Source organism: Thalassophryne amazonica, chromosome 1 (assembly GCF_902500255.1).
Source record: "Thalassophryne amazonica chromosome 1, fThaAma1.1, whole genome shotgun sequence".
NCBI lineage: Eukaryota > Metazoa > Chordata > Actinopteri > Batrachoidiformes > Batrachoididae > Thalassophryne > Thalassophryne amazonica.
Window position 1 is genome coordinate 137,025,266 of NC_047103.1, and position 72,089 is coordinate 137,097,354.

At 42.0% G+C, this 72,089-nt stretch overlaps 1 long non-coding RNA gene across 1 annotated transcript; it reads left to right on the plus strand.

The window, feature by feature from the left end:
- Nucleotides 1-16,418: 16,418 nt before the first annotated feature.
- LOC117520461 lies at nucleotides 16,419-31,152 on the plus strand. The gene is made up of 3 exons (XR_004563657.1): nucleotides 16,419-16,432; nucleotides 17,317-17,322; nucleotides 30,885-31,152. It is a non-coding gene; the product is annotated as an uncharacterized LOC117520461 (long non-coding RNA).
- Nucleotides 31,153-72,089: the final 40,937 nt, after the last annotated feature.

The following is a 72,089-nucleotide window of genomic DNA, read 5'->3' on the forward strand; positions in this document are numbered from 1 at the left end:
GTAAGGTTTCTGTGTACCTTTTTGTGTTCTCATTAAATAAATCAAAGGAAAAAAGCAAATTTCTAATGTTGAATCTTGATTCTAGATCTAGATGAGATCTTGTGGGATCTCACAGGAATTTAGTGGTAAGTTGAGACTGAAACAGAAAGTGCAAAATTTTTAGTCCACAGTGAAACAGGAAATGTCAAATTTCGAACGTCGTCACATGGGCAGAGCTAGAGGGGAGGACAGGGTGGCACCAGACTCCCCTGAAATCTGATTGGACACACCAGGTGCCACCCCAGATGACTGACATGTCTGGTTGTAAAGAGCCATTATGAAATGACATGTATTGACTGCTAGGTCCCTCCTGCCCAGTACTTGGCACTGGCATCTGCATTGCGGTCATAAAATAAGCCCCTTTTGGCATCACTATTCACACCAGCACCACAGCCTCTGGAGCAATTGCTGGACTCGGACAAGTTGATTGGTATTGTAATGATCATAGAGTTGATGTTCTTGTTTTCATTCAAGGGTTAGCTGTTCATGAGTTTGGGGAGTGGGAGGCGGGGAGCCGCTCGGGGTTGTGAGATGTGTTTTTTTTTTTGTTGTTTTTTTTTCAAAGAGAGAGAATTCAGCGTGAGTTGCGGCTGTAACAGAAACTCTTCCTTTTGTTGGTGTTAAATAAAAGTCCTCAAAGAGAACCGAGGTCCACGGCTGACTTCTCTGCAGCTGGGGATTTACAGTATGTTGTTGGACAGCAGCAACTATTATGTCTTTGGGGATCCGTAACTACATCTGCATATCTCCACAGCTGGACTGGCATGGACTGGCAGGTATGTCGATTTCTGCTACATATAGTACTTTGGGTTTACATGATGTGTTTGTTATGCATTCGCAAATTGTCCACAAATCAGATGCAAATCAGACATAATAGAAACGCTTTATCCGTGGCCAATCTATATGCATTTGCTACAACTTATTTTAGTTTGTGATGTGGATGTGATAGGCACACAATATATCCGTTTTACACACTGTCCCAGTCCACTGCCAAGCCGCAAATCCTCGTCAGTTGCAGGTATCAGCGGATAACGGCAGATATACAGTGCATAGATTATGTATTGAGTATGTAAGGCGGATGTCATCCATAAACACAATTTTGTGCAGCTCAAAAATCCTGGCAACGGAAAAACGTGCCTCTGCGGATAATTGCGGACGTGTGCAGATGTCGGCCGACTCATACAAGCATGTTATCACGGATATTGCGGATGTTTAGCGAATATGAGCCAATTTTGTGCACAATCCATATGTAAATCTTCCAAAACGCCAGTGGGACTGGGCCTTTAGTCCTATGTTGCACTTGTCCCATATTAAGTCCCAAAATTAAGAGGTTATTTAAAATAAAATCCTTCTAGTCCTGATTGGACTGATTAAATTAAAGATATTCTTTGAGATTGTGCTTCTTCAAATAACCAAACTTACTCTCTTTACTTATCAATAAAATACTCAACTTCTAGATGTCTTGTACTGTTGAATGTAGCCAGACACAGCTTGGATCTGTGTCAAACCCCCACCATATTCAGGATTTAAAACTCCCCAGAGTGCATTCCTCACGGAGCTGTGAATTCTCTTATAAGTACCCCAAACCAGATGTATCAGCTCCCCTCTTACCATAAAGAACCCTCCACAGGAAAACATACTTTCCTCACCAAAAGTCCTAAAAAGAGGTCTTTCACACTAGACTCAAAATTATAATCACATTTTAAAAAGGAAATTTCATTGTATTGTTGTAACAAAAGAACAAAAAAGAGAAAAGGAAACATGTCACTCTTTTTCTATTTATGCATGAAAGTATTATATTTGATGTGTTATACTCTGTTCATTGGGGAACATTTACTTAGTGTGTTCTTTTTATATATATGTGTGTGTGGTATATAATTCCAGGTAAACCAGTTACAAGATTTATTCTACAGGACTTGTTCGGGTTTTGAAGTGGGAATTTTGGAGCCACGCTGATTTATATATATGAAACTAGATGTTGGAAACTCCAGAAACTATATTACCCAGAATTCTTGGGGGTGGAGCTTGTTAAAACTTTAAAAGAGCTCACGCCCGGGAATTCAGTCTCTCTTTTCTCTTTTGCTCTCGGTCTTTTCCTCTCTTCACTTTTATGCATCTTGCTGTGCACTTCTTGAGTCTAAAGACGCACCTGGCCATCAACAAAATTTATGACTCTTTGTTAAAAGTCACATGCTACTTAAACTCCTTTTTGTTTTGCACAATTACTTGTTTAACAGACTTTTGCAACTTTTGTCAAGTTAAATGCGCCGGTGCATTTAACTTCCTTGTTCCGAATTTTCAAATTAAAACCTTTTTCTTCTTCAAACTCCAAATTCCTTTCAAGAACATTTCTCTTCCCACCCGGAAGCGAACATTTGCAAACATCAAACAAATGTTCATAGAATGTTTGTTTACTGTTCAGCAAGTTTGTGAACGTTCATGTAATGTTTGTGATGTTTGTCTAATGTTTGCATGGAGGTGAAAATTTGCAAACATGAACTGAACGTTCATAGAATGTTCATTTACTGTTCAGCAAGTTTGCGAACGTTCATATAATGTTTGTGATGTTTGTCTGATGTTTCCATGTTTGCATGGAAGCAAACATTAGACAAACATGTAAGGAAACATTTGCAAAAATCAATCAAATGTTCATAGAATGTATGCTTAATGTTCAACATTCACATAATGTGCATGTTGTATGTGTAAAGCTTGCCTCTAAATAAGTGTGTATATATATATATATATATATATATATATATATATATATATATATATATATATATATATATATATATGTGTGTGTGTGTGTGTGTGTGTGTTTGTGTGTGTGTGTGTAAAATTTCACATTATAGGAAAACATTAAATATAATTTACGGCATACAGAAAGTTAATGTTGGACTCTATTTAAATTATGTGTGCAAACATAGGTAGAATGAACAATAGGAAATAATTTAAGCACTCTACCATAACCAAGAATTTGTTGATTTATGATTTATTCAGGCCTACTGAATATACTGTATAATTTCAAGATTACTGTAATAAACTGACAGAGCTAGTTAATTGGAATATTAATTTTTGCAAAATAATTTACATCACTACAGACTGTGATTGTCAGCTACCAAAACATGTTTTTTATGGAAACAAATTGCAATGGCGTATTATCCAGACGTCCCACAGACCTGAGTTACATACATTTTGCCAAAATAAAAAAAAAGCCTATCTTTAGCATTTTTGAAAATAAGGAAAAATACATTAAAGTTATTAAAAACTGATTTACAAAATAATGTTTTCAACATGCATGAGCAGGAAGCATTGACATTTAAATAAAACAGCTCACAGACAAATAATATTTTTTACTGGTCACTTCACAACTTGCAGTTCAAACATGTTTTTAATAGGGGTGGGCAAACATAAAAAAAAATCTTAATCGCATTAACTCAATGACTTTCTGTGATTAATCATGATTAATCGCATGGTATATGTGAAACCCAAAAATGAATTCAAAAGCCGCTTAAAAGCACAGTTTTATTTGAAAATGCAAATGAACATTGCATAAATTTGAAAATGTAAATTTCAACTGAAACACACTAATGAAATCAAATATAAAACCACTGGCAGGTCATTTGTTATCCTGTTTCATATCAAATTAACAATATTCATGTCCATGACTAAATGTACTAAAACAAATACGTCACAATTGTACACATACCACAATTTGATATGTGTACAATTGTGATGTATTTGTTTTAGTATATTTAGATTTTGTTGTGATTTGGCACTTTATAAGCCGATTAAATTGAATTGAAATTGAACATTTTATTGAGTCTTAAAGTAAATAAATATGAATTTGGTCACTGGATCCTTAAACTTTGTACATAATGAACTCTACATGGTGAATCCTTGATCTCTGGACATAAATAGGAATAAACAAAATCTGTAGTTTTTGTCAAAAGCATTTCCTTTCAGACATTATTGGCATGAATGTGTTTCCATATATCTGAGCTGAGCTTACAGCTGCTGTGCTTCACTTCAGGATGTAATTTGAAAAGAAAATACAGCCCGTTTCATTTTGGGAGGAAAAAAAAACATTTTAGTCGATTGTAGTTTCTTGTCTGTATTACATTTGGAAAGAGGTGTCATTTTATTTAAAGCGACGATTCATTTTGAAGTTATTAATTCCGACCGGACTCTGTCTCAGCCGCGCAGCGTTTCGAGCTGTGTGAACGGAACGAAGGACGATTCTCGTTTCTTGACAGCAACAAGACAAGAGTCCCAGTTAGTGACATTAATCCACACAAAAGTGACTGACGATATTTTAATGGCTTTGCGAGGGGTTAAGAAGCGGCTTGCCATTTCTGAAGAGCAGTGAATCAAAGAACCAACGCTACTGGAAGCATTGCTTCAATGGTTCATGGTTTCAAAGTGGAGCCGCGCTGCAGAAATAGTTTATTACAGACCAAACCCTGAATATCTGAAAATACTTTATTTGTACGTCCGTATGACTCTGAAACTCGGAAAAATCCGTATAATTTACAGACTATAGGTTGGCATGAAAACCACCGAAAAGCTGTGTTCACCGCGGGGACACGTTCGGCTATTCGATGCAGCTGCATCGGTCCAAACCGGTCTGGATCCGGGCCTGATCCTGTAGAACTTTGTACCGAAAATGTCCATTCAAAAGTTCGGCGTCTTTCTGCATTTTGTTTTGTTGTGCATTGCATAGCCTGTACTTTTCTCGATCCTCGTGTTGTTTTCTGTGTGAACTCAGCTATCAGCAGGAAGCAGCAGCATAAGCTTGCTGACTGACGCTTTCAAAATAAAAGGCAATGAGCAACAGTCATAAAAGGCTAAAAAAAAAAAAAACAAAAAAAAAACGCAGCGTTAAGGGGAGGAACAAAATTGTTGGCGATAATGACCTCAATAATTAACGCAACGTTAGCGCGTTAACGTTGCCCAGCCCTAGTTTTTAAACAAACATGCTGAACTTGAGATGAATATAGCAGTCACACACGTTACAGTGGCAGAAATCAACTCAATTTCACATTTCCAGAATGAACATTTGTCCAGGGTTTAGTGTTTCACTCAGGCCTCATTTGAGGATGACTTCATGTCACAGTAGAACAGTGTTTGGTGGGAATTGTTACCACATAATTGTTACAACATATTTCTTGCTTTCTGATTCCTTTAATATCAGCTGCTTAATTCATGTTTGCAGTGAGGCATGATATTATAATTATCCAGGGTAAAACATGTACATTGTACACAATATATTTGTAAGACCTGGATACAATCATTTCTGTATGTAAAATGCAACATACTCATTCTGGTAAAAATAAATAAATAAATAAATAAGCATCAGTGATCATTGTGTATAATTTCCTCTAATCACATTATACATTCAAGTATTGCCAATTAAGTTAACAAATTTCTAGCATAAGTGGTTCCTTCGTGATTAAAGGTAAAGCCAGAGCAGGTTTATCAGCTCAGAGAAATGCTGTCTCACAAAACTACTGTAATAATTGGGTCAGAACATCTGAAACACTATAGTGCTTTATTTTAAAACATGTTTGACCAACATTATCAGAGGATACAATTATAATTAATTAATTTTATTTCAAGTAGTTTTTGTACATAGATCTATTTACTATTAAATTATTTTGTTAACAATATGCTTGCTGCTTCACAGTTGCTTGCAGTGCTGCTCACGCACCAGTTGGTGGCAGTAGTGCACCGAGTTGGGTTAAAACCCATTGTTTAACAGAGCAGAAGAAGAGAATGGCAGGGAAGAAGAAGACGACCTCGTAGGGAGCTTGGGGTCGTGGAGGCATTCTTTGGTGAACCTTTGGCAATCGTCGTTAAATTTTTGTTAAACACTACAATTATTTATTTCCCCCTTTTGTGCACTGTGGACTCTTATTTCCCTGGGTTGGGTGCTTGATTGTATGGGGAAGGGGGGGGGAGTTCTCAGGGTGGGGGGAAAAGAGGGCGTCCTAGATCTATAAGTAGTGAAGGAGGAAGGGACCAAGGTCACTTAAAGATGGCTAAGGGAGGGGAAGAGGGGTTTAAAGTAATTCTGAAGTTTGGGGAGAGTTCAGATAAACCCCTGAACTCTCTTAAACTTTCCACAGCCATTAGAGAAACAGTTGGGGATATTCTCCATGCAAAAGTGCTTTCTAATGGGAATGTATTGATTTTCTGTAAATCTGAGGGTCAGAGAAATAAGGCGCTGGCCTTGCAGCATTTGGGAGATAGAGCAGTGGAGGGGTTTATCCCGGGGTCCAGCCAGTATCAAGGGGTGCAAGGTGTGATCTATGGGGTGGACACGGACATATCTGAGGAGGAGATACTTGAAAATCTAAAGGGAGCAGAAGTTTCTGGGGTGAGGAGGTTTAAAACAATGCGTGGTGGAGAAAGAAGGGAAAGTACAGCTGTGCTTCTGTTCTTTAAGGATGAGGTTTTGCCTGAAAGGGTCAGCTTAGGGTTTGTGGCTTACCCGGTCAAACCATATGAGCGCCCCCCGCTGCGTTGCTTTAAGTGCCAGCATTTTGGGCATGTAGCGGCAGTTTGTAGAGGTGCCAGAAGGTGCGGGCAGTGTGGAGGGGAGCACAATCGTTCTAAATGCACAACTACTGAAGTGAAATGTTGTAACTGTGGTGGCAGTCATATGGCTGCTTTTCGTGGATGTGACCATGCTATGAGAGCGCAGCAGATAGAAGCAGTAAAAGCCAAAGACAATGCTACCTATGCAGAAGCTGTTAAAAAAGTGAATGAGGCTAGAGAGCCGGAGCGGGTGCGCCCCCAAGAGGTCAATTTTCCCGCTCATGGAGTAAAGATTTCAGTAAATTCTTTTATTGTGGATAAAACTGCATTTTTGGCCTTTCTAGTTGAAGTTTTGTGGGCTGCTCGCCAGGTAAATACGCCCTCGGCTATTAAAGCAATGATAGCTAAAGAAGCTGGCAGGTTTTTGGGTTTGTCAGTCTCCCCAGAGCTCCTGAACTTACCTTGTGCTCGTAGTGTGCAAAATGTCCCTGTGATAACAAATGGAGATTCAGGTTCGCTCGACCTCACTTAAATGTTCCACATATTACAATGGAATGCCAGAAGCCTTATCGCTAATGGCCAAGAGTTAAAAAGATTTATAGAGTATTTTAAAGAAAATCATAAGCCAGAGCTCATATGCATTCAAGAGACTTGGCTGAAACCTTGTCTAGATTTTGTTATTTCTGGGTATGAGTCTGTGAGGAAAGATCATAAAGACCGGTCAGGAGGGGGTTGTGCAATATTTGTTAGGGCCGGTGTGCAGTATGAGAGTGTGTGTTTTAATACCCAATTAGAATGTGTAGCGGTAAATGTTTGGGGAAGTTTGGGGGGAATGACTGTTGTAAATTTTTATAATCCATGTTTGAATTTATGTATTGATGACTTTGAGGCTATTTTGGAGGTTGTTGGTTGCAATGTAGTTTGGGTGGGGGATTTTAATGCACATAATCCACTGTGGGGCAGCAGGGACAGAGACAGTAATGGAGAAATAGTAGAAGATTTTATGGATCGGCATGGGTTGGTCTGCCTAAATGATACCAGACCTACTAGGTTTGATATTAGGACAGGAAGCCTGTCATGCATACTTCAGCTCCTTTGGCAAGGAAGGCAATATGGGATACTTTGGAGGGGTATACTATAGGAAGTGACCATTTTCCTATCCTGATGAGGTTTGGTCAGTCTCTGCTGGTGGAAGAGGTCACATACCCGAAGCGTTTGGACCTTAGTAGGGCAAGGTGGGGAGAGTTTGCAGAGGCCTGTAGTACAGATTTGGATGAGATAAATGAGGATTCGATTGATGAGTGGAATGATAGTTTGTGTGGAATGATTGCCCATAATGTTAATCTGTTTATACCAGAAAAGATAGGTCCTAAAAACAAGGTTGGTGTACCATGGTGGAATAAAGCATGCAGTGTAGCAGTTAGAAATAGGAATAAAGCGTATAAAAAATTACGGAGACATCCGTTGGAGCAAAATGCAATAGAGTATAAAAGACTTAGGGCTGTTGATAGAAGGATTATTAAGAATGCTAGGAGAGAGGTTTGTAGTCTGATGGGCACAGACACCTCTATTAATGAAATATGGTCTGCAGTGAGACGCATGTCTGGGGTTAAATGTGTACGTTCTATTCCAGTGTTGGAAAGGAATGGAGTTGTGGCAGTGAATGACAATCAGAAGGCTGACGTGTTAGTCAGGGTTTTTCAGCTAATTCACAGTGGATCAAATTTGGGGGAGGATGGAATCTGTAGAAGGGATATGATGCTGGGGGGTCAGTACCATAAACTGGAAACCAATTTAGATAATTTGGACTCTGTCAATTTATTCTTCACTATGAAGGAGCTATTGAAAGCAATTAGTAGGGGGGGTTCTACAGCACCAGGGAAGGATGGGTTAATCTACAGTTTTTTCAAAAATCTTAACAATGATGTTTTGGAGGAAGTCCTGGCTCTGATTAATAATGTGTGGGCAGAAGGACAGGTTCCAGGGGCATGGAAGCAGGCTGTAGTTATACCAATTTTGAAACCAGGGAAGGAAGGGAAGAACCCGGGTTCTTACAGGCCTATTGCACTTACCTCAGTTTTATGTAAAATTATGGAAAGAATGGTGACTGACCGGCTGGTTTATAAGCTTGAAAAAAATGAATGGTTTGTTCCCTACCAGAATGGTTTTAGAATAGGGAGGAGCACCATGGAGTCAGTGTTGACCTTGGATTCTGATATAAAGAAAGCTAGTGCGAGTAAAGAAGTTCTTGTTGCTGTGTTCCTCGATATTGAAAAGGCCTATGATATGTTGTGGAAGGAGGGGCTATTAGTTAAGCTCTATGATGCAGGTATTCGTGGTCGCATGCTAAATTGGATTAGGGCATTTTTACAGGATCGGAGAATTCAGGTTAGGGTTGGTAGAACTTTTTCTGAAGTACTGGATATTGATAATGGAACTCCTCAGGGAAGTGTAGTTAGTCCAGTACTGTTTAATGTAATGATAAATGATATTTTTAGCAATATGGATCCAGGTTATGGGTTGTCACTTTTTGCTGATGATGGGGTTGTGTGGAAGAGGGGGAGAAATGTGGGTTTTGTATTTGCAAAGTTACAAAATGCCTTGAATAATGTTGTGGAGTGGGCAAGTAGGTGAGGTTTTAAAATATCTGTGGAAAAGTCAAAGTTTGTAGTGTTTGGGAGGAAGAGAAATTTGAGCAATGCAAGTTTGCAATTATATGGTTTAAATTTGGAAAGGGTTAAATCTTTTAAGTATTTAGGGGTCCATTTTGATGAGAGGGGGACTTTCAAAACTCACATTGAGAAGGTGGTAGATAAATGCAGTAGAGTAATAAATGTATTGCAGTGCCTTTCTGGCAGAGACTGGGGAGCTGATAAAGCTACACTACTGATGATTTATAGAGCTACGATTTGCTCATTTTTGGATTATGGTTGTCTTGTGTATGGAAATGCAGCTAAAACAACGTTGGCAAAATTAGATGTGATGCGAGCAAAAGCACTTCGAGTGTGCTGTGGTGCATTCAGAACAACCTCAGCCCTCCTAGTTGAAGTGGGAGAGATGCCCCTTCAAAAGAGACGGCTTAAGCTAGCACTCCAGTTTGTAGGCAAAGCCCTGGGTCAGAGGGGTGACCACCCTGGGAGGAGACTCCTTCAGGACTCATGGGAGTCAGGAAGAGGGAGGGGAAAAAACGTTTATCTTAGAAATGAAGGGTGAGTTGCCAGAGCTCAGTCAGAGGGATACAGCTCCAGTAGTTGTCTGGCCAGCGGTTCCTACTTGGCTACTCCCTCAAGTGGAAGTGGACTGGACTGTGAAAGATCGCCTTAAAGGGGAGGGGGGAATATGTCCTGTAACTGTGGTGAGGGAGGCTATGCAGAACAATTGGGTGGGTATCTGCAATTGTTTACTGATGGGTCCGTTGACCCCACTAGCTGGAGAGGAGGATTTGGGATTTTTATTCCTGCTCTGTCTCTAGGTCTTGGCAGACGACTTCCTGATGGAGTAGGAGTATTTACAGCTGAAATTTTGGCTATGGTGTGGGCTCTTGAATGGGTGGAAGAAGTGAGACCGGAGAGGGTTGTCATCTGCTCTGACTCAGCTGCTGTGTTGCAGTCCTTGGAGTCGGCCTCTTCCCAGTGTAGGCCTGATCTGGTGGTTGAGGTGCTGACTGCTTTGCTCAGAGTGGAGAAGGGAGGGTCAGCTGTGTGCTTCATGTGGGTCCCGGCACATGTGGGGGTTAGGGGTAATGAAATTGTGGATCAGGTTGCAAAGAATGCTTTAAGACGTGACACTGTAGATCTTGAGGTGGCTCATAGCAGCTCTGAACATAAAGCCATGATTAAAAAAGTAGTGTGGGCTCAATGGCAGAAGGATTGGGACAATGGAAATAAGGGTAGACATTTTGCGCTGACTGGCGCGCAGCCTGCTGGAAATCTATAAGAAGAAGAAGAAGAAGAAGAAGAAGAAGAAAACTTAGCTGAGTTGCCGCACTTAACTTTGTTCTGTTTTAGCAAATAGAAGTTTGTGTTCCACAAGTTAATTTGCTTGTTCAGTCTCTATACTGTGATTAAGAGACCACTGAGAGCAGAAGAGGAGACAAATGCTGGACACTCGTCGACTGGGATTTCTCACAAAGAACCACCACATAGCTACAGTGAGGTAGCAGCTAGCTTCAAATGGGTGGGCTTTTGTGCCGTGATATCGACGCTGTGACTATCAAAAGAAGGTAACAGAACCTGATGTGAGCATAAATTCGTTTTAGCCAGAAATAACAAAACTTGCTTGAAGCTTGATTATGCCAGCCATGGATTAATGGGAACCAAACCAACACATTTTTGACTAGCACAGAGCTAATGTTAGCCACAGAGAGGCACAGGCCTAATTAATATTTTGACTAAAACATGACTAAAATATATACTCTTTTATTAGGTGTTGATGCATTTGAAATTTAAGTAATGTTAGTGCCCAGAAAGAGACTTTATGAAGATAAGCTTGTGATAATATTTTTGGATTATTGCTTGTTCTTCCCCCCAACAGCAACCACGCCAGCTGCCATAAGAGTTGTTGAATCAGTGAATCCTCCATCTGATCAGTGGGTTGAGTGTGTGCCTGCAGTTGATTCACATCAGCCCGATTGTCCCGAGGTTTGTACTATAATGGTTGAATAAGATTGTATAGTGTCTTGCGCCAGTAGATTCTAAAATTCATGTTCAGCAAGCAAAATATTCAAACATTTCTGGCAAGAAATACTCTGTTCTATTTGGGATATAATTTGAAAATAGAGTAAAATCTGTCAGTAATGAAGTTGTATATGCTAACTTTCCTTCCTTAAAGAAATAATTTACAGGCCCTGCTACTCAGTAAACATTTATTTATTGCTGATATAAAGTTTCAGAATTTCTTTTATAAAAAATTCTGTGTCCCTTGCATAATGTTTCATTTTCATAGTGTGTGCATACTGTCTATGGTACCATACACTTGAAACATAAGGACTTCTATGCTGTACTACTGAGGTTTACCACTTTATCTGGGGTGGAAAAACTGACCTGTGCCAACAAAAAAATTAATTTTTGGAGATTCTTTTGGAATAGACCTGAGTAAGCACCAGAATGCATTTAAGATTTCACATTTGTTCTGGGGGACAACCACCAAACCCCACCAGGGCCTTGTCAAGATCTTTCAAGTTTTTTTTTCCCCCCACCATAGCTCACTTTCATCACTCGGTTCATTCACAGATTTGTCCATGCTCATGATGAAAGGTCAACAGCATTGGCTTAATCATTTGTGAAGCATAGGATTTAATAAAAAAGTGGGAACTTCTGTATTAAGGTTGTAACATGTGGATCTATTGTATATACATTTTGTGTTCCAGGAGAAGCAGAATGACATCATTCACAGTATAGAACAGCTGAATGACAAAGTTGATGCACTACATCCTTGGACCATCCCTGAAAGTGTCAGTTCCCAGACAGACCAGGAGAGAGAACAATGTGGACGCTGCTGACGCGATTATCCAAAGGTTGGCCAGCTAAACCAGAAGTGTGGGCTTGAACCAATTACAAGCAGTGCCTGGAAGTAATGGGGCTTCCAGTAAAGTCACTCAAAGAAGTGAGTTAATGTGTTTTCTGTTTGTTAGGTCCTCTTCACTTCAATAAAGTTTTGCCTTTTTTTTTTTTTTTTTTACACAGTGTATTATAAACATGCTGTATTTATGGAAACTAGTAACTAAAGGGCCTTTCACATTGCTTGCTTTATACGCGTCAGGCAACAACTCCCAATGTGTCGTCAGTCACGTTGTGTCAACGCCTCCCTACACTCTGATGCGACGCATGCAGCAGGGGGTGGAGATTTTCACTCTGATTTTTTTTCCAGAGGAAAGCTGAATGATCGCCATGTTGTATATGTGTCGATGAACCAAGAAAAAGCTTTAATATAGCAATTTGATTTCACAGTCAAATTAATTTTTGGGTTAAAAAACATTTGCAAGGATTTTTCTTCAGAAAACTGCTCTGTATAAATGAGCAGTCCTGTGACACGTTTCTGTTTTGTAGAGCTCAGTGGTTTCTGCCACGAGTCTTCCATGTTTGAACCTGACACATTTCTATTGGGCAGTGCAAAGGTTTGTTACAGTTCAGAGCGCCGAAAGTTGGATTGGGTTGAACTTTGAACGTCATTCTGTTGACAAGCAGGAATGCGCACACTCCTGGTAGAAGAATCTGTTTAGCTCAGCTTTTGACGTGACACTTCTAACGCCTGTAAAAAGCTACATGTTTCATTGAAAATAATGCTTTTTAGACCGATTTGTGATGCTTCTGACACTTCCAAAGCATGCGGTGTGAAAGGCCCTTTACACAAATAGCGGTGGGTGGGTACAGAGGATTGATCATTTTTGTCTGATCTGCTTTTACCTGTGTGGTATACCTCACTGATAACTAACCTGAGAAAAATTCTGCAAGCAAATAAACAGCTTGTTAAAAATATAGGGCCTGTCCAATAAGGAGTTGAATTGACTACCAGTTATGACCATGCCGCTCAAATTATACAGTATCTGAACAGGAAAGTATATATAATTGCTTATGACTAACAATGGAAATGTTCAACTTGCAGCTCAAGAGTGCTAATGACAGACTTGATGGCGAGGACAAGGGAACCAGGCACCAGAGGAATGCCCTAATCAATGCCTTGACTGCATACACCCGTGGAATGGAACAAGGGAAGAATACGGTAACAAGCATTGTCAGGGGCTGCTTGTACACTACGGCTCCTGTTTATCTTTGGCAGTGCTTCAGCAGTCAGAGCAAGTCAGGAACCATCAAAGGCAGCCTTGCCAGATACGTGCCACAAATTTACAGAGTTGTTATGGAGGCTGCAATAAATATCACATCAATCATCATTTCTACAATTGTGCCATAATCCGAAGATGTCCTATCCAAGCAGAAGAAGTAGACGGGACCATCCTGAACTTCTTCCTGACCCAGATTACAGGTTTGAGAAACTAACAAGCTTGCAAATCTGTCTTTTGGGGGGGGTGGGGGTGACACCCAGTCACAGTAGAGAGGCACCGTGACGTCTGGTCTCTCTCTGGCTGCTAATGCAACATGGCAGAATCTGCTACAAAACAGATTAATTTCCGTGTAAATCTAACATGTCTATCATATTATGTAAAGCTACTGAAAAACGCTGTTTTCACAACCTGATAACACAAGACATCTCACAGACATCAGTGTGCACACACATCCTGCAGTCGATGGTAACTTCCACATTTTTCAGAAGCTCATACATGTGCACACGCATGATCTCCTTTGGATGCCATTAAAATGTCAGTTTATCCTACAACACCAATATAAACATACAGAGGCGAATATATTAGAGATACACAGATAACACAATAAAGGGCATATATATATATATATATATATATGTACACTTTGCACTGGGATACCAATTAATTATTAAGAAGACAATCCTCATACGGAAAACTAGAAGGGTGGAATATCAAAGCTTATGAGCAGATTAGCAGCAGCATTTAATTTGCCTTGTACATGGAATATTTTTGATAAAATTTAATTTTACTTCCGGAGAAACGTTTTCTCTGGTGATCAAACATTAATTTAAATTAATTTTTTATTATTTTTGTATATTTTTATCATAAATTTCCTCAGGAAATTTTATTGTAATGTTTGTGTTAAAACTGTTCAATTTTGCTTTAAAAATTGTGTTAAATTATATTGTCGTATCTGACTGTCATACTTCTATGTGATAAAAACTTTTTGTCATGTGAATTTCCTCAGGAAATGTATTGATTGTAATGTGTTTGTGTTAAACTGTTCAGTTTCGCTCTTAAAAATGTGTGTTCAGCAAGTTGCATTGTCGTATCTGACTGTCATACTGAGTCTTCAAATCTGTGATTAAAAACTCTATATTAATATTTTTTCATAGGAATTTTCTCAGGGAATTTATTGAGAGTAATGTTTGTTTTAAAACTGTCCACAGTTTTGCTCTTAAATATCATAAAGTATTATTAACTGTATGTAGATGTAAGCTGAATTTATTTTTGCTCCTAGAATGTGTAGTTGGTTGTAGATCAATAGATGAATTTTTTTGTTTCATTATTATTTCTCAAAGATTATTGTTTATTTGTGTGCTTTATTTTTGAGCATCATCAAATCTGTAAGTGATTTCAAAAGTTTCTGCATTATTGATTTTATATGTGAATTCCATAAATACACTGCAAGTTACTATTTGAATAAAACCTGCTGAATTTTAAAACATTTATAAAGTTTGTTTTACGTCATTTTTAGTTCTCAATAGGAAAAAGCACAAAACAATTGTAGATATATTGAGCAGGAACATTGCACGAACATCATATGAACAAAGAATGAGGACAGGTAATGTTAGCATTCGAACATTCTACAAATGTTCATTTAATGTTCTGGTTCAACTGTTCATATGTTTGTATAATGTTCATTGAATGTTTGCATGCAAACATTACCTGTCCTCATTCTTTGTTCATATGATGATCAGCCAATGTTCATGCCATGTTTGCAAACGTTCAATGAACATTCAAAGAATGTTCAGTTTCTGGGTGGGTTCTAAAGTCAGCTATTTTTACATTGAGCTTTGATTTGACAAAGCTTCCAAAAAGACGACGACGAAAGATGAATTTTTGATAGAGAATAAAGATGCTTAAACCTTTATTCTGACGAGCCAGACTCCAGAGCGCTGCAGAGAAAAACATCCAGGTCAGCTGAGACGTTCAACAGCGACTTGAAGTGCCACCGCGAAATCACAGCACAACAACAGAAATCATCCCCGCCACTGACAAAACCAAGCGGGTCGGACCGGCAGAGCCTCTTTCTCAAGGTCCCTGACGAAGCTGTGTGGCAGACGGAGCGTCGACTGAACCAGACGGCGTCCAGCATCGGACCTCACGGAGACCCGCTTCACTGCGCAAAGTAAGACCGGGCTATGTTGTCAGATAAACAGAGTGGTTTTATTTAACTCTATTCAAAATCATTAATCTTCTCTCAATAAATACCAAAGTAAATTACCTGTTAAATTAAGACATTTTTAACTCCTAAAACTCCCGCTACGAAACCAAATTTTCTGAACATCATATAATCATTGCTCATTGAATGTCATCATTAAATTGCTCACTGTGATACTTCCTGTTATTTAACTCCTGCCAGAGTTAAATAAGTATGTTAAATGTGTGAAGTTGTCTGTGATTTTTGTATGGTTTTACAGAGGGTGTCAGATTTGACCTGCGGAGCTTATCCTTTAGAAACTGAGACTGAGTAATTAAATTGAGACTAATCAATTAATGAATGTTTAAACTAAAAGTACCTATACTTAGAACTAGGTGGTGCCCTTTTCAAGGTAAAATTATCCACAAGTGATAATTTTCAGTATTCCAAACACATTATTATATTCATCCTGTGGTCCTCCTTTCCTAGATAACTTTGGTGTCAATAGGAGTTTGTGGTTTGGGTGACATGTTCAGGTTCAAATCTGGGTTTGTCATTGACAAAGGTTTGTAATTATCCCAAATTCAAGCTATTTGAAAAACTGCAGAAGGTGTGAATTTTTTTTTCTGTCGGAAAAGTGTACTGTCTCAGTTTGTGATTGAGGCTGTTGTGTGTCATATGGGTGTGTTTATGTGTTATTGTGTGGGTTGGTACTTTACTGTCTCTTCCCCTGTCTGTCAGTCAGCTGTTTGGATGGTCCCCTGCTGTGTGTGTGAGCTGTCATCCCCCTGCCTTGCTCATTTAGTTGTGTGCATCTCTTCCTGTGTGATGGCTAAGATTCATTCCTCTGTTCTCCTTGTTCAAGTTGTAGGAGCATAAATGCAATTTGAGTTCATCAATATTTGGACAATTATTTAAGTTCATGGTGATTTAGGTTTACTCTGCTAATTGTTTAAAATAAGGACTATTTACAGCGAGTTATAAAATCATATTTAATTAATTATATGTCAAATGTGTGTGTATAACTCATATTTTTAGAGTTCATAAATATTCCTTATGTGTGATTTTGTAGCGCCCCTTGTGGCTTTAAGTGGTCATGCACATTTAATTGCAGCCAAGCACAGGCTCATCTGTAGGCGTGTGGTCGGTTTTTCGGTCAGGCAGCACAGAGTGGAGCTGCACAGGTTTTGACCTCTCTATCTTTATCTTTCCCAATCTTTTTTATTTTCTCTTTGTGGATAATTTTGTACCAATTACTAGTTTATTTTTGAAGTAAAATATTTAACTGAGGATCATGTGGAGTGTGTGCTTTGATTTGTGTGTATGTAACCAGATCCACAAATGTGTTAAAAAAATTCTGCGTGTGTATTGCCTGTGCTCTTACATGTGACTTTTGATACACTCCTGCTGCGTTAGATCTGTAAATGCATGCAGCGATTTCCATGTGTGTGGAGACTTGTCTCTGCCACCGTGGCTATTCAGCTTCACACCACCAGGGGAGGCAAGCACCAACGATATCGGTCACCCCTCCCGTTTTAAGCCTGGCCACCACTTCAAGTTGGATGCAATGCAATATGGGTAAAATATACTGATAAATAAATGTGTTCTTATTCTGCAGATTGAAATCCTTTGTTGAAGTTTCTTAGAGCTTCCTAAAATTATATCCGAAGGTGCTTTTGATGTCTAAATTATGAAACAGCATGGCAACAATGTTGCCTCAAGGCCCAAACAGAAGTAAGGTCTAACCTTACCAACCCCCAGAGCAAGCAGACAGGCGACAGTGGTCAGGAAAATCTCCCTCTGAGGAAGAAACCTCAAGCAGACCAGACTCAAAGGAGTGACACTCTGCTTGGGCCATGCTACCGAAACAAATTACAAAACAATTCACAAAACGAATATACAGAAAATGTTGCCGGTGCACAGGACAGGAGGGTTTCAGAAACAGATACCACACCATCTCTGGATGGAGACGCACCTCAAACAGAGAGAATCAAAAACAGAATCAGGCATCAGAAAGACAACAAATACAGTATAATTTGTCAGCATTAAGGAACAAGAAGAACAAAAGAACTACTAAGGTGATCACCAGCCACTAGCCCCAAGCTTCATTAAAAGACCCAGAATTTAGATAATGTTGAGACCGCCGCCCACTCCATTTCCTAATAAAATGAATTTAAAAGAGTAAAAACCATAGCAACATACCGTCAGGATTTGAGTTTTGTCTGCTTTTATTTCTTTGCTTTGATGTGTTTGTTCAGTTACTTTCTGTTTTGTTAAGTCTCCTGCTGGGGTTTTTCCTGTTTGGGTCTGTCTGGCCCTTTCTCTCTTGTATATCTCTGCTGGCTCTTGGTGGTGGGTCTTTCGCTGTCTCTGGCCACACCCTCATTCGGGAGCGTTCCACGCACACTGGGTGTATATAAGCTCCTCATTTTGCCTTGCTCCCTCGCCAGATTGATGTGCCTAGTGCCTTCTCTCCAGCTCTGTTTTATGTATTCTCGTCCTGCTTCCCTCAAGTGTGTTAGGACTCCCTGCCTGTATCCTCGACAACGCTTTTTGCCTGATGTTTTTGTTGTTGAGTGACAAGACCAAAAAGTGACACAGTGAAGACTGCCTCACTGACAAGGACCCCGTTTACTGTTTCAGTAAACTGTTTTTACTTACAGAGCTTGTTGTCTGAGTCCTGCATTTGCATCCAGCCTAACCTGTCAACTAGACCTGATAGATCAATCTGGCCAACGATGGACATAAATGTGTTATATTTGTGTCCCCCAACAGCTAATAAGCTAAACCTAGATATATAAATAAGAGCAACACCCCCGCCTTGCTTCGTATCACAAGGGACATGACTAAATGTGTATGCCGGTGGGCAGGCCTCATTTAAGGGGAGGACAGCTGTAGGTTTAAGCCAGGTTTCACATAACCCAATCATATCTAAGTGATGACCCATAATTAGATCATTAATCAACAATGATTTTGAGGACAGTGATCTTATGTTAATGAGACCCAGATTAAGGACTGCTGTGGGGTTGACAGTTGGACAGTTTGGATTTATTGGTGGTTCCAGAGTAGCATATATAAGGTGCCTGTTGTGAACACGCACAACAAACACAACAAATTACAATTTCGGTCACAAGTCGAATTCCAACGGTGTCGTGTGGGCAGGCTCGACGATAGGAGACGTCTGTCCAAGTCGAACCGGAACCACCCGATTTCCTCCGCCACCGAACCCCGGGAATACTGGAGCCGCCAAGTCCCGAACTCCCAGGTGGTCACTGCCTCCGCTCGTCGGATCCGGTACTGCTGGCGAGGAACAGAAACAGTCAGATGTGGGTGCGGCTGCACCCAACAACACGTGAGGTGGAAAACACCACCTCCACCTCTAATCAGACACAACACTGTAATGTAGGAATAAGAGTACTTATCCAAATACGTCCTTCTCAGTCTTCAGTTGTTTTACACACAAGCAACAAGGTATTAATCCGTATGGCTGGCTGAGTTCGTTACCTCCTTGGTAGAGCGATATCTCGGCAATGAGGTGGAGATGTCGTCCAGCTGATATACCCCTCCGCTGATGGATGTCAGCTGTCTCAGTTGATAGGTCACGGCTGTCACCTTGGCTGCTCCTGTGAGGCGGCAGCGCCCTCTGGTGCCTGGAGCCCGCACTCCAGGCAGGGCGCCCTCTGGTGGTGGTGGGCCAGCAGTACCTCCTCTTCAGCGGCCCACACAACAGGACCCCCCCCTCAACGGGCGCCTCCTGGCGCCCGACCGGGCTTGTCCGGGTGGCGGCGGTAGAAGTCGGCCAGGAGGGCCGGGTCCAGGATGAAGCTCTTCTTTACCCAGGAGCGTTCTTCGGGGCCGTACCCCTCCCAGTCCACCAGGTATTGAAAGCCCCGGCCCATCCGTCAAACATCCAGAAGCCGGCGCACAGTCCAAGCCGGCTCGCCATCGATGATCCGGGCAGGAGGTGGCGCCGGACCGGGAGTACAGAGGGGCGAGGTGTGATGCGGTTTGAGTTTTGACACATGGAACACGGGATGGATCCGCAGTGAGGCTGGAAGCTGAAGCCTCACTGCGGCGGGATTGACGATTTTGAGGATCTTGTACGGTCCTATGTATCGGTCTTTTAATTTCGGGGAGGCCACTTGCAGTGGAATGTCCTTGGTGGACAACCACACTTCCTGCCCGGGGTGATACGTAGGGGCCGGGGTCCGCCGCCGGTCTGCATGGGTCTTCGCCCTCGTCCGGGCCCTCAACAAAGCAGAACGGGCGGCACGCCACACCCGACGGCACTTCCGCAGGTGGGCCTGGACCGAGGGCACACCGACCTCTCCCCCAACCACCGGAAACAATGGGGGCTGATACCCCAAACACACCTCAAAAGGGGAGAGGCCGGTGGCTGATGACACTTGACTGTTGTGGGCGTACTTGATCCAGGCCAGATGAGTACTCCAGGCCACCGGGTGCGCGGCTGTCACACAACGTAGTGTCTGCTCCATCTCTTGATTGGCCCGTTCTGCTTGCCCGTTGGTTTGGGGGTGATACCCGGACGAGAGACTGACCATGGCCCCCAGTTCCCGGCAAAAGCTCCTCCAGACGTGCGAGGAGAACTGGGGACCACGATCGGAGACGATGTCTGATGGTATCCCATGCAGCCGGACGACGTGGTGGACCAGGAGGTCCGCTGTCTCCTGGGCCATTGGGAGCTTCGGGAGGGCCACGAAGTGGGCCACCTTGGAGAATCGGTCCACTATCGTGAGGATGACGGTGTTTCCCTGGGACGGCGGGAGGCCCGTGACAAAATCCAGGCCGATGTGAGACCAGGGGCGATGAGGTACGGGCAGCGGCTGTAGCAATCCTGAGGACTTGCGGTGGTCGGCTTTGCCCCTGGCGCAGGTGGTACAGGCCTGGATATAATCCCGGACGTCGGTCTCCAGGGATGCCCAGCAGAAGCGCTGCCGGACGACTGCCACGGTTCTTCGCACCCCAGGATGACAGGAGAGCTTAGAACCGTGACAGAAGTCCAGGACCGCAGCCCTTGCTTCTGGTGGGACGTAGAGCCTATTCTTCGGCCCGGTTCCGGGGTCCGGGTTTCGTGCCAGGGCCTCCCGGACGGTCTTCTCCACATCCCAGGTGAGGGTGGCCACGATAGTGGACTCCGGGATGATGGGATCCGGGGGATCCGACGACTCCGTTCTGACTTCGTCTTCATGTACCCGGGACAAAGCATCCGATCTTTGATTTTTGGTCCCGGGACGGTAGGTGATCCGGAAGTCAAAATGGCCGAAGAACAGTGACCAGCGGGCTTGCCTGGGATTCAGCCGCTTGGCGGTCCTGATATACTCCAGGTTCCGGTGGTCAGTGAAAACCGTGAATGGCACGGACGTTCCCTCCAACAGATGTCTCCACTCCTCAAGAGCCTCTTTCACCGCAAGGAGTTCTCGATTGCCGACGTCATAGTTCCGTTCGGCCGGGGTCAACCTGCGGGAAAAATAGGCACACGGGTGAAGGACCTTATCGGTCTTCCCGCTCTGGGACAGCACGGCTCCTATCCCTGAGTCCGAGGTGTCCACTTCAACCACTAACTGGCGACTAGGATCGGGCTGCACCAGAACGGGTGCAGACGAGAAGCGCCGTTTCAACTCCTTGAACGCGGCATCGCAACGATCCGACCAGGTGAAGGGAACTTTTGGCGAGGTCACGGCTGTCAGGGGGCTAACTACCTGACTGTAGCCCTTAATGAACCTCCTATAGAAATTAGCAAAGCCTAGGAACTGTTGCAGCTTCCTACGGCTTGTGGGTTGGGGCCAGTCTCTCACCGCCGCAACCTTGGCCGGATCAGGAGCGACGGAGTTGGGGGAGATGATGAACCCCAGGAAGGACAAAGAGGTGCGGTGAAACTCACACTTCTCGCCCTTAACAAACAGCCGGTTCTCCAATAACCGCTGCAGGACCTGACGTACATGTCGAACATGGGTCTCAGGATCCGGAGAAAAGATGAGTATGTCATCAAGATATACGAAGACGAATCGGTGCAGGAAGTCCCGCAAGACATCATTAACCAATGCTTGGAACGTCGCGGGAGCGTTTGTAAGACCGAACGGCATGACCAGGTACTCAAAATGACCTAACGGGGTGTTAAGTGCCGTCTTCCACTCGTCTCCCTTCCGGATCCGAACCAGGTGATACGCATTCCTAAGATCAAGCTTGGTGAATATCTTAGCTCCATGCAGGGGCGTGAACACCGAATCCAACAAGGGTAAGGGGTATCGGTTACGAACCGTGATTTCGTTCAGCCCCCTGTAATCGATGCATGGACGTAATCCGCCATCCTTTTTCCCCACAAAAAAGAAACCCGCACCCATCGGGGAGGTGGAATTCCGGATCAACCCGGCAGCCAAAGAGTCCCGGATGTAGGTCTCCATTGATTCGTGTTCAGGTCGTGAGAGGTTGTACAGCCTACTGGACGGGAACTCAACACCTGGAACCAAATCAATGGCACAATCATACGGGCGGTGCGGGGGAAGGGTGAGCGCCAGATCCTTGCTAAACACCTCCGCAAGGTCATGGTACTGCACCGGAACCGTCCCTAGATTGGGCGGGGCTCTGACCTCCTCCCTGGCCTGGGAACCGGGAGGAACCGAGGAACCTAAACATACCCGATGGCAGGTCTCGCTCCACTGAACCACTACCCCGGACGGCCAATCGATCCGGGGATTGTGTTTCAACATCCAAGGGAACCCTAAAATCACACGGGAGGTGGCCGGAGTCACAAAAAACTCGATCTCCTCCCGGTGATTCCCCGACACCACCAGAGTTACTGGTGGTGTCTTGTGAGTGATTGGAGGGAGTAGGGAGCCATCTAGCGCCCGTACCTGCACAGGCGAGGTAAGCGCCACCAGAGGGAACCCTATCTCCCTGGCCCATTTGCTGTCTAGCAAATTCCCTTCTGAACCCGTGTCCACCAGTGCTGGGGCCTTCAGGGTTAAATCCTCATACAGGATGGTAACTGGGAGTCGTGTGGCGATGTGGGTGTGTCCCACGTGAATGTCTCGGCCCACCCCTAGCCCAGTTTCTAGGGGCAGGCGTTGGTGTTTAACCGCTCGGGGCAGTCTCTTAATTGATGCTCAATCGAGCCACAAACAAAACACGCCCCGTGGGCCAGCCTCCTTTGTGTAACCGGTGCCCTAAATGTTGCCCTACTCGTGTCCATAGCTTTGTCAGCAGGGGGGGCTGTAACCGCACGGAGCGCAGGGGCCGTGGAGCGTGGGGAGGGCGGAACGCGGTCGGAACCGGAAGGGAGAGGGACGACGCGTGCCCGGCCACGCCCTTCGTCTCGTTCCCGACGGCGCTCTTCTAACCGATTGTCTAATCGTATGACAAGATCGATGAGCCCATCTAAATCCTGCGGTTCGTCCTTAGCCACCAGGTGCTCCTTGAGGACCAACGACAGTCCGTTTACAAAGGCGGCGCGGAGGGCAGTGCTATTCCAGCCGGACCTCGCAGCCGTGATGCGGAAGTCGACTGCATAGGCAGCTGCGCTCCGGCACCCCTGTCTCATTGACAGCAGCACGGCTGAAGTGGTCTCTCCTCTATTAGGGTGATCGAACACTGTTCTGAACTCCCTCACAAACCCATCATATGTCTGAAGGAGCCGTGAATTTTGCTCTCAGAGCGCTGTAGCCCAAGCGCGTGCCTCACCACAAAGCAGATTTATCACATAAGCTACTTTGCTAGCGTCGGTCGCGTACATGACGGGACGCTGTGCGAAGACGAGCGAACACTGCATAAGGAAATCCGCGCACGTCTCCACACAGCCTCCGTACGGCTCTGGGGGGCTTATGTATGCTTCAGGGGAAGGTGGGAGGGGTCGTTGAACGACCAGTGTTACGCACAGGGTCGACGGGAGGGAGAGCCGCAGCGGCGCCCGGAGGGCGCGCTTCCACCTGCGTGGCGAGAGCCTCCACCCTGCAGTTCAGGAGGACGTTCTGCTCGGTCATCAAATCCAACCGAGTCGTGAAAGCGGTGAGGATCCGCTGCAACTCACCGATCACCCCTCCTGTGGACGCCTGTGCGCCCTGTTCTTCCATTGGCCGTTCAACAGCCGGTTGACGCCCCTCGGGATCCATGACGCTGGCCGAGATATCCTGTTGGGAAAGTGTAAGTACACGGGCCCACAACAGGGGGCGCAAATGAACGGACAATGAAGAAAGTCAAATAACAAAGCTTTACTGTTGTGAAAACGCACAACAAACACAACAAATTACAATTTCGGTCACAAGTCAAATTCCAACGGTGTCGTGTGGGCAGGCTCGACGATAGGAGACGTCTGTCCAAGTCGAACCGGAACCACCCGATTTCCTCCGCCACCGAACCCCGGGAATACTGGAGCCGCCAAGTCCCGAACTCCCAGGTGGTCACTGCCTCCGCTCGTCGGATCCGGTACTGCTGGCGAGGAACAGAAACAGTCAGATGTGGGTGCGGCTGCACCCAACAACACGTGGGGTGGAAAACACCACCTCCACCTCTAATCAGACACAACACTGTAATGTAGGAATAAGAGTACTTATCCAAATACGTCCTTCTCAGTCTTCAGTTGTTTTACACACAAGCAACAAGGTATTAATCCGTATGGCTGGCTGAGTTCGTTACCTCCTTGGTAGAGCGATATCTCGGCAATGAGGTGGAGATGCCGTCCAGCTGATATACCCCTCCGCTGATGGATGTCAGCTGTCTCAGTTGATAGGTGACGGCTGTCACCTTGGCTGCTCCTGTGAGGCGGCAGCGCCCTCTGGTGCCTGGAGCCCGCACTCCAGGCAGAGCGCCAGCGCCCTCTGGTGGTGGTGGGCCAGCAGTACCTCCTCTTCAGCGGCCCACACAACAGTACCTGGAAGTAGGTTTAGGTTTGAGACATTCCACACGATTCGTAGGTAGCAGACACAAAATATTTGATATTGCTGTAAAGCCAATGGGCCATCCTCAATTTCAACGTCATCCAATGTAGTAATGGGTATTAAGTTTGCAAAGAATATCCCTCTATGATTTTTAATAATCCCAGAAATGTCTCCTATTTGCTCACAAAAAGCAGACAATTTAACACTTCAGACTTTTGTCAGACTGTTTTACACATTTGTGGATCTGGTTACATACACACAGGTCGAAATACACATTTGCAAATACTTTTGCTACAGTAATGGCGCCATACAAAAGACGCAGTAACCGGAAGAAAATCCGCGAACCAAAAACAAAATGGGGAGCCACAAAACATTCCACCTGCTGTCGGATGGATAGGCATGCAAGATACCACGGCAACGGTTTTGTGCATGCTCATGTCCACACGCTCAAACACAGTGTGAGCACATGGAAAGTCGCACACACATATTAGTGGACAGGAAAATTTAAAAGACACCACAATGTATAATACTTCATTCCTGTTGTAAAGAGCCTTGTTATGGCATATATTGTCACAGTGCATATACTGGGCCTCATGTATCGTAAATTTCCGGTGTAAATTTGAAGTACACCAAAGTTGCCGTGACATGTATCAAGCAGTGCGCACCTGCCCATTTCCGGCGTACGCCCGACGTGACCTTGATAAATGCGGCGGGTGAAAACAATCGTAATTATAATGAACACACCCATAAATATTCAGACTCCGCTTCAGACACACCCTCATTTCACAACATGGAAGCCAGGAAGATGGCAAAGAAAAAGAACTTCACCAATCATGATGCGTGCCAATAGAGAGTCAAAAGCGGCCGTCGTATTGTTTTGTAGTATAATCAAAAAACTGTTATTCTCTTTTCACATGTCAATAATTTTTGACGTGGATATTTGCTACCTCAATTAGTAAGACATGCCTTATTTTTCAGATTTCTTTATTTTTTAAATGTATTTCTTTATTTATTTTATGTTAAACAAATGGAGAAAACAAAACCTGATTGCAGCACGGGCGAAGGGAATGACAACACTACAGTTGTAATTATCAATTTCATTGTCTAAAATGATCACACCACATAAAGTTAAGCTCAGCGCTGCTCTGGCTCCAGGCTCGAAGTCAGGAGAAAAAGGCAAACAGCGCTTTCTTTGTGGTCAGCGCTGTGGCCACGGATCGTGCTCCATAGACCAACAATCCCGCAAAAGCGGGATTTGTATTAATTATTATGTAGTATAATCAAGAAAGTGTTATTTATGTAACATATGCTTTGATTTGTATAATGGCACTGTTTATCATGTTGATCATTTTCATTTTTATGTGGATTCCAGTGCTGGTTCATTTTGGTGTATGATTTACACCACCTCTCGACTTGGTGTATATTTTCAGCGCTGCATACACCAACGACCACATTGATAAACGCCAAGTAGCACAGCCATTTTGGTGTACACCCCATATACGCTCAAATATCGCCGGACGCAACATTGAGACATGAGGCCCATTGTCACCACAATGATATATGCCATGTTCAGCGGCACTGGCACAGAATGTCGCCGGCACATATTGTCCCAAACAACAATATATACTGATAATCAATGTACATATCATCATTGGTCATCAGAGCAAGTAAACCTTGATGCTTAATTATGAGGAGGGCAAGGCAGCGGGTGGGGGGAAGCCCACAGGAGGCTGCAGACAACCCCATCGTCGGACACCATCGTGTGTCAGCTGCTGATGGGGAATGTTTCAGCAGATATCCCCAGGTGGAACCAGGACTCAGGTCAAAAGTGTAACACCAGTCTTTTCAGTTTGAGACATCAGTACTTTTGGGAAAGACAATTATTGGATTAATTTTGAATGAGGGTATCAGGATGAATAAAACAACAGGTCTTTTTCAGTCTGTCATTCAGGCTTTTGTTTTCTTCCCCTCTTCAGGTGTGTTCTTAGCAACCATCTATTACTATGGCCTTGAGGGAGGCAGTCCCCTCTGCCTTCAATGCGCATGTGTCATTTCAGAGTGCCAGCAGCAGTTCACTGAGTATTGCCTCGTTTTACTTTGTCATCTGATGGTTAATAATCACATTATTTCCTTTGATTGCTTTGGGTATAGAGAGTCAGACTCAGAGAGCCAGACATCCTGCTGTCATGCTCACATTGTTTCCCCATCTTTTATCATGAAATAATGCTGAATTTATGTGGAAATTATTGTTGTATAAAAGCTTCCGATATCTGTCATTGAGATACAGTGGGGCAAAAAAGTTTTTAGGCAGCCCCTGATTGTGCAAGTTCTCCTATTTAGAAATATGAGAGGTCTGTAATTTTCATCATAGGTACACTTCAACTATGAAAGACAAAATGAGAAAAAAATCCAGAAAATCAAATTGTAGGATTTTTAAAGAATTTATTTGTAAATTATGGTGGAAAATAAGCATTTGGTCACCCACAAACAAGCAAGATTTCTGGCTCTCAGAAACCTGTAACTTCTTCTTTAAGAAGCTCTTCTGTCTTCCACTCGTTACTTGTATTAATGGCACCTGTTTGAACTTGTTATCTGTATAAAAGACACCTGTCCACAGCCTCAAACAGTCAGACTCCAAACTCAACCATGGCCAAGACCAAAGAGCTGTTGAAGGACACCAGGAAGAACATTGTAGATGTACACCTGGCTGGGAAGAGTGAATCTATAATAGTCAAGCAGGTTGGTGTGAATAAATCAACTGTGGGAGCAATTGTAAGAAAATGGAAGTCATACAAGACCATTGATAATCTCCCTCAATCTGTTGGTCCACGCAAGATCTCATCCCATGTGGTCAAAAAGATCATGAGAACGGTGAGCAAAAATCCCAGAACTACACAGAGGGACCTGATGAATGACCTGCAGAGAGCTGGGACCAAAGTAACAAAGGCTACACACTACGCAGAGAGGGACTCAAATCCTACAGTGCCAGGTGTGTCCCCCTGCTTAAGCCAGTACATGTCCAGGCCCGTCTGAAGTTTGCCAGAAAGCATATGGATGATCCAGAAGAGGATTGGGAGAATATCATGTGTTCAGATGAAACCAAAATAGAACTTTCTGGTAAAAACTTAACTAGTCGTGTTTGGAGGAAGAAGAATGCTGAGTTGCATTCCAAGAACACCATATCTACTGTGAAGCATGGGGTTGGAAACATCATGATTTGGGGCTGTTTTTCTGCAAAGTGGACAGGATGACTGATCTGTGCTAAGGGAAGAATGAATGGGACCATGTATCGTGAGATTTTAAGCAAAAACCTCCTTCCATCGTTGATAGCATTGAAGATGCAACGTGGCTGGGTCTTCCAGCATGACAATGATCCCAAACACACCGCTCAGCAACGAAGGAGTGGCTCGATAAACAGCATTTCAAGGTCCTGGAGTGGCCAAGCCAGTCTCCAGACCTCAACCCCATAAACAATTTGTTGAGAGAGTTGAAAGTCCATGTTGCCCAGCGACAGCCCCAAAACATCACTGCTCTCTAGAGCAGATCTGGGTTTAGGAATGGGCCAAAATACCAGCTACAGTGTGTGCAAACCTGGTGAAGACTTATAGGAAATGTTTGACCTCTATCATTGCCAACAAAGATTATGTTATAAAGTATTGAGTTGAACTTTTGTTATTGACCAAATACTTATTTTCCACCATAACTTACGAATAAATTCTTTAAAAATCCTACAATGTTATTTCCTGGATTTTTTTTTTCTCTCATTTTGTTTCTCATAGTTGAAGTGTACGGATGATGAAAATTACAGACCTCTCTCATCTTTCTAAGTAGAGTAACTTGCACAATCAGGAGCTGACTAAATGCTTTATTACCCCACTGTAGATGATGACTGGAGTGTAGTTTTAAGCAGAAACAAGATGGCAATCAGTGAATTGCTGCTGATTGTCTGAAATGATGCATGTGCAGTGAAGGCAGGGGGGACTCATTTTTACGGGGGACCGTTTGGTCAGCAACACGGGGTTACAGATGCTGCTGGTATTCTCTTATGGGCATGTCAAAGGTCACACTCCACTGTGCTTTTTTTTACGCAGATACATTTCTTGCAGAAATTAGTCCACAGCATGTCTTCATATTTATTTAATAACAAATATGAAGCTTTTAAAAATGATAAAAGGCACATCTATAGACACAAAAGATTACCCAACTCATGGACCAATACATGAAAGCTAATAAACTGAGTTAATGTAGCTATTTCAGGCGATATTTACTTTAGACCGACATTTCAAGGGGTTTCAATTCATCTGATGTCGGTTGATGACCTCATGCTATGCACAAAAGCTGGAATGTCAATGGAGGGTGACCCTGAAATTCATTCATTTTTTTATACCCGCCCATTCCAATTAATGGTCATGGGAGAGCTGGAGTCTCTACCCTGAAACTGCCTTTAAGAAAAAAAAAATCATGTCATGGTAACCCAAGAGAGAAAATTACCCCTTTTCTCTTTTATTTGTGTTGATGTGTTTGTGCAAATTTATTTTGAAAAACATGTATTTTGAAAAGAGGAAGTGTGATCCTCTCTAATTTTATTTTCCTGTGTTCACAGTCACATTGGGTGATAATGATCTTCTCTTTTGTTAAAAGTGATATTAGTCCCACCTTCCAAGCAGAAGACTGAAACAGGCATGAGTTTATCTGTCTTTTTGCACTCTGAGAATGAACAAGACAGGCTGCAGATGGTCCAATGCTAAGTGATTTTAGTTGTTTTGTTGATGGAAGCATGAGCTGGAGAAGCCGTGTGGCGTTGGCCCTAGCCGTTTTCGTGCTGATACCTCATCTTGGTGAGTTAAGACCAGGTGCTTGCTGAAGAAAACATGTGAGCACAATGGAAATAACTGCTTTTTCATGCTATCCTTGGCAAGTATATGTGTGTATATTGTCACTGTTATAGCATATAATGTATTTTGCCAAATCAGTCAATCAGTCAGTAGCACTATCCTAAACTTAGCATTATGCTAATGCTAATCGAGTGTGGATCTTTTGTTTTAAAGCAATGGAAATGCTATTTTTGTTTAAGATATGATTTTGCCAAAGAAGATTTAGAATTCATTCGTCAAAATATGCCTGTTGACCAAGCTGCACAAATTCACAAATGTCAATAAAATGTGTGTCCACTCATTTTTAACTATTCAGTTTTAAATATGAAGCAAATGAAATGTGAAAACATGAAAGGAGTTTGTGTAGAAAATGCAGTTTAATACAACAGCAACTCAACATTAAGGTGTTTAAATTTATTTAATGTGTGGAGAGCTGGTGGTGATGGGAGTGTTTATTCGTTGGCATGTCCTGTTTATATCGCTGAGGTTTAAGCTATCCACCTGCCAAGTATATGATGAATAATCACGTATTCAAATTGTTCTTGTGCAGTGTTTCTTCAAGCATATGCACATTTTATACCCCCGTCACACATAGCCAGAATCAAGCAGAATGGCATCAGAATGACGACTTGGCGCACGTCCGAAAATGGACTGCATTTATATAGCGCTTTTCCATCTGCATCAGACGCTTAAAGCTCTTTACAATTATGCCTTACATTCACCCCGATGTCAGGGTGCTGCCATACAAGGCGCTCACTACACACCGGGAGCAATAGGGGATTAAAGGCCTTGCCCAAGGGCCCTTAGTGATTTTCCAGTCAGGTGGGGATTTGAACCCATGATCTTGTGGACTCAAGCCCAACACCTTAACCACTAGACCATCACCTGCCCAAAAAGTGTCGGATTTCAGTTCCAAAACATTCTGACAGCCATCTGCGGAAGTTCACACAGTTGGTCAAAATCGGCTGGCGGTCCCGAGTGTGATGCACATGTTCAAAAACATCCGGGTGCCATCGAAATGGGACACCTATCCGATGGCAGCCCATGTGCAATCTGAGGACCATCTTACCGCAATTTACATATTCTGACGGTGGAAACACAAGATCTGAAATGATTTGAGCACGCATGACGGAACCTCATGATGGATCTGGCACAGCAACGCCTGCCGGTATGACCTGCACGTGCCATGTGTAATAATGCCCCCCCCACACACACACACACTCTCCTCCGGAGTGCAAAAGAACTGTTGAAATGTACAGTAGTGTTCAGAATAATAGTAGTGCTATGTGACTAAAAAGATTAATCCAGGTTTTGAGTATATTTCTTATTGTTACATGGGAAACAAGGTACCAGTAGATTCAGATTCTCACAAATCCAACAAGACCAAGCATTCATGATATGCACACTCTTAAGGCTATGAAATTGGGCTATTAGTAAAAAAAGTAGAAAATGTCATATCCATATAATAATCCATAATGCATTGTCATATACAGCTCCATGGTGTAAACATTCAAAGATGCTGCGTAGATGTGAACACGACACAACTCACGATAATCGACACAAAATCGAATTAACAGTAACACCTCCAAACTGACCTGTATTGTTGACCTGTTACGATGTTTAAAGCTTAAAACAATTTTCTTGAGGTAATTATTGATAAAGTTTTCATAAAATCAAAGAAAACAGTGTATAACAGTGTTGGCACAGTCGTGATACATGGTATACAACTTCATATTCATGATATTCATGCATTGCACAGTGCATGGCACTCTGCAAAAGACATCAGTTTATCGCCCAAAAGTCACGGAGAGTTACAAAAATAAGACAGAATAATTACTTATGGAAGGAAATCGCCAACAGGCGCAACTTTCAGGCATTTTCTTGACTGCGATCTATGAGCAACTCATTGAACTGCGGCGGCAAATAATGTGCCGGCTCCGCTGATTTGTCCGGTTTGAATGTGGCGGCCACGCCTCCTTGTCGGCATGCGTCTCAGCGCAGTAGTGCTGAGACACGTTCTTATATACAGCTAGTTCTAGTTCTTATATACAGCTCCATGCTTGAATCTGACCTTTCTTTTGTGTGTCTGCATGTGATGCTGTGTACACTTTAACAAATTACGAGATATATGCAGAGGTGTCAAATCCAGCTTCAAAAAGTAAAAGTCCAGCGACATATTTGTTCCATCTTCCCGATAAACCAGCTGATTGTAATTAGTTCAGCTCTTCAGGCAGGTGGATGAGCTAATTATTGAGATCACCTGTTTTAGGTGCACAGGTAGAAACAACACATGGGAGGGTTTTACTTTCTGAAGCTGGATTTGATACCTCTGGATATATGTACTTAATATAATTTTTTTGTTAACCCTCACTACATAACATGGTTATTCAACAAAATATATAATAAATTGAATAAAATATACAATTTACTGTGTTGTATTTTACAGTGTATTCTGTTTAATGTTTAAACAACTGAGGTATGTGGGACAGGTTGACAGAACTAAATTAAGTGAACATGGCAGAGAATGGTGGCAAATCAAAGTATTTGATGTGAACACGCCAAGTTTAATTTACGTATTTTTCCTATGACCTTCCTTTGTGTATGTGCTCAGAGATCAGATTCAGTTCTGATTTTATTCTGCTTTCTATGTCATCACTGGTGATATGATTGCTGTGAGATCAGATAATGGTCACTTCCAAACAGGTTGTGACTGTGGTCCCAGCTCTCTTCAGGTCATTGACCAGGTCCTCCTGTGTAGTTCTGAGCTTTCTCAGAATCATGTTACCCCTCAAAGTGAGATCTTGCATGGAATCCCAGACCGAGGGAGATTGACAGTCATCTTGTGTTTCTTCCACTTTCTAATCAATAATCACAACAGCTGTCTTCTACCAAGCTGCTTGCCTGTTGTCCTGTGTTGTGGAAGTGTAGGAACACAGACCCACAACAGGGGGCATAAATGAACGGGCAATGGATAAGCCAAACAGTAACAATTTAATGTTGTAAATTGTGCACAACGAAATACAGACAACAACCAGTTTGGAACTACAGTCAATTACACATTGGGTGACATGTGGGCAGGCTTGAGGATAGGAGACGCCCGTCCAGAACCAAGCCGGATCCCACACGGCCCTCACCGCCAACAGATCTGAAGAACACCGGAGCCGCCAAGTCCTGGGTCCCCAGGTGGTCACCGTCTCCAGCTGTCAGACCTGGTACTGCTGGCAGAGAACAGAAACAGCACAGGTGAGTGTGAGTACGCACACTCAGTAATCCCACAGTCTGTGTTCTTTTGGGAGGGAGCACCTCCACCTCCAGTCACACACTCGTGCAGCTCCTGTCTAACCACTTATCTGGTTGGGGTGTGAAGCGAAGTCGTTGCTGATCACACCAAACGCCAATCCCACAGATAAGGCAACACCACAGAAAAATGGCTGCAAAGAAGTTCAGACTATTAGTCAGCGTTAAGTGTAGCAGAGAAATTACCTCCAAGGTAGCTGATTTCTCGGCGAGGAGGTGGAGTTGCAGTCCGGCCTTTATGGTGATGGTGATGAGTTGAATTAGTGACAGCTGGTGCCGATGATGAGTGACAGCTGTCACTCCCAGTGGCGCCGACGCCCTCTCGTGCTTGAAGCCCGCACTCCAAGCAGGGCGCCATCTGGTGGTGGTGGGCCAGCAGTACCTCCTCTTCAGCGGCCCACACAACAGTCCTGTAGTCCATCCCAGCCTTGTGCAGGTCTACAGTTTTGTCCCTGGTGTCCTTAGACAGCTCTTTGGTCTTGGCTATGGTGGACAGGTTGGAGTGTGATTGATTGAGTGTGTGAACAGGTGTCTTTTTTACAGGTAACAAGTTCAAACAGGTACAATTAATACAGGTAAAGTGTGCAGAATAAGAGGGCTTCTTAAAGAAAAATTAACAGGTCTGTGTGAGCCAGAATTCTTGTTGGTTGCTAGGTGTTCAAATACTTATTTGCAGCAGTAACATACAAATAAATTATTAAAAAAAAATTATGAATTGTGACTTACTGATTTTTTTGGGTTTTTTTTTTTTATTATTATGTCTCTCACAGTGGACATGCACCTAAGATGAAAATTTCAGACCCCTCCATGATTTCTAAGTGGGAGAACTTGCAAAATCACAGGGTGTTTAAATACTTATTTTCCTCACTGTATGAGTCTTTATTGTCCAGATATGTAAGGGCTGGGTGGAGGGTGGTAGCGATGGCATCCTCGGTTGAGCGATTGGACTGATATGTGAACTGGAAGGGGTCTTGGGAGGGGGGAGCACAGTGAGGACTTCTTTGGAACCGGGATGATGGTAGTTGCCTTGAGGCATGGGGGAATAACCACCTGACTCAGAGAGAGGTTAAAGATGTCTGTGAAGACAGCATGCAGCACAGCCGGGAGAACAAAGAACGGCATCCAGCTGTGAACACAGCGGGTGGGATCATCATGACACAGTTCGTGCTATTGCGTGAAGCAAAGGCCTGCTCCTGTAAATGGGCCTTAACACAACCATGTTAATGCCATTTTACCATCAATTTGTGCATGCTGTTATTGCCACCCATATAATTGCAACCACTTAGGTGTGTTAATTGTTCATAAGTGTGTCTCTGGTGTGCACATTACTCTGATGACTTCATGTGTTCACACTATTAACTGTTCCTAGCATCACCTCTACATGTTGGCAGTGGAACAATAATTGTAGAAACGTATATCCACTAGCCAGGATTTTTGTGTGATGCACCGCACATTTCCACGGTCATTTCACTTTTGATGCATCTGAACGTAAGCATGGAGACAGATGTACGCCACCTACAAGTCATAATGCCATAAACTATACAAAGGATGTTGTTGTTCTTTCGGCTGCTCCCGGTTTTGTTTGGGGTCACCACAGCAGATACAGCCAGATCCACATTAGTAATTGGCGCAAGTTTTACATCGGATGCCCTTCCTGACGCAACTCCAGTTTTACCTGGAGAAACACACGCAGCCGCTGGTGTTCCAGAGAGGTCTCCCATCCAAGTACTAACCAGATCCTGCTCTGCTTAGCTTCTGAGATCAAATCAAATCAATTTTATTTATATAGCACCAAATCACAACAAACAGTCGCCCCAAGGCGCTTTATATTGTAAGGCAAAAGCCATACAATAATTACAGAAAAACCCCAATGGTCAAAACGACCCCCTGTGAGCAAGCACTTGGTGACAGTGGGAAGGAAAAACTCCCTTTTAACAGGAAGAAACCTCCATCAGAACCAGGCTCAGGGAGGGGCAGTCTTCTGCTGGGACTGGTTGGGGCTGAGGGGAGAGAATCAGGAAAAAGACATGCTGTAGAAGAGAGCAGAGATCAATCACCAATGATTAAAAGCAGAGTGGTGCATACAGAGCAAAAAGAGGTGAATAAAAAGAAACACTGGGTGCATCATGGGAAACCCCCCAGCAGTCTAAGTCTATAGCAGCATAACTAAGGGATGGTTCAGGGTCACCTGATCCAGCCCTAACTAGAAGCTTTTTCAGAAAGGAAAGTTTTAAGCTTAATCTTAAAAGTAGAGAGGGTGTCTGTCTCCCTAATCCGAATTGGGAGCTGGTTCCACAGCAGAGGAGCCTGAAAGCTGAAGGCTCTGCCTCCCATTCTACTCTTACAAACCCTAGGAACTACAAGTAAGCCTGCAGTCTGAGAGCGAAGCACTCTATTGGGGTGATATGGTACTATGAGGTCCCTAAGATAAGATGGGACCTGATTATTCAAAACCTTATAAGTAAGAAGAAGAATTTTAAATTCTATTCTGGAATTAACAGGGAGCCAGTGAAGAGAAGCCAATATGGGTGAAATCTGACGGGATCAGGCTTACACAGAGCAGAACAATTAAACATTTAAATATAAAATTTATTTCACAAATACACAATAAACAATACACAAAAAGTAACAATGTGCACACTTCTGCCATTGTATATGAGATTTATTTTTCACCACCAGCTGTATGCCAGCAGTGACTATTTTTGATCTGCTCGGCATTGCAACTGCTATGTTGCAATTACTCATGGTGTGTATAAATATGGAAGATATGGAAGAATTGAAACTTTTCTCTGTGTTAAGTAGGGACCAGACTGCATGAGTGATGATGGTTTTTGTTTGTGTGATAAAGCAAATATCATACTAGTAAAGCCATTCAGCATTACACAAAGACCATCATTTGTTGATGCAAGGCTAGGCTGTTCATCTGACTTTCTTGTAAATATTGCCCGACATGCAGATATTCCAAATATTTGTATATATGTGGAGGAGTGTCAAGATCAATTCACGTTTGCTACTAACTGAAATTGTCAAATTGGCCTATAAGTTCTTACTGGGATCCTTTTGGTTGGCCTACAGTTTCACATGGAGATATTATAGGCTATCCTATAGGTTCTGATGGAAATGCTATTGGTTGGCCTTTTGGCCATAATAGAGAGTCAATAGGGTGTCCTAAAGGTTTGCATAGCGCCTCCTATAGGATCACTTATGGAATCCTGTAGGGGGAACATCCGGATCACCAATGGCAGTTTATAGGTTTTGCTATGCGGGCCTATAGGTTGCTCTATAGGCTTGTGTATGGAAATTCCATGAACTAGCCTATAGCGACCTATAGTCCATGCTTATAGATTAATAATCTTGAATTTTGAATTTGTAATAAAAGATATTATTTGCAATAATGTTGTGTAACTTTTTTATACTTTGCCTTTTATATCTGTTTGTGTATAAGTGTGATGTGTATATACACACTTCTCAAATATATTATGGTTACAGGTGAACAAAAAGTAATGTCTCCTTGCTCATACAGTGGCAACATAATCTTCCATAACAATATGCACACAAAATAAAACAATCTGTTTTTTTTTTATTCTAATTCCGCATTTTTTTTTCTAGCAGATAGTTTATCTGCTAAATTTGAGTGGAATGAATTGATTAATATGGTGGCTCTGTACGTTGGCATGTCTATAGAGGCGTATAGGTTTCTATTGGCAATGCTATAGGTCTTCGAAGGCCAAGACCCCTATAGGTCGCATGCCTATAGGTATTCTATTGAAACGCACAAGACCCCTCTAGAACCCTACAGAACTTTTTCGTAAGGGTGATTTATAGGTTCTTACAGGGATCCTATAGGCTATCCCATAGGTTCTGATAGAAATGCTATAGCCTGGCCTTCGGCCCTTATAGAGATTCTATAGGGTGTTCTGTTGGTCTGTAGTTATCCTATAGGATCGCCTATGAAATCCTATAGGCCGAACGCCCCAATTGCCTATGCCGATTTTAGGTTTTGCTATGGGAACCTATAGGTTGCTATATGGGCTTGTCTATGGAAAATCCATAGACTAGCCTACAGCAACCTATAGACCATGCCTATAGAATTACCTGTAGATTTTTTTTTTTTTGTAAGGGCTGTCAGTGGGCCTGTTCATGCGACAACGTTCATTGTAAACACAGACCACACAGCTATAGGTCTGGCATCTCACAGGCAGTCTGGCACCCTGCTGCTTGTAGCGGTCAGTCCTGCAGTCCCAAGCAGCATTATATGTACCTCAGACAGAAAAACAGAGAGCAGAATCAGTCAGGGGGACAACTACACTAAAGCAGAGAAAAATACTAAGGTGATTCCCAGCCACACAAACAGACCCCAAGGCTGAGACCTGTTCCATTGTTAATCAAAAGGACAGGAAGCATGGTTCCATATGCCAGTATGCTAGCCATATGAGAGGGAGAATAAATACCTCTTAAGTCTGGATTTGAAGGTCTCTACATAATCTGACTGTTTTATTGGCATAGAGAGATCATTCCACAAAACAGGTGCAGGATAAGAGAAGGCTCTGTGGCCCACAGACTTTTTATTCACCCTAGGGGCACAAAGTAGTCATGCACTCTGATAGCGCAGAGCCCGGGCCGGTACGTATGGCTTGATTAGGTCAGCTAAGTAGGGAGGTGCTAGTCCATGAATAATTTGACACGAGTGAAGCTCCCTCATGGTACAGGGAGCCCCAAAAAGGAAGCACCAAATTTTGAGTCCACAGTGAAACAGGAAATGTCAAATGTTGACACGTCTGGTTGAAAAGAGCCATTTTGCAATCAGTGACACGTATTGACTGCTACGTCCATCCTGCAGAGTTGTTGGCGCTGAGTTCCACAAAAAGTTCTTATCCATCTCAGGAGAAGAAGAAAAATGTTTGAGTCAGTTTTGAATTTGAACTCGTAAGCTGAACCACAGACTCCTAGTTACTGTATATTGGTAAGTAAACAGCCACTTTCTAATGTCTAAAATGATCTTACTTAAACTCAAACAGAGTAAATCTCTACAACTTGGTATGAATTTAATTGAAAATATAAAATACAGCTTCCTGATGGAGTGGTGTAGATGAGGTTTTTCTTAAAAAGAAAACCTGAAAGCTCAGCTAATTTTGCCATATTGTGCAGCCCGACTGTGAAGTAGCTGAAAAGTTAGAATCTGAATTTACATCAACATAAAAAAAATACTTCAAGTGGCATGGGGTTAAGAGGGACATAGTTGGACGCAGAAATTCTTTGCCATGATTTTGCTCACAGCATATTTACTGAGAATAAAGTGTGACTGACCTAAGGGCCCCTTCATACCTACAACCCCAATTCCAATGAAGTTGGGACGATGTGTAAAATGTAAATAAAAACAGAATATAATGATTTGCAAATCCTCTTCAACCTATACTCAGTTGAAGATAAGCTAAGACTTTATTGATCGCACAGTGGAGAAATTCACGTTACGTCAGCTCTTAAAAAAACACACATAAGATGGGTGCGAGTAGAGGAAAATGTGCATCAAACAGCGTGTGCAAGGATAAGCAGGATACACCGCAAAGACAAGATATTTAATTTTCAAACTGATAAACTTTGTTTTTGTACAAATATTTGCTCATTTTGAAATGGATGCCTGCAACACGTTTCAAAAAAAGCTGGGACAGTGGTATGTTTACCACTGTGTTACATCACATTTCCTTCTAACACTCAATAAGCGTTTGGGAACTGAGGACACTAATTGTTGAAGCTTTGTAGGTGGAATTCTTTACTATTCTTGCTTGATGTATGACTTCAGTTGTTCAACAGTTCGAGGTCTCCGTTGTCGTATTTTGCGCCACATTTTCAATGGGCGACAGGTTTGGACTGCAGGCAGGCCAGTCTAGTACCCATACTCTTTTGCTATGAAGCCACGCTGTTGTAACACATGCAGAATGTGGCTTGTCATTGTCTTGCTGAAATAAGCAGGGACGTCACTGAAAAAGACGTTGTTTGGATGGCAGCATGTGTTGCTCCAAAACCTGGATGTACCTTTCAGCATCGATGGTGCCATCACAGATGTGTAATTTGCCCATGCCATGGGCACTAACACATCCCCATACCATCACAGATGCTGGCTTTTGAACTTAGTGCTGGTAACAATCTGGATGGTCTTTTTCCTCTTTTGTCCAGAGGATGCGACATCTATGATTTCTAAAAACAATTTGAAATGTGGACTCATTAGACCACAGCACACTTTTCCACTTTGCGTCTGCCCATTTCAAATGAGCTCAGGCCCAGAGAAGGCGGCGGTGTTTCTGGATGTTGTTGATGTATGGCTTTTGCCTTACATGGTAGAGTTTTAACTTGCACTTGTAGATGTAGTGACGAACTGTGTTAACTGACAATGGTTTTCTGAAGTGTTCCTGAGCCCACGTATTAAGATCCTTTACACAATGATTTTGGTTTTTAATGCAGTGCCGCCTGAGGGATCGAAGGTCACGGGCATTCAGTGTTGTTTTTTGGCCTTGCCGCTTACATGCAGAAATTTTCTGAATTTTCTGATTATATTATGAACTGTGTAATGAACTGAATTTGCTAAAGCCTCACATCAGGGGACCAATAAATAATGCAATGAATTTACAGGTCCTTCACACGGGCACACCGATAAATATGTGGTGAATAAGTATTGTTAAACTCCCAAATTGAATTAAATTGGCCTAGACCTCATTTAATGGGTTACCAAAATAATTAACAATTTTAGGGTTTAATAATTATTATTTAATATCTAATTTTCTCTGGGCACCACCTATTGAAAGCATAGGTACTTTAAGCATTCATTTATTTATCAGTCTCAAATGAATCAATCAGTCTCAATTTAATTAATTAGTCTTGGGTCTGAAAGTATGAATTCTATGATACGACTGATAAAGGGTTGCCTTCTGAACACAAAATAAACCACAGAAGAAATACTGTATTTACATTTTATTTACAAGTATACAAGGAATGAACAGTTTACTGGCATTTTTTGTGGACAGTGATTAAATAAGTTATTTTTTGAAAACAATTTGCTTACTCATGAGACATTGAAAGAAAGAGAGATAAAGCTTAAAGACTTAAAGTAAATAAATCTGATTAGAATTTAGTGATGAAATTTGAAGCCAATTATTATTAAGAAAATTATTAAATAAACATATGAATATGTTTAAAAAGAAGCCACTTTGCATCCATTGACAACAAAACCATTTTTCTGAAACCTTTAACTGGGTTACTTAGCTGACCCGTTGAAGAGGTGGTTCAGACGACCCATCCATCCGTCGTTGATGTAGGCTCTTTGTCAGCGTGAGCTCACTTGGGTCAGGGGTTAACTCAGTGGTCTCCACGAGTGATCCCAAAGGCTTGTGTCGGCTGGCTTTACCGACAAGATGGCTGCTTGCAGTCAGGTCATCAGCTTGCTGGACCCCAGAGGTGGAAGGTGTTTGTTGAAAATGGTTTCTGGTAGCTTATAAAAAGTTTGTTGAAGTCAGATTAAAAGTCTTTGTGAATTTAGAAAAAAGTAAAAACTTTAAGAGCGTTTGGAAAATACAAAAAAAGGAAAGTCGCTTTTCTGTAAATTCGCTATTATTTTAAAAATTTGAATCAGTTGACGAACCTTAAAACTTGTTAAAGTTATCAAAGGATAGCCATGAATGAATGAATGCATGAATGCCATGTGGTAGTTTAGCTTAGTTAGCATGGGGCCTTGTTTACCCAAAAATGAAATTAAGCATTTTAAGAAAAGAAGCAAGAGAGTAGGGAGGCAGAAATGTGCTCCAAGAGAGCGAGAGAGACTCTGTTCTAACTTTTTAAAGGGGACTTACGTCATTAAACTCCGCCCATTCAGAGTGTGTGATTTCACAGAAACTTCATGTGTTAGAGAAAGGTAGACAAAGAAATGATTCAACTATTAAAACACATGAACTATTTTGGCATACTATTTCTTCTAAGACACTCAAATGGATACACATTATTAACAGTCACTTAAACACATCCTTTGGATGAACAGAATACTTCACCATCAACATAATAATGCAGAAACATCACACTTAAACACACATCAGTTAAAAGGAACACATATCAATAAAATAGAATGATTATATGCAAAGCATTTTGTTTGATTAATCAATGCAGACACATTAGAATTGTTTATATATGAATAAAAGAATAGTAAATCCCTTCGGCTGCTCCCTTGTTTGCACTCGGGGTCGCCACAGCAAATCCAAGGTGGATCTGCATGTTGAATTGGCACAGGTTTTACGCCCGATGCCTGACGCAACTCCACATTACATGGAGAAATGTGGCAGGGGTGGGATTTGAACCCGTAGCCTTCTGCACTGAAACGAAGCGCATTGACCACTTGGCCACCACCCCTGCATATATATGAATAAAAGAATACTGATGAAATTTTATTTTAAGCAACAGTCTTTCTCTTCACTTAGAGATAATAGCTGGTTGTCAAGGCCCAAAGTTTATGACCAGGTCTTATTGTAGAAGAAATCTTCCTGCAGCATCTGGGGAGGTTCTGGTCTTGGCGTGAGGCCATAAAAGGTGGTTCTCTAGGCCTGGGGAAGTTCAGATACTGACGTGAAGCCATTATAATGTCATGTATTTCATAGTGACCGAAATTTGACCGATAAGCAAGGTAAGCTAACACACAAAGGAGGAATTGCATGCCACTCGTGAAAAATCAGAACTGCCTCAAATGCCTTGTACAGCTCGGACCCGGCGCCACGAGGGGGCGTTTGGGGGCGACGCCCCCTCACGTCATCAACCTCGCCCCCTCGGATATGAGAGTTATCAAAAATAAAAATAAAAAAGAAAGAAAAAGAAATACTGGAAAATATAGCGCCTCGCAGGTTCGCAGATTTTTTTAGTCCAATTTTTCATACTTTTTTTTTTTTCAACAGCGCATTGTGCTCTGCATCCTCATTAAGCAGGCCGGTGTTCTGTCAAGATGACGGGACACCTGTTTCGGCACCGCGAAGGGAGAGCATGCGCATTGTGTTCTGCATGTCTGTTTATAAGAATCTTCTCGCCCAGAAGAAAAAAGAGCGCCAACAACTACCCATAACTGTGTTCTTCACTCGGAAAAAGACACCTGCAGCGAGGTGTGAGTGGAAAAAGGCGCGACAGTGGCGCAGAGCCAGGACAAAGAGGCGCGATCAAAGGAAATGTGAAATACTGGTCAGTCACTATTAATAATTTCTTATGTGTTCCTGACCCTCATAGGTTGATCGTTAAAATAAAATTTGTTAGTTCTAAAAGCCATCATAATTATTTATAGGAAAACATTCTATTTTTATTTCTCAAACAAATGTTTGGGCCTGAAAACAGGTTGGTCTTATTTTTCTACTAAGGTTTGAACTTTGAGAGTGTTTACACACGAGAGAAAAGTGAGAAAATGTTAATGCCTGTTTGAGAAAAGTGTATAGTGTGTAGTGAGGGGTTTTACAGCCTTAAAACATCTATAATAATTGTAAAAAATAACGCTGACTACTTCACGGATTTCGCCTATTGCGGGATATTTTTAGAACGTAACTCCCGCGATAAACAAGGGACCACTGTACATCTACATGAAAGGTTTATGTGGTGTTGATCTACTGTCTCGTGTCGTTTCTCAGATCAGTTGTTGGTTTGGTTTTGTGGTATGCAGGAGATCACTTGACCGAGGGTCTATACGTTCAAATAATAATTAAAAAATACTGTCATCACTCTTTACTCTTAGTCAGTCTCTTACAATGGTGTAGCCTAAATACACGAGCTTTCTAGGAGCGCACCCAATTCATTACGCACGCTCAGAGGCAGGCACCCTCCGGTGCGCACTTTTTTTGTGGGGGGGGGGGGGGAGACTCCGCCCCCTGTGATAAACTCATCGCCCCCTTAATATTTTTTTTCTGGTGCCGGGCCTGGTACAGCTGCCACCACAACATTCATGCACACAAGTGCCCGAAATACAATGAATACCCTGTGCGTGCTCATTCGATCCCCCTCTAGGCAGGTGTCGGCCAAATTCCAGGTGCCACACACAAACATCTAACACCACTCGCCAGGCACTTAGAAAAGGCATGGCTATTCGCGTACCTGGTACGATAATTGAGAGCAGGACACATGGGTGTGTCTGTGCCGAACCCCCCCCCCCCACACACACACACACACACACAAATGGCATGTGAAGTGTGCCGTCGTCGTCCGCCCCCCTCCAACACAAATGACTTGTGGAGTGTGACCCCCCCACCACTGCCACCAACACTAACACACACACACTCCCATCTCTTCATGAGACAGGAGCAGACTCTTGACATGGGAGCCGACCTGCTCTTCACGAGACAAACTCATCAGGTAATTAATGGACAACATATGCAGGAGAGAACAGTAATCCACGTCATGTCATTACTTCCTGGTGTACGTCAGCAAAATTCGTGACAAAGGTCAGTTTCAGTTTGTACAGTGGTCAAAAGTTAAAGTTGCTCCAATTTTGGTAAAAAAAAAAATGATGCAAATTATTAGTTAACAGGATTTTAAAAAGGAATAGTTAGGACCATCTATCATGCTTAGTCAATAGACTTTGACCTTGTTTGACCTTTACTTTGGAGACCAAGCATTCAACACAGTCAAAACTATTCTACACTCAACAAAAATATAAACGCAACACTTTTGGTTTTGCTCCCATTATGGGGGGGGGGGATACCAGTCAGTATCTGGTGTGACCACCATTTGCCTCATGCAGTGCAACACATCTCCTTCGCATAGAGTTGATCAGGTTGTCAATTGTGGCCTGTGGAATGTTGGTCCACTTCTCTTCAATGGCTGTGCGAAGTTGCTGGATATTGGCAGGAACTGGTACACGCTGTCGTATACGCCGGTCCAGAGCATCCCAAACATGCTCAATGGGTGACATGTCGGGTGAGTATGCCGGCCATGCAAGAACTGGGACATTTTCAGCTTCCAAGAATTGTGTACAGATCCTTGCAACATGGCCCACAGAGAAATGAACATTCAATACACGAGCAACAGCTCTGGTTGACATTCCTGCCGTCAGCATGCCAATTGCACTCTCCCTCAAATCTTACGACATCTGTAGCATTGTGCTGTGTGATAAAACTGCACCTTTCAGAGTGGCCTTTTATTGTGGGCAGTCTAAGGCACAACTGTGCACTAATCATGGTGTCTAATCAGCAGCTTGGTATGGCACACCTGTGAGGTGGGATGGATTATCTCAGCAAAGGAGAAGTGCTCACTATCACAGATTTAGACTGGTTTGTGAACAATATTTGAGGGAAATAGTGATATTGTGTATGTGTAAAAAGTTTTAGATCTTTGAGTTCATCTTATACAAAATAGGAGCAAAACCAAAAGTGTTGCGTTTATATTTTTGTTGAGTGTATTTATTAATCCAATGTGGATCTGGCTGCATCCACTGCAGCGACCCGGGCGGAAAAAAAAAAACGGGAGCAGCCAAATGGACATCAACAACAACAACTTCAGAGATCCGAATGCCGTTATGCTCTGCGCTCAAATAACGTTATGTTTTGTGAACCTCATGTCCGCACTGAAGCAGGGAAGAATGCCTTCATTTTTTCAGCTTCCTGTGACTGGAACGTTCTCCAGTCTGAACTGAAACTATCTAGACTGACTTCTTTGAACACCTTCCAGTTTATTTTAGGAGATTGCGAATCAGACTCTTTTTGCACAATGCCTATGATTCTAATTCTGAATCCGTTTGAGACTTTACATCGGGTGCAATGTTATTATGACCAAGATGATTGTATTTTGTTTATCACCATCATTCTCATGTTGATGTTAACCTGCCCATTATGACATGTGCTGCTCCCTTTCTTGGCCAGGTCATCCTTGTAAAAGAGGTTTGAATTTCTACCTGGTAAAATAAAGGTTATTATTAAACCAAGGTGACTGTGTTTTGGGGGAGCTTGATAAAGTGGAACTTTTGACAACCCACTGCGTCATGAACCTAACTGCCCACAGACTTGTCTGCATTATGTCTGTGGTACAACAACCCCTAAGTAACAGAGAACCACACTGCTGTAAAAAAGCAGAGTGTTTATTTTCAAAGGACACAGTAAAGCTCATCAGTCATCTTCAATCATTTATCCGGGATTGGTTAATGGGCGCAACAGCTCCAGCAGGGGACCCCAGATATCCCTTTCTCGGGCCACATTGACCACCTCTGACTGGGGTGTCCCGAGCCATTCCCAGGCCAATGTAGAGATATAATCTCTTCACCTAGTCCTGGGTCTTCCCTGGGGTCTCCTCCCAAACGTGCATAGAACACCTCCCTAGGTAGGCGCCCAGGGGGCATCAGATGCCCAAACCACCTCAGCTGCCTCCTTTCAACATGAAAAAGCAGCGGCTCTACTCTGAGCCCCCCATGGATGACCGAGCTTCTCACCCTTTCTCTAAGGGAGACATCAGCCACCCTCCAAAGGAAGCCCATTTCGGCTGCTTGTACCCACAATCTAGTTCTTTCCGTCCTGACCCAACCCTCACGACCATAGGTGAGAGTAGAAACAAAGATTGACCAGGAAGTAGATTGAGAGCTTCGTCTTTTGGCTCAGCTCCTTTTTTGTCACAACAGTACAGGAGAGCAAATGCAATACTGCCCCTGCTGCACCGATTCTCTGGCCAGTCTTATGCTCCATTGTCCTCTCACTCATGAACAAGACCCCAAGGTACTTGAACTCCTTCAACTGGGGCAAGACTGTATTCCCTACCCAGAGGAGGCAATCCATTGGTTTCCTGCTGAGAACCATGGCCTCAGATTTAGAGGTGCAGATCCTCATCCCAGCCACTGCACACTCGGCTGCGAATCAATCCAGTGAGTGCTGAAGGTCACAAGCCAATGACGCCAACAGGACCGCATCATTTGCAAAAAGCAGTGATGAGACCCTGAGCCGAGATAACATATTCCAGGAGGACTCCTCCTTCCCATAATGGTCTCATCTTTAGCTGTAGGTTCTCATTGGCCTTCATTGATTTTATTCATGTCATGGTCATGCTTCGGTTTTGTTTTATTTATTCTCTGTGTATCGTTTGCTTGCCACATATATAGTTTTGCTTTTTTGTTTATTGTTTGCTTTCACTCTTGGTCCCTTATGTTGCTTTAGTTTTAGTTTAATTCTATTTATCACATTAATTGTATTATGCCTTGGTCACAGGTTTTGGTTATAATTTATCTTCAAGTATTTCTTATCTGATTATGTTCTGTTTGTTATTTATTGCATTCTCTGTTTTTCTGTTTGTTCATTTTATTTATTGCATTATTCTGTAGTCTCTGGTTTTGTTGTTCTGTTCATTTATTTTCAATGTAATCTTAGTTTATCTTGTCACCTTATTATCAGTTATTCAATTTACTTTCATACTTTTATTAGTATCAGTTCTGTTCTAGTTTTGATTATCATCAGTGACCTTCTTGTTTTCTGCTTTTAGATTAGCTTGCCCCTTTTTGTTTTGTTCACATTATGTTTTTTCTTGAGCATGTCACATGTTACACCATTAGTTTTTTCTGTCACTTATTTATCTTGCCCCAGTTTGCTTTGCTTTTTTTTTCACTGTACGCTCTTGCACTTACCTTTGTCTTCCCCGGCCATGCCCCCTTCCAGAGCCATTCACACACCTGCACCTCATCACACCTTGATTAACCTGCTCCCTATTTAAGCCCTCACAGTCTCACAGCTCACTGCTAGATTGTTGATTGTGTGTCACTTTCCAGCCATCATCCCTTGCTTTGTTTTGTCCTGTTTTGCCTGCCGTTATTTTGACTTTGCCTGTTTTGTCCTTGGGTTCGTCTTGGCTCTGATAGCCCAAACACTGTGTATTTTGACCTGTGCCTGTTTATTGACTGCAACTCAGCCTCTCATCTGTCTGCTACACTCTGACACCCTGCTGGACCACACGTGTACTGACCCCCTGCTTATTGTGCTCATTAAACCTCTTTTTGAACTCTATCAGTTGTGTGAGTTTGCAGTTGTGTCCCTACAGTTTGTGCCACACCTGATATTCTTCAGTCGGACGGCTTTCCTGACAACCGGTCTCCATCATGGTGTTTAAGGGTTGCTGCCCCTTGAGGCACCTAAGATATTTAGGCCAAAGCACCCCGCTGTAGCTCCAGCAATGGAAGCTTTGAACATTGCCCATTCTGGTTCAATGCCCTCACCCTCCACAGGGATGCTAGAAAAGCTCCGCCGGAGGTGTGAGTTGAAAATCTGTTGGATAGTGGGCTCTTCCATGTGTTTCCAGTTCACCTGCACTATCCGTTTGGGCCTACCAGGTCTGTCCAAAGTCCTGCCTTACCCTCTGATACAATCACCAGATGGTGCTCAGTTGACAGCTCTTCCCGTCTTCACGTAAGTGTTCAGAACATGTGGCCTCAGATCAGATGATACAATCACAAAATCCATCATTGATCTTCGGCCTAGGGTGCTCTGGTACTATGTACACTTATGAGCATCCTTATGCTCAAACATGGTGTTCACTATGGACTAGGGATGGGTATCGAGAACCGGTTCGATCCACCGACATCAATAACCTTTTTACTTAACGATTCCCTTATCGGTCCTTCAGAGTGGCTGTTGTTTTTGGGGGTGTTTGTCAGGAAAATGATCATTTCTCTACATTGATTACAGACCCCGCAGCAGGTTTGTAATCAACTTTTCTGCAGCGTGGCTTTGCTTTGAACCTTGAACCAATCGAAGCAGTGATTCGCAGATCGAGGCAGTGCTTTGATCATTGCTTCGTTAGTTAATTTTTTTCTTTCGCTTTCCCTGCTAAAACCCTAAAGAGCATATGGCTGTGAGTATTATTTACCTTTTTTATGTTAAACCGACCTGTTATGGTCTTCTGAAACAGTTGATGTATTTTATAACTTAAAAACGGGACCGATGCTAACATGCTAGCATGTCTATAGCATTTTCAGTGTTAAAATTAGCATTAAGCAGTTGCAGCTGTCAAGCGTTTGTTGTCGTAAAAGAGTCAAATGTATTATAAATTGTAATATTGTTTTATTTATTTTTGTTTATATATTAATAATAATAGCAAGCATAAAAATAATAGTAATAATAACTAATCTAATGATTATTTATACAATTTTAGAGAAAGAGACAAAAAGAACCTGAATAAAAACACAACAGAAAATATAAAACCAACTAACAATGAACATACATAAATAAGTAAATACATTCATACATACAGAAATAAATGTTTCCTGTGAACACCTAGTGACTCTTACACCTCCATTTCATTCCTGTCTTATTTAAGTTTGACAGTTTGTTTCGGTCAAACCATATTTTCAATGTGTTAATTTCTTCAGTGATTTACTCCAGAACTATCTGCCAAGCTAGAAAACTGCTGCATCCTAGTAAGAGCAGAACACTACTCGAATGAATTTGAATGAGGAAAGTTGTTTTTTTCTCACTAAATGGATGCTGCACTCACTGCAGTTTAATGTCTGGAATAGTCCAAGATTGCATTTCAGAGCTTCTAGAATTCAAACATTTTCGTACACGTGGTGTTGGGGGGGTAATTTTGGGTTTCAACTTTTTTTGTTTTTCACCGCTTTCCTCCCTGAATATGTGAAATTGTGAGTCACTTTTGTGTGGATTAAAGTTACTAACTGGGACTCCTGTCTTGTTGTGAGTAAGAAACGAGAATCGTCCTCCATTCTGTTCACACAGCTCCAAACGCTACGCGGCTCTCTGCCGAGTCAAGTTAGAACGATAGAACCCAGTCGGAATTAATAACTTCAAAGCAAAACACCATTTTGTTTATTTTTATTTATGTCCAGAGATCAAGGATACAGTGACCAATTTCATATTTATTTACTTTAAGACCCAATGAAATACATAGAAAACCTGTAAAGCCTACTTTTAGTACAAAATTCACAAGAGGTATCGATAAGGGAATCGATAAGGAATCGGATCGATAAGCAGAATCGATAATGGCATTGATATTGATAAAATATTATCAGTACCCATCCCTACTATGGACAGTCCATGACTAACACAAAAGTCCAATAACAAATGACCATTCGGGTTTAGATTGGGGAGCCCGTTCCTCCCAATCACATCTTTCCAGGTGTCTCTGTCATTTCCCACGTGTGCGTTGAAGTCCCCCAGCTGAACAATGGAGTCCCTCACCGGAGCCCTATACAGGACTCCATTCAGAGACTCCAAGAAGGCCGAATACTCCAAACTGCTGTTCGGTGCATACGCACAAATAACAGTCAGAGTTGGCGCAGGGAGGCAGCCCTTTTATCCGGGACTGCTGAGTATCCCTACACTCGCGCAGTGCCTCACACCCTTGACAACTCCAGAGAAGAACAAGGTCCAACCCCTATCAAGGAGAGTGGTTCTGGAGCCGAGGCTGTGCGTGGAGGCGAGGCCCACCAGATCTAACTATTATCGCTCCACCTTCCGCACAAGCTCCGGCTCCTTCCCCCACAGCACATTGATTGGCCCTGCGGGTGTTGAGCCCAGAGGGTGGAGATGGAAGGTCCACACTGCCTTTTTGGACTGTGCCCAACCAGGCTCCGTGGCAAGCCCAGCCACCAGGCACTTGCTGATGGGCCCTCCCTTCAGGCCTGGCTCCAGATGGGGCCCCAGACTTCATTCAGGCCAGGTCATATTTCCTGTGACTCATTTTGTCTAATCTAACCACTTTTTTAGTAACAAGTAATCTAACGTGTTAATCTTTCCAAATCAGTAATCAGATTAAAGTTACTTCTCCAAGTCACTGTGCGTTACTATTATTTTTGCATTGTGGGTTGATAGCAGCATTAAACTTGGTCCGTGGGCAGGGGGTCGGGGTTCGACTGAACTGCACACTTTCAGCGAGCTGTGAGCTTTTCATCAACGGTTTTCTGCAGCAGCTACGACTCGTCCTCACGTCTTAAAGCGCGGTAACAACGGCACACCTGCACTGAGCTTTACAAAGACATTTTTAAGCTTTTTTTCTCCTTTTATTTAGAATTCTGAGCCGAGCCGCTCCGTATCTGCTTGCTAAAAACAGCTGATCCACCGTGACGCGTCAACAACAAACACTTTTTTTTCCACTCAAATGCACCTATCTCTGTTTCTGAGGACCACATGATGTGAAAATGCAATAAAACTTTCTTACCTGTAAATCTGGTCATGTTTTCTGCATAAATAAATGTTAGCCATTCTTTGTGCTCAAACGCCAAAGCAGGGGTGAATCCAGATGGAAAGGGGGCGCGGGGCAGGGATGTGGCATCCCACAACACCCCTAGATTAAAGGTCCAGTTTTGAAGGCTTTTTTAACTACAACTACTAATACTCCTTATAATAATAATAATTTTGACAAAAGATTGACAAAGTAAAATGTTTAGAGAGAATTTAAATGTTAGAAAATGTTTGAAAGAATTTACGTGATTCAAGATTCAAAGCTTTTATTGTCATATGCACAGTAAAAAAAACATGTTTCCCTGTACAACTAAATTCTTACTTTGCTGGACCCACTTGATGCCCAAATATATATCTAAATACTCTAAGTATAAAATATCAAAATATAATTAAGAAAAAAAAAGATATAACCTAAAATAGCATGCTGGTAAGAACAATAGAAGACAACAAAGCAATGTACTAGAATAGAAATATACATTATAAGAGGGGAAATATAAAATATACTTGTGTAATGGCCTATGTACATAATAGTGCATCAGTATGCAACATTCACTGTTTTGTGCAACATTCAGCAGTAAATGGTTTAGTGCAAATGACCCAATGAGCCAGTGGATTCAAGTTAACAGGTATATATATACAAGTATAGTTACATTTAGAAACAATATAGGTTAAAAATGACAAGTTTTACTGTTACAGTGCTGTCAACAGTTAAATATGAGGTCAAGAAAGATGTCTTTATTTTACTTTTTATAAAACAAGTGTTTATTTTCATTGAAGTCAAGAAAGGGTGACTATAAAGTGAGTTTTGGCAAAACAGGTATTACTGCCATGTTGAGGTGGTAGAGGGTTGTTGTTGGCAGCTGGGGAAAGTAACTAAAAAGTAACTAGTAATCTAACTTAGTTACTTTTACAATTGAGTAATCAGTAAAGTAACTTACTTTTTCAAGGAGTAATCAGTAATTGGATCACTTTTTCAAAGTAACTGTGGCAACGCTGATCTGCATAGCAGTGAAAGGTAATCCCAAAACGCCACAATGTGTGCCCAAGGGGTGCAATATAAAGGGAGAAAAGCAGGGGGCCTAAGTCCCTATGGAGCTCAAAATTTCATGTCACTAAGTTTAGAGGTCCTGTTATTGCACAAAATACAGTGAGAATGTCTGGTCAGGTATGACGTCAACCACGCAAGGGCACTCCCAGTAATCTCAGAATAATTACTATAGTCAGTGGTAATTGTAATAGAAGAGATTTGCAGGCTGTAACACTAAAATTTTAATTTCACTAATCTCTTCCCAGCTGTTCTGACAAGCATATTTGTCACTGCAACAGCATTGATGCATCATATAGATTTGGGAAATTGTGGACTTAGTCACATAACTTCTCTTCTAAGTGTTCCGCTACTGTTTATTACTGCTGATCATCCTGATTGATACTGCCAAGATACTGTGTATTTTGCATCTTGTGGAAGTGTTGGATTAATTTCTGAGGACATGCACAACTGATGCACAAAATGGACACAGAACACATGAAGGACCATAATACAGATGTGAATGTGTAGTTAAAATTAAGTATATTTCTGCCCTTACACATTCAGATGTGAACCATGAGTCTTTTATCACTTTTCAGTTTTTTGGTGCTCAGTCACATAAATTGTTGAATCATGGAAACCTTTGCAGTCTCCAAAATGAATGCTTTTTTTTTTTTTTTTTTTTTTTTTGTGCAAGCCTCCATTTATTTATGAATGTCTTTTGAAACATTACAAGGTTAACATTTGTAAAATTCATACTCAAACAGGTTCTGCCTTAAAAACTGTATAAAATAAATGTCTGTTTTATGTCAGTCACATTGCTTTTCAATAAATGTGTACAATCTAGGTGAAAATATATCAGTTTCTCGAATAATTTCTTCTAATTTGTGGTCATACTAAGATTGTATAAACAACTAACATGCACCATTATAATCAGTTACAGCAGTTACAGTGATTGTTAATGATTTTTCCCAGTTCTCCTATGAATTGTTAAACTTTACACCACACTTTTTTGAGTTAGTCATATAAAATGTTGAATACTCTGCATAAAGGGATCAACTTTTGCAGTGCCTTAAAAGAAAAGGCATCACAACCCCATTTTCGAGAACAACCCTTTCTGTTCATTTTGAAATAAGTGGATTCTACTCAGTTTTTACATTTTAAAATGTGTAGGTCATATAGCTTTTCAGAAAGGTGAACAGTCCATATGAAAGTATAACTTCAGTTTCTCAAATCTCGAATGACCTCTTTAATAAAAAGGTATTGCTAAAATTATATAATCAACCAACCAATCTATACATCATAGTCATTAGTTATGTACTTTCCCTGGAAGCATACTGACAAAAGTTGAAAGGCTAGTAAAAATTATCTTTAATTTCATTTGTTTAGGGGCAGGGAGTGGGTTAAGGTTTATAATTCTGCACTGATATATACTGACAGGAAAGCTACTTTGATAAGATCATTTTAGGTAAACAAATGTAGAAGATGGTTTAACAGTTAGTAGATGTAAATCACTTTTCTATTATGAGGGCTGAAATAAAAAGTATTTGTTCAAATACTGCATATGGACATATTATATGTTATAAGCAATGAGCTTAGAACATAGGTTTCAGGATCACTGGTCAACAGGAATCTGTATTGCTTAACTTGCAAGATCTGGTCTGATAGCCTCGTTCATCACTGGCAAAGGGTACATGGAAGGATGGGGGAGGGTGGGAGTGGTGAAGGTGATAGGCCAGGTCATACTTTTCTGTAAGGTGATCTGGAATAACAAGCTTCTCTAGGATTCCTTCATGACATTGAAGTGTCGCGTTGAAGTTTGTCAGTCTACACACAGACAAGGTAAGTTCACTGAAAATGGGGCAAATGATGCCCTCCACTTTGTTTTTGCTGCTAGATTATACCTTATGATTATTTTGCACAATCCAAAAATCACATTTATATTGTTTAAATACACTGATGTCTTTAGACCTTATGACAACTCAACTTTCAACTCAATCTTTACTTCGGAAGCACATTGAAAATGATGGCAGTCAACCAAAGTGCTGTACAATAAAAACGGGCACTAGGTTATGCCCAGTAATAAGTAAATGATATTTATCAAAGAATAAAATTATAGCAGACAATAAAATAATAAAAATAGAATAAAAGATGGAATAAAAAGAAAATAGAAATCCACTAGCTCATTTGGGAAATGCCATTGAAAAGAAGTGAGTTTTTAAAGAAGATTTAAAAGTCTCAAGGATTCGGGACAATCTAATATGAAAGGGGAGACTATTGCAAATCCTGGGGGCAGTGACTGAAATGGCCCTGTCACCTCTAGTTTTTAATCTAGTTTTAGGCACCTTCAACAACAGTTGGTCAGAAGACCTTAAGGCTCTGGTTGGGGTGTAACGGAGCAGAAGCATAGAAAAGTACACAGGGTCAAGGCCATTGAGGGCTTTAAAAACTATTAAAAGATGTTTGAATTCAAACATGTTATCAGACCAGGAGGCAGTGGAGAGAGGCAAAAACTGCAGTAATATGGTTGCGCTTTTTCTTGCTCGAGAGAACACGAGTAGCAGTGTTCTGGATAAGCTGGAGATGATTACAAGCTGACATACAGAGAGTTACAACAATCTAACCTACTTGTAACGAAGGCATGGATAACATTCTCGAGGTCACTCCTGGAAAGATAGGGTTTAGTCTTAGCTAAAAGACTGTAATGAATTACATTTCATTTACTTATTTGGAATGAATAGCACCTCACAAGGGCACCAATTTAATGTAGTGAATAAGTAGTTAAGCCTCACAGAGAGCACCAAAAATATATAGCTTAATTATTGTTAAACTCCCAAATTAAATTGGCCTAGACCTCATTTAATGGGTCACAAAAATAATTAACAATTTTAGGGTTTAATAATTATTATTTAATAAGAATAATATCTAATTACCTCATGGCACCACCTATTTAAAGCATAGGTACTTTAATTTAAACAACCATTAATTAATCAGTCTCAAATCTGAAAGTCTGAATTCTATGATACGATTGACAAAGGGTTTCCTTCTGAACACAAAATGAACCACAGCAGAAATATTTGCATTTTATTTACAATTATACAAGGAATGTGTTGGGAAAGTGTAGGAACACGGACCCACAACAGGGGGCGCAAATGAACGGACAATGGAGAAAGTAAAATCACAAAGTTTTACTGTTGTGAATTCACACAACAAACACAACAGATTACAAATACAGCAGTAACCGAATTCCAAAGGTGTCGTGTGGGCAGGCTCGACGATAGGAGACGTCTGTCCGAGTCGAACCGGAACCACCCGATTTCCTCTGCCACCGAACCCCGGGGATACTGGAGCCGCCAAGTCCCGAACCCCAGGTGGCCACTGCCTCCGCTCGTCGGATCCGGTACTGCTGGCAAGGAACAGAAACAGTCAGGTGTGGGTGCGGCTGCACCCAGCAACACACAGGGTGGAAACACCACCTCCACCTCTTGTCAGGAAAATACAGGTGAGTGCAGGAATGTGAGTACTTATCCAAAATACAGTCTCCTGCTGTCTTTTCTCTTTCTGTGTAAAGGCAAAAAGTATTTAATGGTCAAAAGATGATCTGTTTGGCTGGATACGTTACCTCCTTGGTAGAGTGATATCTCGGCAATGAGGTGGAGATGCCGTCCTGCTGATATACCTCCCTGTTGATTGATATCAGCTGTCTCGTCTCAGGTGATGGGTGACAGCTGTCACCCTGGCTGCTCCTGTGAGGCGGCAGCGCCCTCTGGTGCCTGGAGCCCGCACTCCAGACAGGGCGCCCTCTGGTGGTGGTGGGCCAGCAGTACCTCCTCTTCAGCGGCCCACACAACAGAATGAACAGTTTACTGGCATTTTGAGTGGACAGTGATTAAATAAGTTCATTTATGGATGCAATTTGCTTGCTCATGAGACATTGAAAGAAAGTAGTGAGATAAAGCATAAAGACTTTAAGTAAATAAATCTGATTAGAATTTGGTGATGAAATTTGAAGCCAATTATTATTAAGAAAATTATTAAACAAATATATGAATGTGTTTAAAAAGAAGCCACTTTGCATCCATTGACAACAAAACCCTTTTTCTGGAACATTTAACTAGGTCACGTAGCTGATCCGTTGAAGAGATGGTTCGGATGAACCATCAGTCCGTCGTTGATTTGTTAGGCTCTTTGCAGCGTGAGCTCACTTGGGTCAGGGGTTAAACCAGCGGTCTCCCCGGCGATCCCAAGACTTCAGTGTTGGCTGGTTTTACCGACAGGATGGCTGATGTCCATCATCAGCTTGCTGGACCCGAGAGGTGGAAGGCGTTTGTTGAAATTGGGTTCTGGTAGCTTTTAAAAAGTTTGTTGGAGCCAGATTAAAAGTCTTTGTGAATTTAGGAAAAAAAAAGTTAAAACTTTGTAATGTTTTATTTAAATCTTTATGCCGCCTCACACCAGGGGCAACATTAAATATGTAATAATATTATTAAATAAAACGTCACACGCAGGCACCATAAAAATGTAGTGTATTTATTATTTATTTATTTATTAGAGGCTCCACCATAAAGATGTAGCAGAATAAGTAGTTAAACTCCCAAATTTAATTTATTTAATTATTTCTCAGGGCACCACCTATTTATACCATAGGTACTTTAATATAAACATTCATTAATTTATCAGTCTCAAATGAATTAATTAGTCTCAATTTAATTTAATCAGTCTCTGATCTGAAGTCTGAATTCACATGATACGGTTGACCAAGGGTTTCCTTCTGAACACAAAATGAACCACAGCAGAAATATTTACAATTTATACAAGAAATGAACATTTTACTGGCATTTTATGGACAGTGATTAAATAAGTTCATTTATGGGCACAATTCTTACTAACTCATGATATGTTGAGGAAAAGAGAGATGAAGCTTAAAGACTTTAAGTAAAAAAATCTGATTGGAATTTAGTGATGAAATTTGAAACCAATTATTAAGAAAAATGTTAAACAAACATGAATATGTTTAAAAAGGAGCCACCTGTATCCACTGACAACAAACCTTTTTCCTGGAACCTTGAACTAGGTCACTTAGCTGCTGTTGAAGCGGCGGTTCGTGCGGTTCTGTCCATTCATATGTCGATATACATGCTCTGGGCAGCATGAGCTCACTGGGGTCAAGGGGTTAACTCAGCGGTGTCCCCAGCAATCCCAATGGCTTGTGTCGGCATGCTTTACCGAAAGGTTGGCTGCTGGTTTGAGATCAGCTCCGTCGTCAGCTCGCAGGAACCCAGAGGACATGGTTTGTGGTAGCGTTTAAAAAGTTTGTTGGAGCCAGATTAAAAGTCTTTGTGAATTTAGAAAAAAGGTCAAACTTTAAGAGCGTTGGAAAATTACAATGAAAAGGAAAAGTCGCTTTTCTGTACATTCACTCTTAATATGAAAAGCTCAGCTCAGACGTTCTGTTAAAAATTCAAAAGACTTGATGCACCTTAAAGCGTCAAGTTAAACTTTTAAGTTTGTCAAAAGTAAAGAATGAATGAATGCCACGTGGTAGCTTAGCTTATCTTATGGGGCCTTGGCCCAAAAATAAAAATTAAGCATTCAACAGAAAAGAAAAAGACAAGAGTGGCAGAGAGAGAGCGTGGAGAAGGGAAGACTCTGTTCTAACTTTTTAAAGGGGGACTGACGTTACCAAACTCCGCCCTTTTAGGGTGCGTAGTCTCACAGAAAACCTCATGTCCTCAGACAGCAGACAGATATGATTCAACTATTTAAACACATTAACAATTTTGGTAACTATTTGTTCTCAGACATTCAAATGGACACACATTATTACTAGTCAGACACATCCTTTGGATAAACAGAATACTTCAACATTAGCATTTTAGATAATGCAGAAAGGTCACATTTACACACATATCAGTTAAAATGAACACATGTCAATAAACTGGAATGATTATATGCAAAACATTTTGTTTGATTAATCAATACAACACATTAGAATTTTTTATATATGAATAAAAAGAAATACTGACACCATTCTTTATTTTAAAAGAAAGGTCTTTTCCTTTGCTTTAAACCTAAAAATAATAGCTGTTATCAAGACAAAGTTTTATGACCCTGTGTTGTGGAAGGGATATCGTCTTGCAGTCTTGAGAGGGTCTGGCCTTAGCATGAGGTCATAAAATTTGGGTTCTCCTGGCCTGGAGAAACTTAGATTCTGAAGTGAAGCAATTATAATGTCATGTAATTCATAATGACCGGAGTTTAACCGATAAAAAGGCAAGGGCTTCCCTTTGAAGAACTTAGAATTACAGTTTGTTTTTCTCTGCGAAGCAGTGTTGAACCATTGGTGGATGTCACAAAACTTATCTGAAGATCTCTAGATGACTTAAGAATTTCTCAACTGAGGTTGGAAGCCCAGTCTGTCTCCAGTTGAAAACTCAGGTTTTTATTGAGACAGCATTAATGTATTTATTTAATCAGGGCAAATCAAGGCCATGGCACTACATATCCCCCCATTGATGGGAAGTGGAAGGATGTCCAATTCTTTCATCACAAGGAAAAAGCTGGCCGAGAAGAGTCATTGGTGGCTGATGGTGGACAACGTCCTCCCAGGCGATGCTTGCTGTAAAAGCTGATGTCATAGGCACATAGTGGCTCAAATAAACAAAACAAAGAATTTTGTTTCTATATTGGAAAGCTTTAAAGAGTGTTTTCTTGGAAGCTGTTGAGGGTTCGGCCTGTTTCAACAGTTTGGAGACCCTGCAGGTCTGCATCATTTATCCTATTTGCTTGTTTTGATTGCAACTGGAGATTGCTTTAAATTTTTTAACATAAAACTTAATTGAATAGTTTTAAGATTAGTTAGTAGTATTTGGAGCTTGTAGATTCTCCTAGTGTTTGTGTGGGTCCATCTGGTTGTTACGGCTTCCTCCCACAATTAAGGACATGCAAGTTAGCTGAATTTGAAATGTCAAATTGGTCCAGGTGTAGCTGATACAAAAGATCTCAACTTTAGTGGAGCTATCCTGGTTGAAATCAAATTAGAATTGAGTAAAATTTGAGTTAAATAGTGTTCACCCCCCATTGGATTGGCTGGGGTGGCTCAATTATCAGTGTAAAGCTGTTAATGCATCCTACTCATTTTTGGAGAAACATTTTACTCTTAAAAATCTTGTGTAAATTAAAAGCTGAAATAATTTAGATACTTGATGATCTTGGTGCATCTAAGTAAAATAATAGACATATTTAGTCTTTAGTCTTTCTACTATTTTGAGTGACATTTCCTGCACAAGTTAAGTAGATTTAAAGAAATATAATTGGTTAAATACATGCTAATGTATTTCAAGGAAATAAATTCAAATAAGAAATGTAAAGTTAAGCTGAAATTAACTGATAAAAATTTCTAAGCATTTCATTTGGTATATTCACACACAGTTGACACAAGGGTTTTGAAATTTTATTAAATCAGCATAGCTGTTTCTTACTGTTATTTTCTTATATACAATAGCACTCAGAGTGTCACATCTGTGATGCTCTGTAAGTTTAGAGATTTGCAAATGTAGTTTGTCCTCTGTAGTTTTCGCAGTACTAATAGCTTTGTGGGTGCAACGGATATCGCAGACGTTTGTGGCGCACTTCAACACGGCAATCATTTATTTTAATTGGTCTGAGTTAGTCAACAACTGTGGCATACCCAAAGTATCCCACAGGATTTAGTAGGAATTTCTTCAAATGCGCTGTGTTAGTTTGGAGAGAGTTTTTCTTTGATCTCTGCCGATTTTAAATTGGTCCACATCAGTGGAGATTTTGTCACACACCAGGCAAGATCCGGCCCTACGGGAAAGGAATGCCCAGGTTGGTCTACTGGTGTTTTGGTCAGGTTGTCTAAGTGCGTAGCACCTCAAGTTGTCAGTCGGTTGTAGTGATTTCAGGGGATGCGGTTGCTGCACCTGAGCCCAAAGTTTCAACCGTTTGAAGTCTGAGTGGTTCAATTCGGTCAACAAAGTCTTTGCCGAGAAGAAGTGGAAAAGTATCCAGTTGTGATATACAGAGTGGATGGACAAAACTCATGGGCCCCAATGTCAGGTGGATGTGGGCCATGGATGACATCATTGTGTCTCTGTCAGTGTAAGATTGTATCTTAACTAAGCAACTGAGTGTGTAAGGTTCTTGTTAGTCTCAGTCTGCAGTTTGTTAAACAGTTTGGCTGACATAAGTGTGACATCCGCAGCGGTGTCAATGAGGGCTTCCTGCTGGAAGGAATTTTCAAGAGCTACAGGCATGTATAGATTTGTGTTCTATTATTTTCTGACAAGTTGCACAAAAACTTTGGTTTGCATGGTTCGTTTATGCTGACCCTGTCTGGGTTAACACATGTTTTTTCCTCAAGGTTGACCTTGTCTCCAAGAGCATTGCTGGAGGAGAAAGGTTGACCTTTCCGTAGTGTTTGGTCTTGAGCTTTGAGTCGAGGACTCGGGATCTGTGTCTGAGTCAGTCTGTGACCTTCTTCAGTTGTGTGAGACAGAGAATGATGTTACTACGTTTGAAGGTGGAACCATACAGGTGATGGATAAGCACATTAGCCCTCTGTTGATGGTTTTCTTCCTTCATGTCGTAGATGTCTCGCAGGATGCTTAGACTTTTGTGCCTCACGGCAGAGTTTTCATGTTCATCTGCAGTTTGTCTTTCCCAGTTTCTGGGTTTCTCCCGATGTCTGGGTGCAAACTGTTCATGTCGTGTCTGAGTTTGGATCAGTCTTTGATCCACAGTAGTGAGCATTTTGGGGGTACCACAGTCGAATGCTTTGTGTGCGTCGAGTAGATTTCTGCTTCCGTTTAGGAGAGCTTGGTGTAGAGCTTAGGTGGACCACAGGGGGTGCCTTTGCACTCAAGGGCTGACAGTTGAGTATTAACACCTGAATCTGAATGATGTTTAGTGGCTTTAGAGTCTCTTTTCTGTTGCTTTGTGAAATCTTTCAAAGCAAGATCATGCAAATATTTAATGTCAGCTTCCTTGGGGTCACCAAGGATTCCAAGGTGAAAGCTGCTGGCAGGATGAAGGTTTTCAACAAACAAGGTTTTGAAGCTGAGGTCTTCCTCCATGCATGGCTCATTGCGTGTACTAAAGTACGCACGCAGCAGACGGTTGTAATACACTCGGAGATTCTTTTCTCCCCTGTATGACTTTCAGGGGGGCTGCTAAGCCTGTCTGAGTTGTGTGGTAGGAGAATTATTTCTCCAGTGCCATACAAAGCTTCTGAATATCTTGTCTTTCTGCTTCAGGTTGGCGTTCAATGAACCTACTAACCTCGCAGCTAGAAGTTCTTCTGACAAGATAAAGTGGTCACTGGTTGCTTGAGGAAATCTTCTGAGAGAGTATTTGATTTAGTTCAAGTAAGCACCAGTATCCAGGGAGCTATCAGGACTTGGCTCAAAATGTGTTGTGTGATCATCAAGTTCTCGATCGGTGAGAACTGAAAGAGGCTAAGTGTGTGGAGGGGGATCGTGAGGTGAGCTTTCAAGAGTCTCGATACCTGTCAATGTTTTCTGGATGACAAGAGCCCGTTTCCACGAAGGGAGGTGGTAAGAGTCCTCTGTGTGTACCTGTGGGGAGGATTTGGAGTTTTTCCTCTCTCCAAATTTAAGTCTCATCTTAGTGAGAGCACCTCTTTGTTCATGAGCTCCAGCTGTTGGCGAGTTTCCGTCAGACATAAGTCTGTGTCAACACGTTGTTTGCAAAGTTCCTGGTTCTTTGATTTTTCAAGAGCCAGAACATGTCTGCATGTTTTAGTCTCATTTTGCAGGGTTGTGATTTCGCAACGTGCATGCTTGAGTTCGTCATGTAAGTCAGTGATTGCGTTATGGTCGGGAGTAGGTGAACCAAGGGACAGGGGAACCCCTAGATGCAGGACAGCCAAGGCGATGAGAGTGGTGTTAAAGCACAGTTTTATTAATGATAAGAAACCAGTCAAGCACATCATGTGGTAACAAAACTTGGAGTCGAGAGTCCTCTTCCAAATCCTGGTGAGGGCCACGGAGGAATACAACTGTACTGCTGGTGGAAGCTGCAGGGGAATGGTCACCAGAATAGGGGACTCCTTCCTGTAAAGGAGAGTGCACTAAAAAGTATTTACATAAAAGAGTGAGTACCAAACAGAATAAGCAGAGCCAATGAATGTCTTTGCTGCTTGCAGTGTATTTCCAAAATGAACCACCAAGGTCAACCAAGTGTATTTCTGGTATACAAAATGTTTAAACAGATATCAGTATTCTCAATAAAAAACAGTTTCCAACAAAAGGTCTCTTGTAATTCAAACAGGAGTCCAACAAAAAGTCTCTTGTTAAAGAGTGAATTAAGCTCCAAAGTGCAAACCAATTTTTACTCATGCTCCAAACATGATCCCAGGAGACAGAGGACAGGAAGCACTCAGGCTGCAAAGTGCTAACCTTTCATGTGTACACAGACGATCAAACAGAGACAATGGACCTGCACTGAAGAAAAGTCAGTCACTTTAAGTAGCATGTCTCATCAGATACAGGTGCAGACCAACCAAGGTGTAAATGATAATACCTAATTAGGTGTAGAGACAAAAATGAGCACTAGATGGAGGTAAAGCAAAGACAGACTAAGAACTGTGCGGACATAAAGGGTCACTAGAGGGAAGCAGAGAGTGCTAAACACTGAAAGGTAATAAAGGGCCAATGCAGATAATACAAGACAAGAAAAAGGGTGAAATTGACAAGGAGTGATAGAGCTGGAAATGACAGAAGGAAATGACAAAAACTACTGAGACAGACAGAACATGACAGACAAAAGCTGGGAAATGCAAAGAATGTTAGACCAGAAAATATGTGATACAAGATGAGAGGCTGGGAAATATATAGATAACCTAAAGAGATAGAAGACAGATCAGAGCTGGTAAAAGATTAACAAAGAGGAGACCAGAACCCCAACACAGACCGAACCACAACAGTACCCCCCCCCCCCCCAAAATGGCTGGCCTCCGACATCCCAAAAACAACCCACCCCACAAGGAAGACAGATCAACAGAAAAAACTGGGGACATGGGACAAACACGGGGAGACCACCACCAGAACCCAACAAAAGAAACGCCGGGCGGAAGGAGGGGGATGGACCCATGGAGGTAAGCCCACCCAGCCAGGGAGAACCACCCAAAAGGCTGGGGGATGACGACCCAGCAATACATTGAGGGAGGAAAGGCCCACTAAACAACCGAGACTGGGGCTGGAAACAGCAGGCTGGCCTGTTGCCCAGGTAGGAAAGGCCTACCCATCAGGGGCAACCTAGACTAAAAACAAAAGGCTAGATTGCTGTCTAGGCAGGATAGGTCCACTTAACATCGGTGACCTGGGCTGAAAACCAGGAACAGATGAGACAAAATGACACCCTGGTAGGGGAGGCCCTCCAAACAGCGGCAACCAAGCCTGAACCCCCAGGGGGCACACCAATTTGAACTTGCCTGGGCTGGAAAGGCCCACTGAATGGCGCTGTACCGGTTTGAAAACCAGGAGATGAACCAAATGAGTCATGCCCCGGCTGTAAAGGCCAGCCAAACAGGGGCATACCGGTTTGAAAACCAGGAATGGTAAGGAGACCATTGGATGGAGATATAGGACCGGTCTGGAAACCAGGAGACAAGGACCCAGAACCAGGAGCCAAGGACTGGTCTGGAAACCAGGGACTAGATACATAGGACTGGTCTGGAAACCAGATGCTAGGGACATAGGACTGGTCTGGGAACCAGGAGGTAATAAACATGGACTGGCCTGAGAATCCAGGGATGTAAAACTGGGACTGGTCTGGGAACGAGGAAACAAACACCCAGAACTGCTCTGGGAACATAAAACCCTTCCCATCTCTGGATCTGGAGGACCTACAAGATAGGGTTTGACTGGTCTGGAAATCTTGAGTTAAATTTACCTCATCACGACAACCGGGAGATAAGCCTGCATTGTCATCAAAATCCTGAGATAAATTTACATTAAGACAACCCACAGACAAGTCAACATCATTCTGTTGGTAACTAAACAGCTGGGGATACTGTTTACCCGGATCGGTGTCAACAGTTGGCTGGAAGCCCAACTGACTGGAGTCTCCAGTGGAGGCAGGAGGGTGAGCATTTGACTCAGTTCTCCACTGGTGCCAAGATGGGGATGTCCAGCCCCTCGTTACCACAGTCCTTGGGAGTGGGGGTGTCCAACCCCATTTCACCAACACAGTCTGGTGCAGAGGCTGCCGTCTTCTGGGTTGCATCCCTGGGAACCAAAATCTTAGACTCCTCATGAATGCCTTCAGGACCCAGATGGACAGCCTCCTCAGACCTGCAAAAAGAGGCACAGAAATTTTCAAGTTCCACCCCGCTTTTACCAGCATCATCCTTGTGAGTGGGGATGTCCAGCCCCACTTCAGTGATGTAGCAAGGTGCCGTCGTCTCCTGAGTCCCGTCATCGAAAGCAGAGACACTCAACTCCCTATTTCACCTGGACTCAGACGGATGACCCCAGCTTCCTCAGACCTGTAGGAAGTGGCACAACCATTATCAAGCCCTAACCCCACCCCACAGTCATATGATAACTCAGCTGTCAGGCCTGACAGCTCCTCCTGGAAGCTGACTGGGGCAGGAAGTGTGGTTACTTTGGAAATGATCTCTGAAGTTGAGGCAGGTAGCTCCTCTGTGGTGTCACCAGGGGCTGGAAGAAAGTCCCCCTCAGTGACGTCGACAGGGCCCAAATTTCCCATGCTGCAGGGATCGTCATGTGACCTGAAAAATTTCTCAGAGTTGGTTTGTCTGTCCCCCCCCCCCCACCCTGCCATCTGGAGAAGGATGGATCAGATGACAGATCAGGCAGCTCCTCCTCGCTAGTCATGGCTTGGCAACTGCTCCTCTTCTCCCTGGTTCCACCCAAGCCACAGTTGGAGGCTAGCGAGGGCGAAACCCGGGGTGGATCTGCCGGGTGTATGCACTGTGGCGAGTTAGAGTCCACTGGTGGAGGAGGAGGAGTGCAGTTCACCGGTTGTAGAGATAGCTGGCAGACTGATGGTGAATTGACAAGGGGTTTTAGGAGACTGAAAATTTTGCTGATCAAGGAGATGAAAGCATAAACAGTGGAAGGAGCTGGAGTTGTGGAAGAGCTCTGCTGGGGCTGGGATAATTGCTTCTGTAAAGCAGAGAGGTGAGCAGACAGATCTGACAAAAAGTTCTGGGCTAAAGTTATGAAAGGCTGTAACTGGATGAGAGCCATAGGAGTAGGTGTGTCTTCAGGAGAGGAGACAGCTCGTTCTCCCATCACCACTTCCGGGACTGGACATGGATGTATCCCTGCGATTTCAGTGGGGCTGGAATGAATGTTCACCACCTCTTCATCCGAACTACTAAGTTCTCTATCGACGGTCTTGGCACGATTCCTCTTCCCTTTCCGTGGGGGCCTGCCTGTGTTGCCATTGGTGGCTGGCACCGTCCACTGGGGAGTGAGCTTGGTCGTGGCAAGAGGAGACGAGACAAATGGTGTGGCAGGAGGCTCCTCAGGCATGGCTGATGCCCAGCAATGTAGTCCAACGAAATACGCCAGGGAGTCTTGTGCCCAGTCCGGAGGTTTATCACTCTAACACCTTCTCTACAGAAGAAAGCTCTGGCAGAAGGGCCACATCCCATGGGTGGGCTATGACCACATTCTGAGCTTTGACCAGCCATTCCTTCTTTGTTTTCCTCTTCTGGTATCCATGGAAGGAATTAAAATAAAAAGTAAATTGTTCTAAAAAGTCCTGAAGACAGTAGGACTGGAAATGCTGCCTGCGAGGTTCTGTTGTGGCAAGTCCATTCTGTTACGGTTGGGAGGAGGTGAACCAAGGGACGAGGGGAACCCCTAGATGTAGGACAGCCGAGGCAATGACAGTGGCGTTAAAGCAGTTTTATTAGTGATAAGAAACCAGTCAAGCACATCATGTGCTAACAAAACTTGGAGTCGGGAGTCCTCTTCCGAATCCTGGTGAGGGCCACGGAGGAATACAACTGTACTGCTGGTGGAAGCTGCAGGGGAATGGTCACCAGAACAGGGGACTCCTTCCTGTAAAGGGGAGTGTGCTAAAAAGTCTTTACATAAAAGAGTGAGTACCAAACAGAATAAGCAGAGCTAATGAATGTCTTTGCTGCTTGGAGTGTATTTCCAAAATGAACCACCAAATTCAACCAAGTTTATTTCTGGTATACAAAATAATGTTCAAACAGATATCAGTATTCTCATTCAAAACAAGTTTCTAACAAAAAGTCTTCCTTGTAATTCAAACAGGTTTCTAACAAAAAGTCTTCCTTGTAATTCAAACAGGTTTCCAACAAAAAGTCTTCCTTGTAATTCAAACAGGTTTCCAACAAAAAGTCTTCCTTGTAATTCAAACAGGTTTCCAACAAAAAGTCTTCCTTGTAATTCAAACAGGTTTCCAACAAAAAGTCTTCCTTGTAATTCAAACAGGTTTCCAACAAAAAGTCTTCCTTGTAATTCAAACAGGTTTCCAACAAAAAGTCTTCCTTGTAATTCAAACAGTATTCCAACAAAAAGTCTTTCTTGTTAAAGAGTGAATTAAGCTCCAAAGTGCAAACCAATTTTTACTCACGCTCTAAACATGATCCCAGGAGACAGAGGACAGGAAGCACTCAGGCTGCAAAGTGCTAACCTTTCATGCATACAGAGACAATGAACCTGCACTGAAAAAAAGCCAGAGTCACTTTAAGTAGCATGTCTCATCAGATACAGGTGCAGACCAACCAAGGTGTAAATGATAATGCCTAATTAGGTGTAGAGACAAAAATGAGCACTAGATGGTGGTAAAGCAAAGACAGACAAAGAAGTGTGAGGACATAAAGGGTCACTAGAGGGAAGCAGAGAGTGCTAAACACTGAAAGGTAATAAAGGGCCAGAGCAAAGAATATAAGACACGAAAAAGGGTGAAATTGACAAGGCGTGATAGAGCTGGAAATGACTGAGAAGGAAATGACAAAAACTACTGAGACAGACAGAACATGACAGACAAAAGCTGGGAAATGCAAAGAATGTTAGACCAGAAAATATGTAATACAGGACGAGAGGCTGGGAAATATAAAAATAACATAAAGAGATGGAAGAAGACAGATCAGAGCTGGTAACAGATTAACAAAGAGGAGACCAGAACCCCAACACAGACCGAACCACAACAGATTGTCTCATCACTGGTAGTTTCTTCCAGGGCATGGACCTCATCACAGAGTACTGGGACTGTTACCTTTTCATCTTTGATGCGTTGCTCAGCAAGGATCAAAGATCCTTCAGTCTCATCTAGTCTCTGTTTCAATCACTGGTTCTGCTCCTGGAATTGAGAAACAGACTGTGATAACAGAGATTCAGCTTGCTTCAGTTTGGTAAAACCAGTTTAGGCTAATCTTCCTAGAATTTCAGCTAAGTTTTTTTCCTTTTGAGCTTTGTTCAAAGCTTGGCGGTAGAGTTCAGACATTTCTTTGCTCGCCTTCTTCTGCGTAGCAGACTTAAGGTCGTCGGCAAATCCAGGTAACAACTCTGCGGTTAGATTGAATGGTACCTGCATGATTGAATCGTCTGAATCAGTGTGGCTGGAAGTTTCAGAGCCACTGGGCGCACGTGACTTCGTTTCGGAAGACAACGGCATTTTCAATTCCTTGATGAGATAAGATTATCAGGTTAACACAAGATGCACAATTATTTACAAAAATATCCGTCACAGTTGTGAGAAACTGATTGGCTGTAAGCGATTTTCAAATTTGTGTCAAAAGAGATTTCAAAATCTGAAAAGGAAAAGGAGTGTTTCCTTTAATTAGTAGTATCTGTAAAAACACTTTAATTAATTAGTTAAATTAAAAGTTTGAATAATTTGTGTTTAATTAATTAAAGTTTATTTGAATTTGATTAAGAAATTAAGAATTTATTAATTTAGTTGTAGAATTGTTTAAATTAAAATATTGGCTTTAGGTAACAACCAATTTGGTTGTAGGATTACTTCGGTGCTGAAAGCAGAATTAGTTTAAGTCAAAGAATTAGTTTGGAAAATCACAAACAGTAAAAATTCAAAATTTCACAATTGTCATGAATCAGAATACAAATGAATTTGATTTAGAGTTGTGTTATCTCAATTTATTAAAGTAAAGGAGTTAATCACTAACACTTTTATTTTTGGAATCAGGATTTGTCAGGAAATATGACTTTAAGCTTGCTTTCAGCATGTTTTCATCTTGGAATATAATACGTGTCATGGGATTAATATACATGCTGTTGGATTAAACTGCACAGTGTTTGGTACCTTACAGAAGTAAGTGAGGTCATACCGGACTTTTCCATTACAAATGGGGAGGCCCACGGAATGAACGCAGTGGTGAAGACGATGGAATATGTCTAAGAATGATTCTAACATGACAAGTATGATCAAATGAAGTATTAATGTGTTAAAAGTAATGTCTAAGAATGATTCTAACATGACAAGTATGATTAAATGAAGTATTAATGTGTTAAAAGTAATGTCTAAGAATGATTCTAACATGACAAGTATGATTAAATGAAGTATTAATGTGTTAAAATTAAGAGTTGATTAGAAAAAGTATGTTACAAATAAGTGAAATGAATGATTATATGAGTTGTTTTTCATAAAGAGTGCAGAGTCAGAGAGAAAGAGGAAGTGAAGAAGATGTCGCAAGCAGGGCAAGAAAAGCTGATGATAAACAACTGATCAAATGATTAAGATGTTGGTAAAATATGAAATGAATAATAAGGAATGAAAATGTTTGTATATGATTATATGAATTGTTTTTATGTGAAAGAGTTGTAATGAAATGATTGAATATGATTGATGTGATTCTAAAGAAATGATTTAAAAGAATGAATTCTCAGAAAAGCTGAAGTGTTAACAGAAAAGAGGAACTTGAGAAATAAGTTACTGGCAAGGGGCCGCAGATGACTTCCAGTAAGCGAAGGAGAAGGGAGGAGGTTTTGAGTCACCAGCGTCCCCATGGTAACCAAGATCATCTGAAGACAACAAGAGTCAAGCACATATATAAACTGTGAAACACCAGGAAATGGGGTTATTCTTCCAGGGAGAGGTGCTGTTGCCACTTCTCCCCTGCTACGAGGAAATCACAAGACTTGACCATCTTGTGAGCAGCAATTGGAATCGTGGAGTGAGAGGATTGGAGCCATAAAGATCGTTTCAGAGAGTTTTCAACTCCCACTCAGGCCGTCCAGTCACAGAGTAGCAGAACATTGGAGAATAATCACTGGCCTTAAGTCTGAGTGGGGAATGTTCAACGTTTTCTCTCTCAAGGAACATCACAGCATACCAGAATGGATTAGATCAACTTTTGGTTGATTGAAGAAGGAATAAACTCTTATGTGGATTAACTTCCTGAAGGATTACAACATCACACAAGGATCGTGGTCAGCTAAGAGATTAACAGCTGATGAAGAGGAAATCAAGTTCATCGAGCTGGGGACCCTAACCTCAAAAACCTCCTTCCCTCACTCCTAGAAAAATTGTTAAGAAGTCAATCCAGTCCCAGTCAAAGTAAGATCAGACAGTATTATTGAATCAAAAACAAAAATCTCTGCCAATCATTATTCTAATTATACTTGAATTATTGTTGTGAAATTATCATCATATAACCTATTTTGATTATGTTGTCGGCACTTGCAAAACCTGCAATAAATTTCCAAGCATGCAGTTAAAGTGTTAAGGCTCGGACATTGGATTATTGATGCTTCTTAAGGTGTAAAAGTTAAAGTTTATTGGGTGTACAACATCGAAAGGTGCTCTAAAAGGTTAGTCTGGTTTTTAATGAAAATAACACATCCTGGGGACTCGCTGTACGAGTCACTAAATTTAAAATCTAGCAACATTCCAAGAGCCCTGATCCATAAGAGGAGAGCTGCCTTTAACGGGCGTGGCCGGTTCGTATCCTGGTTCCAGTGAAGGCTATTCGACCGGGGTGCGAGATCAGCTTCAGCGGGGTGGACGTCCGGGTGGAGGCAGTGAGCAGCTAGACGAATCTCCTCGCCACCAGCTTGAACAGCCTTTGTGCAGCCCTGCCGGGTAATACCCGTGGAGACACGAAGGTCGGACCCCAGAGACGGAGAGCTGGTTTAGTACACAAACACACTCATCGGAGGGTGAGCGTGTGCTGTGTATCTAAAAAAAAAAAGTGGGATCTGACAGATTGTACCAGCTTAATCAGTTTAAAAGTGATTAAAAATCGTTAAGCGATGAAATAAGTTTCATTGATCAATGTCAATTATTCACAAAAGGAAGCTGGTTCAGTATTTACAAATTTGGCTTTATATTTTTTGAAGCCGAATAGGATGGAATGCGGTCCTCCACCCATAGGTGGGATCACTGCTCAATAGGCAGAGTCAATGAGGAGAAAGGAGGAGGGAGGCATTCCCCCCACTCATTTCCGGTTGTGCTCGCGGTTCCAAGCGGGCCTTTTCGGTGCTGCTTTAAGAAGAAATAAATTTCGGAAAACTATTTTCTGGCTGCTTTGGTCCTGTCTACAACTGTGCTTAAGCACTGCAACCTTTTACAATGCTCTTCAATCGGAACTTTGTGACTTTCGGAGATTTTTCGAGTGAGTTAGCAGAATTCGCTTAGTTTAGCTTGGCTTAGCTTAACCCATGTGCTGTCGTGCTAACTTTTAAATTTTAACGTGTTATAACTTTAAAGTCGGTAAACGGACTTGACGTTCCGGGCTGTGGAAAAGTTGCAGTATAAAATGCTTTTGTCAAAGGCCTTATTAAATTTGCATGCATTAAATGCCATAAATAAACGTTTAATTCATTCATAGAAATTTAAATTTGTGGCTTTGTTTCATTCAGAGAAAAGTTTTTAAGAACGTCTCATGAGGGGTTAATTTGTATCAGTCAGAAGCGGATGGTCAACACTGAATTGCCCACACACGGGGCTCCATTAATATGTAATGTTTTATTAAAATCTTTATGCCCCCTCACACCAGGGGCACCATTAAATATGTAACAATATTATTAAATAAAACGTCACACGTGGGCACCATAAAAGTGTAGCGTATTTATTATTTATTTGAGGCTCCACACGGGGAACCATAAAGATGTAGCAGAATAAGTAGTTAAACTCCTAAATTTAATTAGATCGGATTAGGCCCATCTGATGAGTCACCAAAATAATTAACAATTTAGGGTTTAATACTTATTATTTAATTATTACTCGGGGCACCACCTATTCACAGCATGGGTACTTTAATTTAGACATTCATTAATTTATCAGTCTCAAATGAATTAATCAGTCTCAATTTAATTTAGTCAGTCTCTGAACTGAAGTCTGAATTCACACGATACGGTTGACCAAGGGTTTCCTTCTGAACACAAAATGAACCACAGCAGAAATATTTACAATTTATTTACAATTTATACAAGAAATGAACATTTTACTGGCATTTTATGGAGAGTGATTACATAAGTTCATTTATGGGCACAATTCTTACTACTTATTCATGAGACGTTGAGGAAGAGAGATGAAGCTTAAAGACTTCAAGTAAATAAATCTGAAATTTAGTGATGAATTTTGAAACCAATTATTAAGAAAAATGTTAAACAAACATGAATATGTTTAAAAAGGAGCCACCTGTATCCATTGACAACAAACCTTTTTCCTGGAACCGTGAACTAGGTCACTTAGCTGCTGTGGAAGAGTCCGTCCGGTTGTGTCCGTCCGTACGTCGCTATTCATGCTCTGGGCAGCGTGAGCTCACTGGGGTCAAGGGGTTAACTCAGCGGTGTCCCCAGCAATCCCAACGACTTGACTCGGCATGCTTTACTGCTTGGCTGCTGGTTTGAGATCAGCTCTGCTGTCAGCTTGCAGGAACCCAGAGGTAGAAGGCGTTGTTGGAAATGGTTTCTGGTAGCTTTTAAAAAGTTTGTTGGAGCCAGATTAAAAGTCTTTGTGAATTCAGAAAAAAGGTAAAACTTTAAGAGCGTTGGAAAATTACAAGGAAAAGGCAAAGTCGCGTTTCTGTAAATTTGTTTGTCAAAAGTAAAGAATGAATCAATGCCACGTGGTAGCTTAGCTTAGCTTAGCTATGGGGGCTTTGGCCCAAAAATGAAAATTAAGAATTCAACAGAAAAGAAAGAGAAGAGTGGCAGAGAGAGCGTGGAGAAGGGAAGACAAGACTCTGTTCTAACTTTTTAAAGGGGTACTGATGTCACCAAACTCTGCCCATTTAGGGTGTGTAGTCTAACAGAAAACTTCTTGTCCTCAGATGGCAGACAGATATGATTCATCTATTTAAACACATTAACAATTTTGGTAACTACTTGTTCTCAGACATTCAAATGGACACACATTATTACTAGTCAGACACATCCTTTGGATAAAGAATACTTCAACATCAACATTTTAGATAATGCAGAAAGGTCACACTTACACACATATCAGTTAAAATGAGCATGAACAGGAATGATTATATGCACATTTTGTTTGATTAGTCAATGCAACAGAATTTGTTATATATGAATAAAAAGAAATACTGACGCCATTCTTTTTTATTTTAAAAGAAAGGTCTTTTCCTTTGCTTTAAACCTAAAAATAATAGCTGTTATCAAGACAAAGTTTTATGACCCTGTGTTGTGGAAGGGATATCGTCTTGCAGTCTTGAGAGGGTCTGGCCTTAGTGTGAGGTCATAAAATTTGGTTCTCCTGGCCTGGAGAAACTCAGATTCTGACATGAAGCAATTATAATGTCATGTAATAATGACCGGAGTTTAACCAATTAAAAGGCAAGGGCTTCCCTTTGAAGAACTTTGAATTACAGCTTTGTTTTTCTCTGTGAAGCAGTGTTGAACCATCGGGGGATGTCTCAAAACTTATCTGAAGATCTCCCGATGACTTAGGAATTTCTCAACTGAGGTTGGAAGCACAGTCTCTGTCTCCAGTTAAAAACTCAGGTTTTTGTTGAGACAGAATTAATGTATTTATTTAATCAGGGTGAATCGAGACCATGGCGCTACAACTTTAAGAGCAGCATTGTAAAGTACAGAAAAGGAAAGTTGCTTTTCTGTAAATTCGCTATTATTTTTAAAAGTTCAGCTTGGAAGTTCTCTTAAAAATTTGAAGGACTTGATGAAACTTAAAAATGTCAGGATATTAATTTGTCAAAAGTTATCAAAGAATGAAACAATGAATGAAGCCATGTGGTAGCTTAGCTAGGTTAGCATGGGGCCTTGACCCAAAAATAAAATTAAGCATTTGAAGAAAGGAAG